At 38.0% G+C, this 72,089-nt stretch overlaps 1 protein-coding gene across 10 annotated transcripts; it reads left to right on the plus strand.

Annotated features, from left to right (window-relative positions):
* The first annotated feature begins 3,443 nt into the window (after positions 1–3,443).
* Positions 3,444–39,337, plus strand: LOC148030449 (uncharacterized). 10 transcript variants are annotated; one of them, XM_087686760.1, is made up of 5 exons: positions 3,444–3,824; positions 4,892–5,014; positions 5,116–5,169; positions 5,307–5,369; positions 11,092–11,301. In XM_087686760.1, exons 1-5 carry the CDS (start codon positions 3,528–3,530, stop codon positions 11,284–11,286), a joined length of 732 nt encoding a protein of 243 aa, XP_087542886.1. In that variant the 5' UTR covers positions 3,444–3,527; the 3' UTR covers positions 11,287–11,301. The 10 variants fall into 10 exon arrangements, with proteins under 10 accessions (XP_087542886.1, XP_087542885.1, XP_087542887.1 ...); XM_087686759.1 differs by lacking the exon at positions 11,092–11,301 and adding an exon at positions 6,865–7,294; XM_087686761.1 differs by lacking the exon at positions 11,092–11,301 and adding an exon at positions 38,755–38,950 and having other exon boundaries at positions 3,445–3,824.
* The last annotated feature ends 32,752 nt before the right edge of the window (positions 39,338–72,089 follow it).

Below are 72,089 nucleotides of genomic sequence, written 5' to 3' on the forward strand. Positions count from 1 at the left end.
TTCCTAAGTTTTGGTGATTTTCAGCATCACAATTATAATCATTAGCAAATTGCAGCTCAATGAAGTTGTGAAGTCCCTCACGAATCAAGCTATCATGATTTAGGGCCCCTCCTTGCAAAACGTTCCGGCACTCAACTATAGTAGAACACATCTCTTTATACCCCCTCCGGTCATGTCTTGCCATTTGAGCCCTAAGCCTTGCAATTTGTCATCGTCTATATCGTGTAGAGTTGAGTCTATGCCTATGAATACGCAACACATAATCCCTGCTGCTAGTTCTCTGATTATTTAATCCCATATTGTTTGGATTCTCACAAAGCCTGCACATCAAGAGAAAACATGCATTCTTGCAAGGAGAGACTTGATTGGGATTAGTATTCTCAAAAAGACTTAAAAGTAGAATCAATCTAGAATCACATAATCCAAATTACTACGACAATTTAAATCAACACAATCCTCCTATGTGCAAGGAACAATAGTAGTCAAAATTAGAATCATCATATATTTTTATATATTCTATACAATTAGATATATCTAACCCAAAGACAAAAAAAAAGCTATACCCAACCGGGGCGCGATCCCCCAACCTATAACTCAAACCCAAACATCACTCTTCAACATGAATGCGCAATAAACTATAAAACGTTAGGATTCTTAAATCAATGAACTATTCTCTATAGATTGCAAGACATAATAAGTATTTCTATAGATCAAACCTCAAGAAAGAGGCAATATACTTAAAAATAAAAATGTATTTAATATTTACAAACTCTTGAAAAGAGAAAGAATACACAAACTTATTCCAATCCATAGCAAGTTCCTAGACATTGAAACGTATTTTACAGAAAATATTATTCTTTGATACGTACTACATTGCAAAAATATTACTCTTTGATACGTACTACATTGCAAAAATCAATGAAGTTTTCTTTCTAGATTGCAAAACATAATAATTATATGTATAAATAAACTATAAATCAATGTTTACAAACTCTTTAAAAGAGAGAAGAATGCATCATCCCCAATAAATTGAACCAAACACTGAGAGAGAGAGAGAGAGAGAGAGAGAGAGAGAGAGAGAGAGAGAGAGAGAGAGAGAGAGAGAGAGAGAGAGAGAGAGAGAGAGAGAGAGAGAGAGAGAGAATATTACTCACATGCATTACACCATAAAAATGAATATCAAGCGTCAAGAAAGAGACATCACACCACACTGTAGATACCCAATACAGTTTACTCAATCCAGTCTCGTTACAAAAAAAGATAGCACACATTATCACAAAAAAAGTAGTGGCCCAAGCATTTCAATATCTTCATAAGTGAGACAACAATAGATCATAACCTTCATCCAAATGTTGAAGAGAGAGACAGAGAGAGAGAGTGAGTGAGTGAGAGAGAGAGAGAGAGGTGAATATTACAATTAGAGAATATTACTCTCGCGTGCGCTACACTACAAAAATAAAAAACGTTGTATCCACATTGCAAGACCTTTATGCAGATCAAACCTCAAGAAAGAGGTATCGCATCGTTACATTAAAACCAATATAAGCTTCACAAAAAGGAAGCATACATCATCACAAAAAAAACATTGGTCCAAGCACTTCCAAGTAAGATATAAGCGAGACGATAATAGATAACAATAAACTAATTAGTTAGTTAGATTAGATAACAATAAACAAACTAATTAGCTAGTTAGATAACAATAAACTAATTAGATAATAACAATAATAAAACAATTTTATCATTATCATTATCATTAACATTAACAATTAACAATTAACAAAAACAACAACAGTAAACTAAAATAATACCACGATAGACAATAGATAAACTATAAACTATAAACTAAAAATAAACTAATAAAACAATATCTAAATCTTATCTTAATCTAAACATCATCATCATTCATCATATAAACTAATTAGACATTATTATTATTATTATTATTTAGATTTAGATACATATAAACTAATAATATCTATCTAAACAATAATAAAGTAACTAATAATAATAAACTAATAAAACAATATCTAAATCTTATCTAAATCTAAACATCATCATCATCATTCATCATATAAACTAATTAGATGTTATTTTTACTATTTTATTATTTACATTATATATATATATATACATATACATATACATATACATATATATAAACTAATAATATCTAAATAAAAAACAACAATAATAACAATAAACAACAACAATAATAAAATAATCATAATCATAATTAGATAATTAGACAACAATAAACTAATAAAACTAATAAACTAATAAAACAATTTCATCATTATCATTAATCATTAATTATTAATTAACATTAACATTAACAATAAATTAGTAAACTAATAAACCAATAAAACAATTTCATAATTATCATTAATCATTAATTATTAATTAACATGATTATTAACAATAAACAAAAACAAAAACAACAATAATAAAATAGTCATGTTATCTAATCTAATAATCCAATCTAATATATAAAAAATAAGCTAATTAGATAAACTAATAATACTAATTAGTTAGTTAGATAACAATAAACATAATAAAATAGTCATAATCATAATCATCATATCATAATTATAATCATCATATCATATCATATCATAATCATAATTCATAATTATTAATTATTTAGATTAGATAAACTAATAAAACAATTTCATGTTATCTAATAAAATAGTCATGTTATCTAATCTAATAATCTAATCTAATAAATAAACTAATTAGATAGATAACAATAAACTAATTAGATAACAATAAAAAACTAATTAGATAGTTAGTAAACTAATAAACTAATTAGATAACAATATAAGCAAACTAATTAGATAGATAACAATAAACTAAAAACTAATAAAACTTATAAACTTAAACTTAATTAAATAACATTAACTATTAATATTAACATAACATAACATTAACAATAATAACATGACATTAACATCAACATAACATAATAATTAGATATAACAATAATAATCAACTAATAATAATGAGAGAGAGAGAGAGAGAGAGAGAGAGAGAGAGAGAGAGAGAGAGAGACTCTTGCACCTGAGCGAGCTGGCTCCCCTGCAGGCAATTCCAAGCGTGAAGCGTGCTCCTCTACTCCAGAGAATTCTGCAATTCCAAGCGTGAAGCGTGCTCTACTCCAGAGAATTCCACCTTGCAACCAAGCAATCGAAAAGAGAGATAAAAAATATGTGATATAGATGTCTCTCATTAATCATGAGAGAAAGAGATCGTGGGGTATTAAAGCCACGTTAACCTCCCACAACCTTGCATACATGCAATTCAAAATTCAAAAACAGACTTGGGATTCAAAAGTAAGCTCGGGAAAAGAAATGGAGGTTCGGAAGATACCGAATCTCCAGCCAAAGCCAAAATGATAAGTAGATGGAAATACCGAACCTCCACCCAAAATGATAAGTAGATACAGATTAGATGGATATTACATGAAATAAGATTTATCACTCAGAGAAAATATCCCAGAGAAGTGTCCTCGAGAGCCAAAAATCGCAGCCATGGCGACTGCTGCTGCTACTACCGTTGCGATCAGTGCGGCCGTAGCACTTCGCGTCTCCGAAGGTCAGCAGACATCCACATCCTCGTCTTCACCGCGGCTTGCTTCTCTCAAGGTGCCGAATAACAGCTGCAGATGCATTTCTAGAGTACAGGCTTCGCTGTCCTCGTCTTCTCCTGCTCCTTCTTCGTCTTCTTCATTGTCGTACTCACAGGAAGCAGCCTCCTCCTCTTCAGCTGCCATCCCGGTGCCGACGCCGCCTCGTCAGGCACCCCTTATCCATCTCGAGTTCATCGCTGTAAGCTTCATTTTTTTCAAATCCTAAGCATGTCTTATATCTTTTACTTGTAAATCGTTAGTCTGGACTCTGAGCCACCGCAGAGAAACTTTCATGGCATTGGGATTGCCTCTATACTAGGGCTGCTTCCATGGGTGTACGCATTTATTACCCTTCAACGGACTACACTAGGAACGTCACCGTATTGTGTCACTGTACTGGCAAAGATTCTCACATGAGACAGTGCAATATATAGTGCATGTTTCCGAGTGGTTGAGAATGTGCAATTTATAGTGCAATGGTGTGACTGTGTTTCTGAGTGGTTGAGGATGTGCAATTTATAGTGCAATGACATGACCGTGTTTCTGAGTGGTTGAGGATGTGCAACGTGTAATGCAATGACATGATTGTGTTTCTGAGTGCTTGTATTTGTCCTCTTACATGTAAATTATGCTCTGGGGATCAAACTAGTCAGGGGAATCTTAGTGTCACCAATGGGCCTAGTAGATCATCTGTCCACCAGTCTCTCATATGCATCTACACATGATATTGTGAATAGTTTGAGCAAGTGAATTGTGAATTGGCAGTCCAGAACAGGTAGCCAGTTGTAGATGTTTCTGAGTGTGCGTTCCTGACATGATGCTCACTAGATTTTAGAAAGGCTTTGCAGATGGGCATGGAGTCTGTGGTGGCTCCGAGTTTACATAGCATGATTGTCAGTCCCTCACAAGAATCCTAATAGTATCTTAACAATTTCACAGCATTGGATAAGCTCACTGTTTGGGAACTTGTGCTTGCCATGCTAGCACTGATTTTCAGTTGATCTGCTATATTCTGATCCAGGGCACTTTCAGCAGCTTTGTAATATGCCATGCATGCATACCCAGTGGTTCTTTTCTTTGGCTTGAAATTATGCGCTAGTCAACTACAACCTAATTGAAATTAGATTCAGTGGATCTGAAATGCTCACTGGGCCTTGTGCACTTTAGAGTACCAGTTTCTTCTTTGTAGACATTGTTTGAACTATTTTCTCCGTTTTTCATTTTCCCGACTTCCTTTCCCTTGCTCATGTCTGTTATTCTGAGCAGCCTGATAATCGCCCAGGAGAAAATGAACCGATTCCAGGACCACAATATTGCACTGCTGTAAGTGGGGAGAAACTGCTACGAGATGTTATGCTGGAGAATCAAATTGAGCTATATGGACCTTTTGTGAGACTTGAACTCTCTTTCCTTGATTATGTCCTAGTTATTATGAACATGATGTTGTAGTAAACTTTGTGACATGATTTGTGTGATGTTGATGATTGTAGGGCAAAATGATGAATTGTGAGGGACGTGGCATGTGTGGGACGTGCCTTGTTGATGTAAGCAACTTTGCTTTTCCCTCCCACCCTCATCTCCCCTTTCTTCTGCTTCCTTCCTATCTATATAAAATTTGTGGATGATTTTGTTAGGTTTGCTGAAAGTAAGGATCTCTAATGTCACTTAAAACAATTCCCAGATTCTGGAAGGTGCAGAATTGATGAACAAACGAACTTCAGCAGAGCCTTACTATTTGAAACTGGTAAGTCATCTTCGATTTGTTTTTATATACATAGAATTGCCTTTTCTGTATACCAAGCCACACTACATTTCATGCTTTGGCAGGAAAGAAGTCCATAAATTATTGTGAAAATATATCTTACCAAGTCTAACCAACAAAGAAAATACTGTAGGCTGACATACACTACAGTGTGCACTAAATTGCAAATGTGGATTCTGGTTTTGAAATCATCAACACTGCTATAAGTAGCATCATTTGATACTTGGCTGATGAGTGTATCTTGATCCAAGGCAAACCCTAGTAGTCAAGTTGGTTTATTACTGTTAGCAGTCATGTTTGTCATGCCTTGTCATCTCCTGCCTGTGAGCCTCAGTCTGAGTCAGACGAGGACATTAGGAGCTCTGACATGTCTGTCATGTGTTATGATGGGAGAGGCTAGTCACTCTCGAATGGCTGTCTTAGGATGTGCATTTCTTTTTAGCCTCTTTTAGTGGGCAGCCACTGGCTGCCCGGCCACTTTTTTGGTCACTGATGTGGGGCGCCCATTTTAGGGCATTTTTAGGGTTTGTGCCCATTTTAGGGCATTTTTAGGGTTTGTCCTTTTGCCTATTTATAGGCAGCCCCCCTCCCCACTTGATCACTTGTCTTCTTGCAGATTCCGACACTCCTTCTCCCCCGTGGTGGTGCTGCCATCATCATCAGCCTGATCTGGTGCCCTTACTGACATTGTGGGCTGTGTGCAGGGATTGATCAGTCTCCTTCCGCCTTCCCTTTTGTACTCAGCATTCATTTCAGTCAGTGCAGATTTCTCTTCCTTATTTTTTGCTTTCTCTCTCTCTCTCTCTCCCTCCGTGTTCGAATTTTCTCTTCTGCAGCGCACTCTCACATGGTATCAGAGCCGAAGGAGAGTACACGGAGCTGAGATTTACGCAGGAGATCACCCAAATCTTTGCGTTTGCTGTTGGTCTCTTCCCCAACAGCCAAGGCGGCCCTTCCAGGAGGTCACCATCCTTGTGTTTGCTGCAGGCGCCCCCTCCAGAGGCTGCCACGTCATCAACAACCTCTTTTTGGGATCGTTTTCATCAGGGCGGCCACTCCTATAGTTGGGCGACACTCCTCCAGGCTGCGCTTTGCTGATCTGGCTGTTGTTTTATCTCCAGGCGGCTCTTCCCCTGCTGGCGACCTACTCCCAGGCTGCGTTTTGGTGCTGACGGCTTCTGTCTTGGTGCTATGTTTATGATACTGAGGCCAAGATTTGCACAACTTTATGTTTATGATACTGAGTATGAGTTATCTAATTGGTTGGATGTTATGCCTAATTTATTGCCAAACTTGCTTGGGGAGCTTTAGTTTATGATGCATCAACACAATGCATATGTACAAGCTTTTAGATCAGTGGGTATGCAATTGCAAAACAATCCCTTGCATGATTTGAGAATGACTATTTTTGGGGTTTAACATGCTAATAGACAATACTCACCTCCAGTGGCAACTGAGGTTGCGGCTATCATGCCAGGACAAGGCGATGAGAATACTCTTGATCATCGAGACATACATGTTTATAGTCGGGATTGACGATGTATTGCTATTTCAAACTTGCATAGGGCATATATGCCAATGCTATACGTCCTTTTTCCTATGGGTGATGATGGTTGGCATGCAAAGGTACCTTATAGTGATGTTAATGTTCCAATTAATATACATGGATTCTCTAATAAGGACTGTGTTACTGAGATGCAATTTTATGCATTTCGACTACAAGTGCATTAGGACACTGAGGTGTGCATGTTGCGGGGTGGCCGATTGTTGCAACAATTTATTATTGATGCTTATTGTAGTATAGAGCAATGTAGGTTAGCTTGGTGTCATCAAAATCAATCAGTTTTACGCTTAGAAGTTTATAAGGGCTTAGCAGATATGGTGGGAGTGATAGATGATGGGCCGATAGGGATTATTGGTGCCTCTATTGGTAAAAGGGTGGTTTTGCCGTCTTCTTTTACTGGTGGGCCAAGATACATATATTAGTTGTATCAAGATGCCATGGCTATAGTGCGAAGTAAGGGAAAACCTGATCTGTTTATAATGATGACATGTAATCCAAAGTGGTTAGAGATAACTAATGCTTTGTTGCTTGGACAGACTGCTTATGATCGTCCGGATTTGATCGCTCGGGTATTCCATAAAAAACATGCTGATATGATGTATCTCTTGTTGAAAAGGAATCTGTTTGGAAATGTTGCAGGTTATGTTAGTGTGATTGAGTTTTAAAAGCGGGGGCTATCATATTCTCATACTTTGCTAATTTTGGAGCATCTTTTTAAACCCTCTGAAGCATGCCATTATGATACATTTGTTTGTGTTGAGTTTTCTGATAGAGAAAAGTTTTCAGCTTTGTTTGAAACTATCTCTAAATGCAATGTCCATGGTCCTTGCGGTGTAATAAATCCCAAGAACCCTTACATGCGCAATGGTCGATGCACTAAAAAATTCCCTCGAAGGTTTGTGAATGTAACAACTGTTGATAGCTCTGGCTATCCTATTTATAAAAGACGAGATGATGGAAAGACAGTCACAATAAAGGGTAATACTATTGATAATCGATGGATTTTTCCATACAATCCGTACTTGAGTAAAAAATACAATGCACATATAAATGTTGAGGTATGCTCAACGGTGGCAGCTGTTAAGTATTTGTATAAGTATATATACAAGGGACATGATCGTGCAACGATTAAATTTTTTGTTGGAAACTCAAGGTTAAATGGTACGACCTTTTGTGATGTAGATGAGATCGAGAGTTATTTAGATGCACGATATGTTTCTGCTTCGGAAGCGTGTTGGCGAATATATGACTATGCATTGCACAATGAGAAGCCTGATATACAGCGGTTGCAGGTGCACTTGCTTGGTGAGAATTATGTGGTATTTCAAGATACAGACAATATATCGGATGTTATGCAGAATGAAGGTATCAAGAAAACTACTCTTACGGAATGGTTTGTGTGCAATCGTATTCATCCAGAGGCTCCAGCTATTCGGTATCAAGACTTCTCGCTGTATTGGGTGTGGAATGCACAACGAAAGGTATGGACGAAGAGAAAGCGTGGAAATACGTGTGGTCGAATATACTTTGCGCCGCCCACATTTGGTGAGTGTTATTACTTGCGAATGCTCTTGATAGTGTCTCCAGGATGTATGTCTTTTGATGATTCGCGTACTGTTGGCAACGTGGTGTACAACACCTTTAAGGAAGTCTGCATTGCAAAGGGCATGTTAGAGGGTGATGATGAGTGTGTTGTGTGCTTGGAAGAGGTTGCATCTGTACAAATTGGTGCCCGGTTGCGTGCTTTGTTTGCTGCAATTTTGGTCTTCTGTGAGCCTGGTCAGCTCTGGGATAGGTTTATGTCACCGATGGTGGAGGATATTTTGTATAAGTTACAGTTAGAGCATGTGCATACATCTTCTGCAATTCTACAACAAGAGGCATCAAAGAGGGCTTTATTGCATCTTCAGGATCTTTTGCGACAACACGGGCGAAGATTACCTGACTTTGATGGATTGTCAGAACCTCATCGAACAGATTCTCAGTTGTGTGGTAACCCTCTTTTAGAAGATGAATATGCATATGATATACTGGAGCAACGTAGAGTTTGTGTTTGTATGGAGGTAATGTTGAATGATGGACAGAGGATTGCATATAATGCAGTTACAGGTACCATTGGTGGAAACTTTGGGGATGTTTTTTTTTTTGATGGTCCAGGTGGGTCTAGAAAGACATTTCTTTAGAAGTATTTGCTTGCTAGGTCGTGCAGTGATGGTCATATAGCATTGCCAATGGCATCATTTGGCATTGCTGCTTTGCTTCTGCAAGGCGGTTGTACTGCTCACTCGAGATTTAAAATTCCATTGGAACTATGTAATCGATCCACCTGTAATATTCTTGTCTAGAGCGATCTTGCTCAATTGTTCAGACAATCGAGCCTTGTTTTATGGGATGAGGCTCCCATGATGCACATGTTTGCATTTGAAGCTGTTGATAGAACTTTAAGAGATATTATGAGGTGTGATAAACCATTTGGTGGAAAGGTTACTTTGCTTGGGGGCGATTTTAGGCAAATCCTGCCCGTCGTGATGAAGGGCTCCCGTGAAGATATTGCTAATGCGGCACTATGTTGCTCTCATTTATGGTAGTATGTTAAGGTGCTAAGGTTGTCTGGGAATATGAGGATTTCAACCGCTGGTGGTGTAATGAATAATGGATTTGTTGGTTGGATTTAAGGGATAGGGGATGGAGTGGGTATTACGGAGAATTATGATAAGTTACATATTTTATCTAGCATGGTATTGAAAGGGTGCTGTATTGAAACCTTGGTTAATAGTGTGTACGGTGAAGTATCCGCGGTGAGAGACTTTGGGGCATATTTTAGTGAGCGTGCTATACTTGCAGCGCGGAATATAGAGGTGGCTTCTTTGAATAATTGTGCATTGCAATAGATGCTAGGAGAAGTTATACAGTACTATAGTGCCGATTAATTTGCAGAGACGAGTGAGAGCTCATTTTTATACTCTGTAGAGTATTTAAATACATTGGATCTTGGAGGTGGATTTCCTCCCCATCTATTGTTACTAAAGATGAATGCACGTATTATTCTGCTTAGGAACTTAAATCCAGCAAAAGGTTTGTGTAATGGTACATGGTTGATGTGTAAGGCATTCAATAAAAAGGTGATAGATGCTGAAATAATAACAGGGACAAATGTAGGGAAACGAGTTTTTATTCCTAGGATCACTTTTATTCCTAGCACCTTGCAATTTCCGTTTGCTATGAGGCGGAGGCAATTTCCTATTCGATTGGCCTTTGCTATGACGATCAATAAGTCGCAAGGCCAGACATTGTCTGTTGTTGGTCTTTACTTAAAGACACGAGTATTTACACATGGACAGTTGTATGTTGGATTTTCAAGGGTGAAATCCTCATGCGATGTGAGGGTGTTATTGGATGAGGATGGAAGCACTGTGAATGTCACGACGAACATTGTGTACAAGGAGGTACTTCAGAAGATGCAATGAGGTGCATTGCTTTTTTGCAAAGATGTATACGAAGATGAATTTTTTAGAGTGAAAGATATGCTTGCATTTTTTTAGAGATGTATCTATTGAATTTTGATGGCTTTGTAGTCCTTGCTTGGTATGTATGTGAGATAGCCTCGAAGTTGTATTCGGTTGGCATATACTCGATGGTAATTGAGTATATATTCCCTACACTGTACATAAGTGTTTGCTTGACTTTTGCAGATGCCTACTCTAAGCTGGGGTTATTATCCAGCTTTTGAGTATCAGAAGGAACTACAGTGTAACTTGCGCGTAGTGACAACACATGATATTATAAGAAGAACGCTTGCAAGGTTCATTGAGCGTTTGTATGATGATGTCAACATAGAGATTTTACTTCCAGTCTTTATTGAGGTGGTGCATTGTGGGTATACTCAGTGCTTTCGAGTGCATATGGATGAAGCTGAGCAGGATAAGAGGTTTCGACGATCTCACATTGATAGAATATCGAGGGGGTGGTCGGTGTATGAATTTAAGGACCTCAGTTGTTTTGTGACGCTACATCAAGCTGTGACAATGCATGCCAAGTGGTTTGCAAGTGTTAAGTCAAGTATTGTTATTCCAATGTTAAGTGATCTTTGTCAATTGTTGGATGTGTTCATATTTACGTTGTGAGCTTTTAAAATTTTAGGCGCAAGAAAGAGAGAAAAGACTATCATGTCCCCTGTACCATCACCGGGACGAAGAGTGGCAATGGGACTTGCTTCTCCTCAGCATGCTGTGTTGGAGAATGAAATTTTTTCCAGTGATTCCTCAAAGAAAAGAAAGCTTCATTTTGATTAGGCCCGATGGAAAGTTTCAACATCTTTGTAGTGCTTGGATGTAGATGTATCCATATCTATTTATCATAGGCGTAATCAAGAAGTGGTACTTCGTGGTTTGTTGATACTTGGATTTATGGTACAAAGTTTTCGGCTCTGGAGCAAGATTTGGTTTTGGGCTTTGCTTTACCTATCTGTATTTGATGCTTGGATATGCTTACACTTTGTGGTTCATTTCAGTGTAGCAATGTTATTTATGATTGTAACATGGAATGATCATGTAGAGCTACTTCTAGCTATTGCGCATACCAGGTATTGTTGTTTTAATGTTAAGTCCCCTGTACCATCAATAAGACGAAGAGTGGCGATCGGATTTGCTTTGCCTGGCTATGCTATATTGGAGAGTGGAAATACTATTATGTCCCGTGTACCATCAACAAGACGAAGAGTGGCGATCGGACTTGCTTCGCCTGGTCATGCTATATTGGAGAGTGGAAATTTTCCCAGTTATTTCTCAAAGAAAAGAAAGCTTCATTTTGGTTAGACCCTATGGGAACTGTAAATTTTTTTGTAACATTTGGATGTAGATGTATAGGCACAATCAAGGAGTGACACTTTGTGGTTTGTTGATACTTGAAATTGTGGTGCAAGGTTATTGGTGCAGTCTCTAGAAGAAACTTTGGTTTCGGGCTTTGCTTTACCTATGTGGGTTATTAATACTGAGAGCTTGCATGCAATGCTTGGACAAACTTAAATTTGTGGTGTGGCTCATATATCTTTTATTTGTGGTTCGTTTCACCGTAGGAATGTTATTTCTCATTGTAACATCCAAGGATACAAGTTGTTTCTAATTGTTGTGAAGAGCAAGTATAGATACAAGTTTATAAGTTTGGTGCATGGTCATTGCATGTATATATGAGTCTATGTACTCCTTGATGCAAATGCATATTTGGCCTTTTATACATGTAAGAGAGAGAGAGAGAGAGAGAGAGAGAGAGAGAGAGAGAGAGAGAGAGAGAGAGAGAGAGGTTGAGAGTGATTGAGTGAGTGAGTGTGGATATATAGGGGGGAGGTGTAAATGGAATGAGAGATAGAGGGGTTATGAGTAGAGGAGAGTAAAGCATGTGATGTTTTTGTGATAGAATTACCCACTGTGCGATAGGGAAGTGAAGTTGCTGTGCGATGCAGCTTCACTTCCCTCGCACACCGCTTCGCGGCAGCGAAGCTGCCGTGAAAGCGGGATAGCGTTTCTTGTGCGCGAAGCAAGTCCGATCGCTACTCTTCGTCTGTACCATCAACAAGGCGAAGCAAGTCCGATCGCCACTCTTTGTCTTATTGATGGTACAGGGGACTTAACATTAAAACAACAATACATGTCATACGCAATAGCTAGATGTAGCTCTACATGATCATTCGATGTTACAATCAGAAATAACATTGCTACACCGAAATGAACCACAAAGTGTAAGCATATCCAAGCATCAAATACAGATAGGTAAAGCAAAGCCCAAAACCAAATCTTGCTCCAGAGCCGAAAACTTTGTACCATAAATCCAAGTATCAACAAACTATGAAGTACCACTTCTTGATTACGCCTATGATAAATAGATATAGATACATCTACATCCAAACGCTACAAAGATATTGAAACTTTCCATCGGGCCTAACCAAAATGAAGCTTTCTTTTCTTTGAGGAATCACTGGGAAAAATTTCATTCTCCAACACAGCATGCTGAGGAGAAGCAAGTCCCATTGCCACTCTTCGTCCCGGTGATGGTACAGGGGACATGATAGTCTTTTCTCTCTTTCTTGCGCCTAAAATTTTAAAAGCTCACAATGTAAATATGAACACATCCAACAATTGACAAAGATCACTTAACATTGGAATAACAATACCTGGCTTAACACTTACAAATCACTTGGCAGGCATTGTCACAGCTTGATGTAGCGTCACAAAACAACTGAGGTGCTTAAATTCATACGCCGGCCACCCCCTCGGTATCCCATCAGTGTGAGATCGTCGAAATCTCTTATCCTGCTCAGCTTCATCCATATGCACTTGAAAGCATTGAGTATATCCACAATGCACCACCTTAATAAAGATTGAAAGTAAAATCTCTATGTTGACATCATCATACAAACACTCAATGACCCTTGCAAGCGTTCTTCTTATAATATCATGCGTTGTTACTGCGTGCAAGTTACACTGTAGTTCCTTCTGATACTCAAAAGCTGGATAATAACCCCAGCTTAGAGTAGGCATCTGCAAAAGTCAAGCAAACACTTATATACAGTGTAGGGAATATATACTCAATTACCATTGAGTATATGCCAACGGAATACAACTTCGAGGCTATTTCACATACACACCAAGCAAGGACTACAAAGCCATCAAAATTCAATAGATACATCTCTAAAAAAATGCAAGCATATCTTCCACTCTCCAAAAAATTCATCTCCGTATGCATCTTTGCAAAAAAGCAATGCACCTCATTGCATCTTCTGAAGTACCTCCTTGTATACAATGTTCGTCGTGACATTCACAGTGCTTCCATCCTCATCCAATAACACCCTCACACCGCATGAGGATTTCACCCTTGAAAATGCAACATACAACTGTCCATGTGTAAATACTGGTGTCTTTAAGTAAAGACCAACAACAGACAATGTCTGGCCTTGTGACTTATTGATCGTCATAGCAAAGGCCAATCGAATAGGAAATTGCCTCTGCCTCATAGCAAACGAAAATTGCAAGGTGCTAGGAATAAAAGTGATCCTAGGAATAAAAACTCGTTCCCCTACATTTGTCCCTGTTATTATTTCAGCATCTATCACCTTTTTATTGAATGCCTTACACATTAACCATGTACCATTACATAAACCTTTTGCTGGATTTAAGTTCCTAAGCAGAATAATAGGTGCATTCATCTTTAGCAACAATAGATGGGGAGGAAATTCATCTCCAAGATCCAGTGTATTTAAATACTCTACAGAGTATAAAAATGAGCTATCACTCGTCTCTGCAATTGAATCCGCACTATAGTACTGTATAACTTCTCGCATCGATTGCAATGCACAATGATTCAAAGAAGCCACCTCTGTATTCTGCGCTGCAAGTATAGCACGCTCACTAAAATATGCCCCAAAGTCTCTCACCGCAGATACTTCACCGTACACACTATTAACCAAGGTTTCAATACAACACCCTTTCAATACCATGCTAGATGGAATATGTAACTTATCACAATTCTCCGTAATATCCACTCCATCCCCTATCCCTTGAATCCAACCAATAAATCCATTATCCATTATATCACCAGTGGTTGAAATCCTCATATTCCCAGACAACCTTAGCACCTTAACATACTGCCATAAATGAGAGCAACATAGTGCCGCATTAGCAATATCTTCACGGGAGCCCTTCATCATGACGGGCAGGATTTGCCTAAAATCACCCCCAAGCAAAGTAACCTTTCCACCAAATGGTTTATCACAGCTCATAATATCTCTTAAAGTTCTATCAACAGCTTCAAATGCAAACCTGTGCATCATGGGAGCCTCATCCCATAAAACAAGGCTCGGTTGTCTGAACAGTTGAGCAAGATCGCTCTGAACAGGAATATTACAGGTGGATCGATTACATAGTTTCAATGGAATTTTAAATCTCGAGTGAGCAGTACGACCGCCCTGTAGAAGCAAAGCAGCAATGCCAGATGATGCCGTCGGCAATGCTATATGACCATCATTGCGCAACCTAGCAAGCAAATACTTGTAAAGAAATGTCTTTCCAGACCCACCGGGACCATCCAAAAAAAAAAATTCCCCAAAGTTTCCACCAATGGTACCTATAACTGCATTATATGCAACCCTCTGTCCATCATTTAACATTGCCTCCATACAAACACAAACTCTACGTTGCTCTAGTATATCATATGCATATTCATCTTCTAAAAGAGGATTACCATACAACTGAGAATCTGTTCGATGAGGTTCTGGCGATCCATCAAAGTCAGACAATCTTCTCCCATATTGTCGCAAAAGATCCTGAAGATGCAATAAAGCCCTCTTTGATGCCTCTTGTTATAGAACTGCAAAAGATATATGCACATGCTCTAGTTGTAACTTATACAAAATATCCTCCACCATCGGTGACATAAACCTAACCCAGAGCTGACCACGTTGCGCAGGCTCACAGAAGACCAAAATTGTAGCAAACAAAGCACGCAATTGGGCACCAATTTGTACAGATGCAGCCTCTTCCAAGCACACAACACACTCATCATCACCCTCTAACATGCCCTTTGCAATGTAGGCTTCCTTAAAGGTGTTGTACACCATGTTGCCAACAGTATGCAAATCTTCAAGACATACATCCTGGAGACACTATCAAGAGCATCCGCAAGTAATAACGCTCACCAGATGTGAGCGGCACAGTATATTCGACCACACGTATTTCCACGCTTTCTCTTTGTCCATACCTTTCGTTGTGCATTCCACACCCAATACAACGAGAAGTCTTGATACCGAATAGCTCAAGCCTCTGGATGAATACGATTGCACATAAACCATTTCGTAAGAGTAGTTTTCCTGATATCTTCATTCTGCATAACATTTGATATATTGTCTGAATCTTGAAACATCACATAATTCTCACCAGGCAAGTGCACCTGCAACCGTTGTATATCTGGCTTCTCATTGTGCAATGCATAGTCATATATTCATCAACACGCTTCCGAAGCAAAAACATACCGTGCATCTAAATAACTCTCGATCTCATCTACTTCATGAAAGGTCGTACCATTTAACCTTGAGTTTTCAACAAAAAATTTAATCGTTACACGATCATGTCCCTTGTATATATACTTATACAAGTACTTAACAGCTGCCACTGTTGAGCATACCTCAACATTTATATGTGCATTGTATTTTTTACTCAAGTACGGATTGTATGGAACAATCCATCGATTATCAATAGTATTATCATTTATTAGGATGGTCTTTCCATCATCTCGTCTTCTATAAACATGATAGCCAGAGCTATCAATAGTTGTTACATTCACAAACCTCCGAGGGAATTTTTTAGTGCATCGACCATTGCGTATGCAAGGGCTCTTGGGATTCATTACACTGCAAGGACCATGAACATTGCATTTTGAGATAGTTTCAAACAAAACTGAAAACTTTTCTCTATCAGAAAACTTAGCACAAACAAATCTATCATAATGGCATGCTTCAGAGGGTTTAAAAGGGTGCTCCAAAATTAGCAAAGTATGAGAATGTGGTAGCCCATGCTTTTGAAACTCAATCACACTAACATAGCCTGCAACATTTTCAAATAGATTCCTTTTCAACAATGTATGCATCATATCAGCATGTTTTTTATGGAATACCCGAGCAGTCAAATTCGGACGATCATAAACAGTCTGTCCAAGCAACAAAGCATTAGTTATCTCTAACCACTTTGGATTACATGTCATCGTTATAAATTGATCAGGTTTTCCCTTCGCACTATAGCCATGGCATCCTGATACAATTGATACATGTGTCTTGGCCCACCAGTAAACGAAGACGACAAAACCACCCTTTTACCAATAGAGGCACCAATAATCCCCATCGGCCCATCATCCATCACTCCCACCATATCTACTAAGCCCTTATAAACTTCCGAGCGTAAAACTGATTGATTTTGACGACACCAAGCTAACCTACATTGCTCTATACTACAATAAGCATCAACAATAAATTGTTGCAACAATCGGACACCCCGCAACATGCACACCTCAGTGTTCTCATGCACTTGTAGTTGAAATGCATAAAATTGCATCTGAGTAACACAGTCTTTATTAGACAATCCATGTATATTAATTGGGACATTGACACCACTATAAGGTACCTTTACATGCCAACCATCATCACCCATAGGAAAAAGGACGTATAGCATTGGCATATATGCCCTATGCAAGTTTGAAATAGCAATACATCGTCCATCCCGACTATAAACATGTATGTCTCGACGATCAAGAGTATTCTCATCGCCTTGTCCTGGCATGATAGCCGCAACCTCAGTTGCCACTGGAGCTGAGTATTGTCTATTAGCATGTTGAACCCCAAAAATAGTCATTCTCAAATCATGCAAGGGATTGTTTTGTAATTGCATACCCATGGATCTAAAAGCTTGTGCATATGCATTGTGTTGATGCATCATAGACTAAAGCTCCCCAAGCAAGTTTGGCAATAAATTAGGCATACCGTCCAACTGATTAGATAACTCATGCTCATTATCATAAACATAAAGTTGTGCAAATCTTGGTCTTTCCTGTCGTTGCACATTAGGAATCAAAGAGCTTATACGATGATAAATGGAGCCATGCACTCTAAAGGTATAAGAATTTCCCACAACAGACAAAAGCTCATCAACATTGGCACCAAGCGATACAAATGCAAGAGCACTATTATATGCTCGTATATTATTTTTAAATACTCTGCTTTGAGGATGTATAACTCATGCTCATTATCATAAACATAAAGTTGTGCAAATCTTGGCCTTTCCTGTCGTTGCACATTAGGAATCAAAGAGCTTATACGATGATAAATGGAGCCATGCACTCTAAAGGTATAAGAATTTCCCACAACAGACAAAAGCTCATCAACATTGGCACCAAGCGATACAAATGCAAGAGCACTATTATATGCTCGTATATTATTTTTAAATACTCTGCTTTGAGGATGTATACCATGCAACAAATCATGCAATAGTTGTGGTGGATATTGCAATTGTGGCAACATTACTTTTCCATTTCGACAACAATGTTTACCAAACAAAACTGACTCCTGCACTTGAGCCTCACATCTCCACAATTTAGCCGAACATCGCTTACACATCTCAGAAAGACTCCCCATGGAATGCACAATTGGGTCTTGAAATAGCAATATTATAGTTGCAGGAGGAATATCCATTGCAAGCAAAGCATGTAAAATGGGGCAAAAACCTCCATTTCAAGCACCAAAGGTTGGTGCATTATTGACACGTGACTCATTAATCACAGCATTTCCTAAGTTTTGGTGATTTTCAGTATCACAATTATAATCATTAGCAAATTGCTGCTCAATCAAGCTGTGAAGTCCCTCACGAATCAGGCTATCATGATTTAGAGCCCCTTCTTGCAAAACGTTTCGGCACTCAACTATAGTAGAACACATCTCTTTATACCCCCTCCGGTCATGTCTTGCCATTTGAGCCCTAAGCCTAGCAATCTGTCGTCCTCTATATCGTGTAGAGTTGAGTCTATGCCTATGAATACGCAACACATAATCCCTGCTAGTTCTCTGATTATTTAATCCCATATTGTTTGGATTCTCACAAAGCTTGCATATCAAGAGAAAACATGCATTCTTGCAAGGAGAGACTTGATTGGGATTAGTATTTTCAAAAAGACTTAAAAGTAGAATCAATCTAGAATCACATAATCCAAAATACTATGACAATTTAAATCAACACAATTCTCTTACGTGCAAGGAACAATAGTAGTCAAAATTAGAATCATCATATATTTTTATATATTCCATACAATTAGATATATCTAATCCAAAGACAAAAAAAAAAGCTATATCCAACCGGCACGCGATTCCCTAACCTATAACTCAAACCCAAACATCACTCTTTGACATGAATGCGCAATAAACTATAAAACGTTAGGATTCTTAAATCAATGAACTATTCTCTATAGATTGCAAGTCATAATAAGTATTTCTATAGATCAAACCTCACGAAAGAGGCAATATACTTAAAAATAAAAATGTATTTAATATTTACAAACTCTTGAAAAGAGAAAGAATACACAATCTTATTTCAATCTATAGCAAGTTCCTAGACATTGAAACGTATTTTACAGAAAATATTACTCTTTGATAGGTACTACATTGCAAAAATATTGCTCTTTGATACGTACTACATTGCAAAAATCAATGAAGTTTTCTCTCTAGATTGTAAAACATAATAATTATATCAATAAACTATAGATCAATGTTTACAAGCTCTTTAAAAGAGAGAAGAATGCATCACCCCCAATAAATTGAACCAAACACGAGAGAGAGAGAGAGAGAGAGAGAGAGAGAGAGAGAGAGAGAGAGAGAGAGAGAGAGAGAGAGAGAGAGGGAGGGAGGGAGGGAGGGAGGGAGGGAGGGAGAGAATATTACAATGAGACCATAGAATTAGAAAATATTACTCACATGCATCACACCATAAAAATGAATATCAAGCGTCAAGAAAGAGACATTACATCACACTGTAGATACCCAATACAATTTACTCAATCCAGTCTCGTTACAAAAAAAGATAGCACACATTATCACAAAAAAAGCAGTGGCCCAAGCATTTCAATATCTTCATCAGCGAGACAACAATAGATCATAACCTTCATCCAAATGTTGAAGAGCGAGACAGAGAGAGAGAGTGAGTGAGAGCGATGAATATTACAATTAGAGAATATTACTCTCGCGTGTGCTACACTACAAAAATAAAAAAAGTTGTATCCACATTGCAAGACATGATAATTCTTTATGCAGATCAAACCTCAAGAAAGAGGTATCACATCGTTACATTAAAACCAATATAAGCTTCACAAAAAGGAAGCACACATCATCACAAAAAAAACATTGGTCCAAGCACTTCCAAGTAAGATATAAGCGAGACGATAATAGATCATAAGCCTCAGCCAAGCAAATCCTCCTCAATTGGGACCGTTCATTTGACGACTCAATTGTTGTAGCAAGGCATTGAACCTATTAACATTCATTTGGAACTGCAAAAATGGTAGTCGACAACCCCTTTGGAAAATCATAGGTTCGCTGTCATCTCCAAGCCCCCAAAACGATGCCCACATATCATTCAACAACAAATTCATCAACCTACTTGTTTCAGAGACAACTTGCTGAAAGTTCCCTCACTTCACCACCCAAACCACTCGAGACTTGTTGTAGAATACTCTGGGTGTGCTTTATCTCGCACACAACACCATACAAACCCTTAGCTTGTTCATTCAACTCTGTAGAGTAAATAGCAAGTGCATGATCGACACATGTGGATAAACTCGTCTGCAATTCCATCAACTCATTCATCTTGGTCTCAAGGCGTTTAAACTCCAAAGAACTTGAAGCAGCCTTTGTGTTTCTTCGGATCGTTGATGTCCTTGTGGATTTACTAATATGCCCTCCTTGTTGCCTCGTCACTTCTTTCATCTTTCGCACATTAACTTTATTCACTCTATTAAACTCCACATTTTGGCTGCAACAAAATACACAAATGACTATCTTTCCAAAAAGAACAAAATACCTTGGTGAAAATACAATTATTAGAATAACTATCTCCCATACCCATGCGAACGGCTCCAAGCAGGCAAGCGTCGAAGAGATGATGTTGTCGCTGTTTTCTTTGATTCAACCAAATCAATTGCATTCAATGGAGTCGAATGCACTATATTTGGAACATCGTCCATAGCTTCGCTTTGTTCCATGATGACTACACTAAAATTTCTATAGAGTATAAGAGTCCCAATAGAGAAATCTCAAAGCTGTTGAAGACAAACACATTTCCAACTGAAAACCCTAAATCGAAAGTGTCTTGGACTCAAAAACAAAAGAACAGTCGTGCACGAACACGTGTAAATAATCATGCATGAGCACACACATACACAGTGCTCACCAAAATCCAATTAATGATTCCCCTCTTCAATGGATGTCCATTCATCCACATGTGCACATGACACTCACCAAATATATAGCCATGCCTTACCTCCTCTCCTTTGACCCTCTCTCTCTCTCTCTCTCTCTCTCTCTCTCTCTCTCTCTCTCTCTCTCTCTCTTTGTGTGCAAGCCCTACTAATGGATGTTCATTCGTCTAGATCCATACATAGGTCTTGGCAAAGGCTCGAATGTGTTAAAGATCCAAAGATGTTGGACGCTCAAAGATGAATGAATATCAAGGTGAAAATATGGAAATATAAACTATCAAAATGAGATCAAAAATAAAAAAATCTTAATAATTTGGAAGAGATAGACAATGTTTATCGAAATGGAGATTTTCTCCACCCCGGTCCCTCACCCTCACACACTCACTCCCTCACACTCTCACACTCCCTCTCTCAAACACAAGCACACACAAGCAAGAAGGAGAGAAGAAGAAGAAACCACTTTAGCCACACATCAAAGAATGAGCTTATATACAAGCCCTAAGTGCACCCATCCTCTTTTTACATGACCGGGCATCTTGCCAAGGTCCTCTTTTCCACTTCCCTTCTAGTTGCCTTATCCCTTCACCTACACCCGTTTAGATTTTACAATTTGCACATAAGGGAACCTAGCGTTCTTTTACAAAATTTTAGTGGGGCCTTTGCCTTTTAAGATGCGCATTTGCCTTCGACTTAACCTTTTGTGCTTTTGGCCTTTCCTCTCTTATTCGTTGTTGGGATGTCTTTTTTCGTATTATTCCATATTTTTGAAATTTTTTTTTCATCTCGCATCGGGGTTAACATTAACCCCCTCCTAGTCGAGTGCCAGTCCCATGGCACTTGCGGGTCTTTGTTGATGAGGGCTCGGTGATTTGAAGGGTGGTCATGAGGGCCTTGTGGGGATTGGTCATGGAAGAGAAGCTTATGAAATGATTGCGGTGGTGGAGGTTGAGGGTATGTTGAGTGGATGGCGGGGCTTCCGATGGCATTCGTAGTTACCTACAAAGAGAAGAAAAGTGCACTGCCTAGGGGGTGTATCTACCTTACCATGTGGTGCATTGTGCTCGTGCTAGTGGAACTATGAGCTGGGTTACATGGGTGTTGTCTCACACTTGAGAACCCAGTTCGTGTTGAAGGGAGTGCAATGGGTGTAGCTTAGGGAGATAGGTCTAGCCATAGGCGAGGGTGACCTCCCTAGGTATGTCTTGCCCTTGATGTGCTCTAAGCGTGAAGTGGGGAATCAAAACGGGTTAGGGGGCTAGGGATGAAGCCGTGATCGACTGAAGCCACCGGGCGCACCTAACTTGAGGACCCCTAGGTGGAGTGACTATGACACTCATGAGTTTCTTGCTTTTTCTTGTGATTTTCTTCTCTTTTCTCTTATTATTTTCTTTCATTTTTCTCTTTTCTCTTTCTTTTATTGTTCTTTTTTAAAATTATAATGAGAAATTAATCTTCACCATCATGGTCATGAGAGGGAGAAGTGGGGGGTTTAACGAACTTACTAAGGAAGGTTTTCCCCTGCATATATCGTTTTAGGCCCATTCGAATATTGAGAGGAGTTCTGGACAAAAATAGGTGATTGCAGCTAGTAAAGTGGCTATCGTTCATGTCCTCTAAGAGGGCCACACAAAAGATGGTAAGAGGACAGTGTGCATCATTAGCCTAGCCATTGCACAACTATCTATGCCGTCATTGAGATTAAAAAATAGTAGTGGGAGGCGGTATCCTTGCGGAGTAGGATCTTGTTTTAATAATACTCTATGGAGCCTAAGATAATTACAACTTGTGAGAAAAGCGAGGTATGGGCAAGAATTGAACTCATTAAGGAAATTATCAATTGAGGCACATAAGTCATGCTTGGAAAAGGTGAGCGCTTCCTTGGGTTTAGTGGCATTGACATTATAGATTTTTAGAAAGTCGTATTGGTTGTGGATGTCTGGATTGAAGTCCACTCCTACCCTTCTAGGATATGGCATGTAAGTGGGATTATTTTTCTCGAAGTGTAGGGTGTTGCAAAACAACATCTAGGTGTCCACGTTGCTGTCCCAGATTCTCCTTTTCCACCTTGGCTGGCACTCGTAGCCTTTTCCTATTTTGGGCACTTCCATGATCTTGTTCTTTGAGTAGTCGAAAGCCTTTGTTCCCCATAAAGTAGGACTCTTCTTTTTTTCAGCAACCCACTTGTCTCCCAATCTTCTTCCTACATTAATCACCTCTTCCACCACCTTGGTTGATAGCACTTTGCTCAATGTAGTAGGGAATTAGAAATTAAAGTCAAAGGGTTCACGGATGTTCTCTTTCTGCTCTCATACTATGAGCTCTGCATTCCAATCTACTAGGAAATAGTCTTCTCTTAGAGGGATGGGTGCTTCTAGGGCTACTACTGGTTGAGCTCTCAGCCTCCTCAGTGCTTGGTCTAGCATCTTCATTCTCTTCTTCTTGATTTGTGCATTTCTTTCAGCAGTGGTGTCTACCTCTTGTTGTACTTCTAGTTGTGGAGAGGGAGGCTATGGGACTAGCTCCTTGTCTTGCTACCCCATTTCAAAGCTTGGTCATGCTTCTTCGGTCGACATTTGCACCTCCTCTCCCATGTGTTCTTGTGGCTCTCCTTCCTTGAATCCTAGAGAGTCCATTTCTTGGACCATCAAGCCTACCCTTAGCAAGGAGCTTCTTTGATCCTGTAGGCTTAGGTTGGCTTCTACTGCTTGTGGTTAGATGTTTAGTCCATGTCTTGGAGCCATGCAGATGATCTCCAACTTTTTCTTTAGTGACTCAACGGCCTCCTCCTCTTCTGATTGCGTGACATCCAAGATAGTACTGAGGATGGCACGTTGTTGGGCTTCCAAGCTTGTTAGCGTGGCTTCTGCCTTGCTTTCTGCTAACACCTTGTCACCTTCTACAAGGGCTAGACGGCTCGCTAGGTCTTTCACCCTTCTTTCACTCCTACCCACCCATTCATCTACTCTCCTTTTCATCTCGTCCAAGCTTTTACTATGCCTTTGAGCTAAGGTCATCATTCTCTGCTCTTGCTCTCCTGGATTTCTCTTTCTAGTCTCTCCTACTTTTCTAGTTCTAAAACTACCCTCATCTATAATTTTTTTTACTTTTTCCTCATATCCTTGGGCCCTCTCTTCTTCTCCTGCTGTGAATTCCTCCATGCCACTTTGGATTCTTTTCATTTGTCCTTGCAATTCTTTGTGTTGCATGATCAAGAGGTATACTCCCTTTGAAATCCCACAAGCTCATGATATTTGTCTTCAAGCCTTTTTCTCCAACTTTCCACTCGCTCTTCCTTAGCCTTGAGCTCCGCCTTTAGCTCACTTGTTTCTCTTTAATAATCGGCCACTTGGTAGGTTTTCTCGAGCTAGAAGGCCGCTAGTATCTCTTTCTCAGCTTCTAACTCAGCAACAACCATCCTCTTTTCCTCCTTCGCCCTCTGTAGCTATGAAAGGAGTTCTTTGATATAATCATCATAATTAGTGGATGATGGTTGTGCTTAGGGATAGTCGTTGTGGATGCTTCTATCTTCTATCTCTTGGGATCTTGTCTTGACTCGGAATCTGCAGTTGCCAATCTCTTTGTTCCCGTCACTAAGGTTTCTCCACTTGCATCTTGAGCTATCTCTTATTGACCAAGAACTGCACCCAGGCCATAAGATTACTGGCATCTACTTTGGTTGAAGTGCCTTGGGTGGGTGTAGAGACTGGGGTGGTAGGCACTAGGATAGAGGAAATAGGATCAATCAAGTCCTTGCCCTTGCCTTCTGTTATTGAGGGTGGCGTGATTTTTGGCACTTCGGCACTTGTTCCCATGCCTTCTTCTCTGTGTGGGCTCATGGCAACTAGCTCCTCCTGCTTGAAGTGTTGCTCTATTGACATGCGTGTGGCTCGAGCTATGTCCTCTTCTTCCTTCCTCCTTAGCTCTTATGTTTCTTCTTCTACTCTCCTCTTCCTCTCCTCCTTAGCTTTGTTGGACTCCTCTTCTATCTTCTCCAACTCAGTTTTTTCTTTTCTTTTCCTTTCTTCCTCAACCTTCTTGGAATCTCTTTGTGCCTTCTACAAGTCGACTTTCTCTTTCTTCCTTCTCTTGGGGGGTTTTCTTCTTAGACTTTTTGGCCCCTCTATGGCTAGACTGTTCTCCTTATTCATCACTCATAGTTCTCACTGGATTGTTCATGCTCATGGTGGGGAAGTGACATCTCTCGTGTCCCGTCAACTTCTTCTTTGCCTTGTGTTTCCCCCAATGCCTCCCCCCTCATGATGGCAATCAAGACCCCACCAAATCCTATGGTCGAGGCCTTAGATAACGACTTCTTTCTTGCCTTGGAGGCTAGGGACTCCCCACTTGTGGGTCTTCCACTTGTAGCCAGTGCCTTTGTTGATGTCTCAATTGTCTTTCACACTAAGCCGTTCAAGTTCACCTCATCTAAAGATTTGGCTGCAATGCTTCCTAACATCGGCACATTGAACCTACTCATTAGTGCATTGTACCTTTGATTGGAAAACAAGGCATGCACCATCTTGGCTTGTATCTGGACTTTTGGGTCACGGATATCAGTTAAGCTGATGCCATCATTAGTATGGACTAGAACTTTGCCCATTCTCAACATGTTATACACATCCCTTTTCGGCCATCTTTCAACTTTGTTAGCCAGGCCCAATGCTCTCTCCACCATCTCTGGGGTCAGCTCAACTTCCACCTTTTGGCAGGTCGCCTCTCCTTGCCATACAGTCACGATGCCACAGTTCATGTTGAAGGTACGGAGGAACTTTGTGCACTTACTATAGTCCACAGCCTGGCCAACTTTCTCCACATACTTTTGCGAATTGCATTGATTCACAATCTGCTTTATGGCCTGCTCTTCCATGGCTACATCTTCCAAATTCAGGACGTGCTTGAACTTGAATTGGTTGAAGGCCCTCGTTTCCACTAAGAGGCCATACTTTGCTTGCTCTTCCTCTGAGAATGGCAACTTGTTGGTTTTCTCCTATCCTGCCATTGTAGGTGCATGTCATGAAGCCATAGCTCACCATTAGTGTTCTTTAGATAATTTATTGGGGAAATACACGTGGAAAATGGTTGTGCTTATGGAAAACTGAAATGCTTAAGCACAGAAAGAGATTTTTCCTTCAAACAATCCATGCATTCCTCAAAAAATTTATGACATTTTCCTCAATCATAAGTTAATTTTAATCCATTCTTTTCTGCTTTTGGACATTGGTTGAGGTTTAGGGTCTGTTTTTATGTTCCACACACCCCCTCCCCTCGAGAAATAAGAAGAATCCTTCCTATTATTAGAGGCTAAAGGGTTAAGGCCATTCAACACATACTCATGGTGTTTCACTTTCGCATGAGCCAAGCATAGAAGTTTGGGTTATACTCCATGGTAGAATAATGGTCCATGTCAACACGTCGGATGCCTACGCAGGTGATGTAAGTGAGGATATCCATTAGGAAGTCATCGGAGTCTATTCGGTTGGCAATGTGTAACTCCTCCTCAGTCAAAATGCGATCTAAATAGGGGTGGGTCATGATGTGCTCTTCTAGGGGTCAATTGCAAATGGTGGTCAATACCCTATAGGAGGTCAGAGCTACATAAGTTGGGTTGTACTTTGAGGTTTTGATTGCACGTCTCTACTCAGTGTTGGTTATGATTTGGCAGCCCTCTAGCTCCCATTAAAGTCGGAGAGCATACAATTTTTGCAAGAAAGAGGAGTTGTTGTCAGCAAGTTGTTTCAACTCTTCAATTTCCTTGTCTCTAGTGGCATGGATGGTGCTCTTGTGATATGATGTGATGAGTTGTCGTTTGTGCGCTTCTCATGGGAAATCTCGGTGGCAATCAGCTCTTCAACTGCCTAGGGGGCCTTAACAAACACAAATTTTGATTCTTCCCAAGAGCAAGGCAACATACATACCTCCATTGCTAAAGACTCTTTTAAAAGGCATAGGTCTAATCAGTTAGAGCTTTTAGCAAGTGTAATAAATATAGCGTCCAAACATCGTAGGCAAGTAACAAAGTCATCTCCCGTATTTTCAGCTAAGTCTGAGGCCAAGGTAAGAATTGATTGTTGCTCATAAGAGGACTTTAGGCCTATGGTAGGTTGAGGTTGACTGGGCTAGATGGGTTTATAGTTGAGGTTTGTGGTTTTGGCTACTCTTGAGGGAGTGGTTCAGTCACTTGCATACTAGGCGCGGCTTGTGATGTAGATGTTGTGCTGCTAGATGCTCATGAGACCTTATGGGCACTAGCATTGCTAGGTTGAGGCAGTTTGGAGACATCAAGATTTAGTTTTGATCGATGGACTTGTTGAAGCTCTGTAGGCTTAGTGGGTTTGGGCTCTATGGGCTCATAGCTTGAGTCGTTCAAGATTTCGGTTTCTAATCTCTCATGTAGGCTTGTGTGGACAAGCTTGAGGGTTATGCTTGAGTAGTGCACTTGGCAGTCTTGGCTTTGAGGACCCATATCCATGTATTGCCCTCATAATAGCCTTGCGCTTGCAATAAGGTCATCCTATTCTAAATATTTGAGATATTTACAATGAGGATCATTATGGGATCTTTTTGTCCACATGTTGCATATCCTTATATATTTACAACAAATATTTTATCCTACAATACTTTATGCTAACACCACACACACACACATGTACATATGCATGTGCACACAAATGCATATGCATGCACACACACATATATCTCAATGTGTGCACGTGTTTCATAATATGTGTTCAATGGAGTAGACAACAAGAGCTATGATGTTTGCACAAGGCAATGCGGGACCCATCACGGCCTGACAATTCGTCGATGCCTATAGTTTCTTCTCTGCCTCCTAGGTTTCGAGTATGAATTCCTAGCCTTGCGAGGTCGTGTTTGGTTGCTTCTTGGTGGCAGTCCTTGATGTTTAGGTACCCATTTGAACTTGGGTTCATGGGCTTTGGCTCTCGTCTTAGCGGTTTGCTGGTGGTGAGGCTTGGTGGATTGTGATAAGTCACGAACCCCCCTCCTTAGACTTGGTTTTGGATTTCTCTATCGGTGGCTTTGTGGGCTTTGATGGAGTGGCACTACCCTTGCGGAAAGCTGTCACTATGGAGACATTGCCGATGGTAAGGTGAATGCGTTGTGACACGTAGTTGACATTGCAATGGGCCTATTTTTTAAAGGTGCCTCCTAACAATGATTTCTTACACTGGATCTTTTGTATTCGACAACACATAAAAGATCATGGGTATGCTCTTAGACTCGATAGAGACCACAACTTTGCACTTTCCCAAAAGTGTGTGTGTATGATTGGCCCCCAAAAGGGCTGAGCTTAATACTCGTGGGCTGTAGTTGTGGTTGGCCAATTTGGGTCCAATGATCATGAGTTAAGATATTAAAATTAGTTTCCTCATTGATTAATGCATCAAAAGTATGTGTTCACTGGGTAGTGACTGTTATGCAGAGGTAAACAGGTTCCACTACTTTTTCATCCTTGTCTTCAATTTCTGTAATTATGGCAACTCAGTCTTTCACAGGGGACTCTAGTGTGGGAGGTTTGTATAGTGGATGTGTGGGAGGGTAGTACTTCTTTATGTAGCTACCATTGAAGAAGCATATGCCCTCTCCATCTAGGGTCTCGAGCTCCACACTGCCGGTTTGGCTGATGGTGCGAACTCGAAAAGGCCTTAATCCCCTGAACTTCATCTTATGCTTATGGCCTTTCACTGAGTATAACAACACAAGGTCATCTTGATCAAAGTCTTGCTGCTTAACATGCTTGTCAAACCAGCTCTTACATCATGCTTTTTCACAAATTAGTGCATGGGTAGCTAGAAGTCGAGTCTATAATAGGCGTTCTAGCTGAACTATATGTTCTATCCATGCCTCCTTCCCATCCCATCTCTCTTGAATGGCTACTCTCAGGCTAGGGACAAAGAATTCCACTAGTAAAATGACCTTAGTTTTGTAGATCAACCTAAAGGGAGTCTGTCCTACGGCCATTTTATAGGCTGTTCGATAGGCCCATAAGGCCGCCATCAGCTTGTCCCAGTTGTTGCGCAGAACAAAGACTATTTTAGTTAGGATGTTCGTTAAGATCTTATTTGTAGATTCTTCCTAGCCGTTGGCTTGAGGGTAGTAAGGCGATGATTTCCAATGGATGATCAGAAAGGTAGACATGAGGTGAGCAATCACTTCATTGATGAAATGTGTGCATTGGTCATTAACTAGTTCTATGGGGCAGCCGAATCATGAGGTCACCTCCTTTGAAAGGAACTTAGCTGTGGTTCTAGCATCGTTCTTTCCAGTGGCTCGTGCTTCTGTCCACTTTATGAGGTAGTTTGTGGCAATTGTGATGTACTTGGCTTGTGAGTATTGTGTTGTGAGACTAATGAGCCCGATGAAGTCAATTCTCCATTTTTTGAAAGGCTGTCTTGTAATGATTGGGGTTAGCTCCATCTCGTCCTTGCAAATAGGTATCTTGGTCCATTGGCACTCATCACAATGCTTTACAAATCGTATCGCGTCTCGAAAAAGTGTAGGCGACCATAGTTGAGACTGCAGCACCTTGCAGGCTGTCATGCCTCCACTGAAGCGTCCTCTAGCAATTCTATTGTGTCCTTTTGTAAGTATGTCATTCATTTCATGCTCGCACACACACCTACGTAGCAAGCTGTCCTGCCCTAGCCTATAGAGCTGACCTGCTATCCACTGATAGGGTTGTCTTTTTATGATAAGGCACCTAAGTCAGGCCTTTTTTATGGATCTTTTGGATAATCCATATTCAAGCACTTGGACTATGCCATCTGCCCAATATGGTGTCAAGTCGGCTCTAAACAAATTATTCTCGCTAGACAGGTTAAAGAGATGCGTGTCTAGCAAATTGTCGGTGATACCTTGTCCAACAGCTTCTTTTGTGGGTATGTGAGACATGTGGTCAGCCATGTAATAATGTTTTCCCTTGTGCACAACCACAGAAAAGTTGAATTCTAAAAGTAAAAGTAACCATCGAGCAATGTGTCATGTAGTGCAAGGTTTATCAACAAGATAGAGCAAGGCTTGGTGGTCAACAAAGAAAGTAAAAGGCATAGCCAAAAGATAATGCCGAAATTTCTTTACAACAAACACCATGGCTAAACCTTCTCTCTTAGTCATCGAATAGTTCATTTTGGTATCTGTGAGTTGTCTACTAGCAAAACTCACTGGATAGTCTAAATTGTATTCACCACGTTGGTTCAACACAACTCCCACAGTACATTTCGAGGCTGAACATTGAAGGTTATGGTCCAATCTTGGGCTCATAGTATTGGCACGGTTGTCAGAGCCTTTTTGACGGCCCCCTAGAAAGCCCCCAGATATGTAGGCAAAATGGCCATGTGTATTAAGGTTTAAGGTGGATATTTATATATTATTCATCTTTGAATTATCAGCATAAAAGTCATATTATTCTCTTTCTTAGTAGTCCAACTAATAACCTTCTTTGCATACTTACAATTCAATAAAACATCACTTTTTAACTTTCATTTTGAACTACAATCTATAATATATAAATTCCATTATCTTCAAGAATTCTATAGAGAAAGGACTTACTTAAAAACTCCTAATACATACTTAATTTCTACTAATACCTTAATATTGTCACTAATATTTACTAATTACTGTTTCAGCCTTAAACTATATTTAACAAAGAAAGTGCATACAAATGAAGTTCATTCTTAATAAAATTTTATGAGTTGATTTTAAAAATGAATAGACTATAGTCTGTTTTCAAGCTTTCTTTTAAATTGCTCATTATCAAAAGTTATTAATTTTTCATTACTGTTATTTAGAAAAATAATAAAAATAATAATAATTACACCTGATCATAATACCTCAAACCCTATTAACTAGAAATTTTTAGTACTTAATATAGTTTTAGTACTAGTTTTCATCCATATTTACTAATTACTATCCAAAACACTCCAAAACTATTATTTTTATCATTAAAACTCAATAAATTTAATTTCAAAAGTTTGTTTAAGTTAAGATTTAGTAGATAAATCCATTATTATCTAATTTAACTCTATTTTTAGTTGTCATCCTTAATAATTCACTAGTACTCTTAATTATCACTAATTATAATAAAAAACTATCATTTTTTATATGAAAATACATATATCTTTTAGTGGATTCATCTCCAGCATATGAAACTTTCTTTTTAGGTTCCTTTCAATACATTCTAACTCTTTTTTGATTTACTTCTTATCAAAATTATACAAAACTTTTAATGTTTCCTAATTATGGCCTAAAAATATAGTTTTTACCCTAATTTCAGTCATTTCTCTACCATTTCAATTATTCTAATGCAAGAATTTTAATTCTTCTCTTCCATTTTACCTTCAAAGATCATAAAATAAATGCATACAACTATAAATCATACATTCTGTCTATTTCTTATTCACTTTTCAATGAAAACGTTCATACCTAATTAAGAGGATAATTAATAATATTCCACGGTATTTGATAGTGCTAGTGCTTACTTCTCTTTTCCCTTCACTTTCAAAAATCTTTAGAATCCTTAATCTTTCACTTTTCCCTCTAATACATACTAATTTCTCATTAATCTTGTTGAAAACTTCTCTCTCTACACTCAAGAATCATGATCAAGAATGGTATGAGGCTGAAGGAGATGTAAGAGAGGATCAAATGCAGCCAATCCATGCTGGAAAATGAGGCAACACCTGCAGCAAATCAGCAAAAAACCCCCAAAATGATTGCACCTATTTTTTTGTATTTTTTCTCTCCCTACAACACCCCTCTCTTCACTTGATAGCCACCCCCTTAACTTCTTGATTAGCCTCTTTTCAAAATGATAGTTTTCCCACCTAAATCGATTTCTCATCTCTAGACCTAATTTGTCCCTACCCATAACTTATTGACCCAAAGTCTATGTATGCATTTTAAATTATACCTGTATTTCTACCCATCTCCAAAATATCTACGCTTTTCACTAAAATTTTTATGCATTCGCATTCTATCACATATTATTTTTTCGCTCCCTAAATTCTTTATCTAAAAATACCTCGACTCTCAACTTCTCATTCCACCTGAATACAACCCAAATACGACTTTACAATATTTTTTTTAAATTAAATGTTATGAAAAATAATGCATAATACAGAGCCAAAGCCCTTCAGTTTTGCCAAAAAATAGTGTAAAAATGGCACACAATAAGCAGTTATCACTTTTTCAACTCTTCATATGCACGTTGGCATTCCTCGTTCCATTCGAATATTATCAGCAATTTGTAGAGTGGTCTAGCGATTAACGCATAGTTCAACATAAATCGTCGATAGTATCTTGTATGCCCTAGGAAACATTGAACTCCCTTGTAATTCGTTGGTGGTGGAAGGTCAACAATAACCCTAACTTTCGAGAAGTTAGTGGTAATGCCATACTTAGATACCACATGCCCTAGGATGCATTCATGCTTCACGTAGAACACCTAGAACTGGCACTTAAGAGGGCTCAATGAAAGACAATACAATCTACATCATTTAAAGATTGTGCGGAGTTTGTCTAGGTGTTCTTTTCAGCTTGAGTGAACACATAGGCCATCAACAAACACTTCTAACTCCCACCGAAGCATATTCTTGAAGATGGCAGATCTGAGCCATTGAAACATGGCTGGTGCATTTGTCAATCGAAAGGGCATGACTATGTAGGCAAATACGTCCCACTCGGTAGCAAATGTGGTCTTATGCATGTCATCAGGATGCACTTGCACCTGATTGTAACTTGAGACGCCATCCAAGAAATTGTAGACTTCTTTGCCAAAGCTACTCTTTCGAGCACATGCTTTACCAATGAGTTCTCTTTTTATACTCCTTCACAAGTCTTCTTTGCGCCTTGTATTGTTTTGAGTCCTTGCGGCGTATGTCATTTTGAGATTGTGTCGTTTGGAGGGTTAATAAACTTGCAACCATGTACGTTACAATAAACAATGCAACATTTCTCTTAATCCCAAAATTTTGAGATTGGATTTTCAAGTTTCTTATTTGCCCTAAATCCTTCTTATGAATCCTCTCCTCATGGTCCTCAAAGATCTTAGCTCAAGTTTGTTTGGATGAGCTCACAAGGATCCCCACACCTTCTTCAATCCCCCAATTTAATTGAAGTTCCTAATGTTTGGGGGAATTCAAGAAGCTAAGTCCCAGGTTTTGTGAGCCATATAAGGTGCTAAAGTGTCTAGGACCAAATGTCTACAAGCTGTAACTCCCAACAACTTGAAAGTACCTAATGTATTTCATGTCAGTCTATTGAAAGCATATGCCCCTTACCCAGATTGTGTACTAAACGACCAACAAATTGTAATACCCAATCACAAGGAATCCTCAAACTTCAACTAAAAAAGATACTTGACATGCGGGAGAAGACTCTCAAAAGCAAAACCCTTAGAGAATATCTCATCTAGTGGAAAGACTACCTTAAAGAGGATGCGACTTGGATTGACCATGAGTCACTATGTAACCAATATCCCCAATTTCATTCAAGATGAGGACATCTTGATTCCTCTAAGGGGGAGAGGATGTGATATCCTGACTTTAATTTCAATTTTCTTGATTCTCACAAAATGGACTTAAAGAACTCTAAAATCATTAAATAGAGAAGATCTCGAGCAAAAAGACCCAAGGATCGTGACCTGATATTTTTTCGAATTGACAACAAGGAATGTAGCCACCTGTCATGGAAGTTTCCGCATGAACAAGAGTTATGAGCCATATTAGTCATTACTGTCAGTGTCTATAGTATGGATGGTCCAGAAATACTAAATTTTTGGACAAAACTAGCATATTTTTGATATATTGATATTATTTATTGTAAATATACTAAAAAGCTATAGAAACTTCTAGAATAGAGTGTCACGTTTTTTTTAAATAAAAAACAAGTGGCTTTTTCAACTAGTCTTGGAGATTTAATGCAAAAAGAAGGATTGGTGAAATCATGCACATCACAATCACAGTTTACAGGTAGCAAACAACACTCCGAATAACGGGGAGAAGAAGAAGGAGGGATCTGGAAGAATTATAAGCAGGTGTCTTGTAGTTTTATCCCCCTTTCGGAGCTAGCGAAACCATCAAATTTGTAGTCTGAGCATCAGATTGCATCTTGGAATCTTCACATTTGCTGATTTTGCTAAGATCCCCTCCATAAAGAACTCTTTTTCTTAGCCACAACCCTTCTTCTCTAATGTAGCTATAAATAAGAGGCATGGAGAGCCATTGAGAGCAATCACCGGAGCAAGAGGGGAGAGGCCGTTCTTAGGAGTATAGAGCAACAGGGAGTGGAGCAAGAGAAGCGCGAGCACATAAATTGCTCGTCAAGAAAACAAGGAGGATACTCCGCGAGCTCTCGAATTCAATTCCTCCAGTCCTTCTATCATATTTCCCCTTGTGGAATCAAAACTCTTCTCGGTTTCTCGAAATTCTTGGTGATTACTTCCCCCCTCACCCCCCCCCCTTCGCGGGTCAATCAAAATTCCATCAATCTAATTACCCCCAAGCTTCTTCACCAAATTTCATTTTTTGTGATCTTGCAATTAAAGACCATGGCCCCGAAGAAGAAAGCTACGATCGCAGAGGCAAGAGATACTAATAACACTACGGACATAATTACTACAAACAGAATGACGAGTGCGGGGATTACGAGCGAAGCCGCGAATACCATCAACCAAGCATCCATCATGGACTTCAAGTACTAATTTTCTTAAATAAAAACATCTAGCAGGCCTTTATACAGCCTTTATCCCCTAAATAGGCAATAAAAGCTGCATATGTAAAATGAGATTTTATTTGATTCTTGCATATAATTTCTTTGAGAAATTCTTAACTGTGAATTCCAAGGGGTAACTTGTGTCTATACAAGATGAACCTAAGTGAGTACAAGGAAGGTATTGTGTCCTTAGAAGATTTAATATTTTTTATTTTTGCGTTAACCAAACGAAATCTCTGAATCATGAATGTTAATCCTTGATATATAAGAGACCTTGAGATGCAATTGCTAAATGATAATGTTTGTAATTAAATTAATCAAGATTTTCTTTTATTGTGGGCAAAGACCCACTAAACTCCAAGGGAGTTATCGTCTAGTATGAAATTCTTACTTAATTTAATCCAAACTAATCCCCAAGGAAGAGGGAGTCCAGGAAGACTATTGAAAGGTATTGACCACTTATGCTAATTTGTCTCAAAGTTATTTTGCCACTTATGCTTAATTGTCTCGAAGTTATTTGGCCACTTATGCTAATTTGCATTGATGCTATTATTTTTGGAAAAAAAAGAATTGTCTTGGAAATAAACTTGTTAAAATTTTTTTTATAATGCATTCGAAATAAGATGTTTGTGATTGTAAGCTAGGTACTAATCTTTCCTAAAATCATCATGCTAAAAGATGGATGACTGAGTACAGATCACCGCGATTGAAGCAGTATTCTGGTGAACACAGAACGCCGACTAAGGCAGTGTTTTTGATAGCGCTAGACCTCCCCAAGGCTAGTGTGAATAAAACCTACTCCAAGGGGTTTTTCCTTTTTTGTTTCATATTAGTGAGTTTAGACCAATCATGACGTGAAAGGTCTTGTTGTAGGGAACTCTAGTCAGCAGGAGGAGGTGAGGATAGCAAGGGGCTCTAGTCATAAACTCCTTAGGCTCTTATGAACTGTCAACTGCCCTTCATTTTCTACACTGTGTCTAAAAGTTCCAATACTAGTTGGGGAACAGAACTTGGAGGGAATAATACTTTGAATAGAAAACATTGTAAATGTCATTTTTTCCTAAAATGAACTATTAAGAAGGAATTACTTTACTTTGTTTTTGTATCGTGAATAAAAGGCTTGTAGCAAATTTCTATTAGGAGATAATCCAAAGAAGCCGTTTTTATATGTCGAACCTAAAGTGGTAGGTAATTAGATAACTAAAACTACTCTTGAGGGAGAAGTGGGAGGATGGACCCTCGACAGTTTAGACCTATGGTTGTGTGGTCTCGGTAAGCCAAGAGATTTCCTAAGAAGGAATAAAAATCGCACTTGATGGACCATTAGAAATTAGAAAGATTGACTCATATCACTTTAGAATCTACTAATATTAATTATCTACTAGTCATAGATTTGACAAAAAAAACTCAAATCAATCCTCGTGGGAGTGGCTGGAACTTCCAGTGTGGGGTAGACTCGAGCGAGCCTAGTTAGCAAACTCCGAGGGTTTTATCAAAATCCCAGACAGTGCTTGCTAGGACATCTCTTGATAGGCTACTAAGAACGTACTGCCAAGGAATAGCTCGACCGGCACGCGACAGACCATGTTTTGGCTATTGCTACAGTTTCACATGTATCTCTTTGGCATCTCGCCTTGGACTATAAGTATTTTGAGTCTTGTGATCATTGTTTATATGGCATGAAGACCATAGTCTGCCTAAGAAGTCTAGCATGAAGCACATGGGTGAGCTGTCTCTTGTTCATTTGGATCCCCAGGTGGTGCGAAGTACTTTGTCACCTACATTGATGATTACTCACATAAGGTTTGGGGCTTACCCTATTAAGAAAAAATCGCATGTCTTATCTATATTTTAGTGTTGGCTTACTCTTCTTGAGAACAAGTCTGGGTATAGGCTGAAATGCCTAAGGTCAGATAATGGGGTGAGTATGTCTTAAAAGCTTTTGCGTAGTTTTACGATGAGCAAGATATTAAGTGTCAATGATCGCCTCCTACACCCCTCCCTAGAATAGTAGAGAGAGTCGGCAATATGCTTAGCAAGGTAAGCTTCCAACAACACTTTTGGGCTAAGGCAGTTATTAGCATGTCCCCTTGCACTACTATTGATTGCCACGTTGTAGAGGAGGTATGAACATCATATGCTCATTTGCCATCTTTGATTATGAGGCATTCTACCATGTTCCCAAGGACAATTGAAATAAGTTAGATCTTAAGTCCGTGAAATGCATCTTTCTTGGTTATAGGGATACATGTGAGATGGGCTATCACCTATGGGATCCATGAGCTCGCAAGGTTATTCACAGCCATGGTGTCGTTCTTCATGAGGAAAATATGCATAAGTAGCCTGAGCAGGTGGTTGAGTTACATAAGGTGAGGAGCCCTCCTCCTCATGTATAGTTAGCTAGATAGCATATAATAGCTAATGCTCCACTGGACTAGGCATCACATGTTGTGCATGATCAACTTGCTTTGAGACACTCTACTAGATATCAGCCTGAGTGCTTTATGCCCTCCATGGATTATGTTATGGTAACAGATGCAGGTGAGCCTCTCTCTTATGATGAGGGTGTGCATAGAGATGATAGTCACTCATGGGACATGGCTATGCAGTAAGAGTTTTTGACTCCTTACAAACAAGCCATACATGGGATTTAGCTCATTTGCCTAGTGGCAAGAAAGCATTGCCATCTAAATGGGTATATAAGTTAAAAAGTATCCATGGATACTCCAAGCCTGCTCATAAGGCCAGATTGGTAGCTAAGTATTTCAAGTAGGAATATGGTGTTGACTTTGATGAAGCCTTTTCTCATGTGGTCAAAATGATGACCCTACTCTTGATAATAGCATTGGTTGCTCAGCTAGATTTGGACATTTATTAGATGAATGTTAAGACAACTTTTCTATATTAGGACTCGGAGGTACCTGAAGGGCACAACAGTTATGTGTATATATTATGGTGGCCAGGATATAGGGATCATAGGATACACTAACTCTGATTATCCACCAGGACATGTATATAGTAGGAAATCCACCTCTAGCAATGTCTTCACTTTACTAGAGGTGCTATTTCTTGGATGTCCAAGGTGTAGAAATGCATGGTCCTCTCTACTACCAAGGCCGAGTATATTGCAACCACTGAGGCTTGCAAGGAGGCTCTTTGGTTAGGTAGAGACCTTGGTATGATTGATGTGGTCTCTACACTGCATTTGGATTCTATAAGTGCTATTCAGTTAGCCAAGAATCTATTCTTCCATGCAAAGATGAAACACATTGAGGTGTATTTCCACTTCATCAAAGAGGTCATTAGGAAGTTGATGGGCATTAGATGAGATTACGTTTTTCCTCATCTTATTGTACTTTAAGTATACTTATACTTTGTCACTTTTTTCTTGGTCTCTCCTCACTAGGGTCATATTCGCCTTTAAGTGGGAGGCTGTTGGGTGTAAAGGCATATTTTCCTAGCCACCCATGCATTAGTTACATTAACAATACCCACACACTTGTGCACTATAAGTGGCATGTGCCCATCAATGTCACTTCATTCTTTGTTCTTTTAGTGACATTTGAATACATTAGGACCAAAAACGCTTCAAAAAATACACTTTTGTTAATCACAGGATTAAGAAAAGGGCCAAAGAGAGTTTGCCACGTATGCAACAATATGATATTTTTGTCTCCTCTTTTTTGGAGATAGTAGAGTCCATTTCATGATTCTCTCTTTCTTTTTAGCCAAAATCTCCAAAGTTTGACATGTTTTAGTAGTCCTGAAGTCCTTATTTATAAAATTTGACAAAGGGCATAATAAAGATGATGTGAAGTTAATGATGACTTTTTTGAAAGTTGAGAACTTTCTAGCGCCCAATATATTTTCATTTGTCTTCTTAATATTCATTTTTAGTTCATTCACCTTTCTCCATGAGCTTCTTTCTCTGTGAATTTAATTTAAGTATGGTATCCAAAAGGCACCCTTCTCATTTAGTAAACCTCCTGTACTGTGTATAGCCAAGGAGATGTTGAAAATTGGGAGCCAAAAATCTTTAGCCTAAATGATTGGGTTACCATGTTGCCCTCTTACAAGGACTCTTACAAGGTGACAAGAAGAAAACGAGAGGATGTAAGGGACGTATCATTGCTTTCAAAATTATTCTTGAAGGGTGGTTTATCAAAGTACATGTTTACATGGCCAAGGATATGCACTTGCCTCCAAACGAGTGTTTCCCAGCAAACACATTGCAAGTCTTGAGTTAATAATGTATGTAATATTTTTTTCATTTAAGCAAGTACTAATAATGAATTTTTGATTGTAGACATATTTTTGTCAATAAGTACTGAATGGAAACCTATGGAAAGCTTAAGTGGAACCTTCCATGCGATTCATAAGGTGTTCGCAGACATTATCTATGTTGATCAGACTATGGAATCTTTTATTGAGGGAAGGGTTTTTATATATTATGCATGTTCTGTGGTTTTGTGGAGGGGAGTCGGAATCAACTAGTATGATTGCCCTATCCAAAATCAACTCAATACATCATTCTCTTATCCACCACATATATAAGTCAGGGTAATCTCAGCACTACGAGAAAAGATGTAACAAGTTGATAAACTAAAAAAGGGTTCCTAAAAACACAAACAATACGAAAGAGACTTACATTCACCCCATCTATCTTGAGTATCATTGAATCTATGTCCTGTAAATATTTGAAATTACTCTCCGACCACAAGTTTGTGTATAACTTTGCAATGGTACTTCTTATTAGAGAAAGTTATATGGTTTTTCAAGATCAGCAATATCCTCATATGTGGTGTCCAAGAAGGTAGTCATGAGAGTGCCAACACTGTAAATAAAAACATATAACTAAAATAGATAATCAAATAAAATAAACAATTAACCAAAAAGCAAGTAATATTCCATTCAATGCAAATTTTTGCTTGGCCATGGATACTACTTAGAGAGTTTATGAGGACAATTTTTTTGGTGAGTGTATTTGATGTAAGGGGAAAAAAAATGGTAGTTTGTGATGGAATCAAAAGCTTTGAAAAACATTGCTATGTTTGAACCAGATCTCGAAAACAATTCCATTGATAACAGTGGATCAACAATAAATATACTTTTAGAGATTTCTTGGCTAAGTGATGCAATCAATGCCCTAAAGCTAATATAAAACATAAAGGAGTGTTATTTGCAATTAATAGCACAATCATTCTATATACTAAAAATTTTGAGAGTCAAAATGCCTTATCTTATGCAATAATAAACTACAGAATCTGACAATTGAATATCCTTTTTAACAACTAGCATGGACTTGTCCTCAAGAGATATGCTAAGATAGTCCTCTTCCTCAAAAGTGCAAGAAACATTGATAACCATTTGTCCATACATCTCACCCATTCTCGTATAATTAATAGGACCAAGCACATCGATTTTTCTCTTGCAAACATTATACTTGGTTTCTATGACCTCTTTGATTTTCTTTTGCATGCCAATTTTAGTCAACACTCTTGACAATCTATCAAAAATATCCTTGACAATTTTGATAAAAGCTGTATTTGGAATAACATGCTGTAAAGCTCTCTGGGCCTTCCTTATCTCACTAAAACACTTTTGCATATAGTAAAACCTAGATCTTCTCTTTCTCCTTGGCTTGGAAGGCTCACTTCCTTAAGCAGAAGAGGGTCTAGATTGATTTGTTGGCTAATCAGACGCTCTAGGGGAGATTGGAACCTAGGCAGTTGTAGGAGAGGACTATCCAGCAAGATCATAGGATTGGTCATTAACCACATGGACCTTGCCTTGGGAAAGAGGAGAAGACGCAGTCTCTACACTTGATTTCTTCGATTGCATGGTAGGACTGGGGAAAACCAAGGGTAGGAGGGATCTCAGGAGAGACAACAACTTGTGGAATCCCTGATGGCCTTGTCTCTTGTTCACTATCCTTACTCTCTATATAAACTTTTCTTGCTATCTGCTTTGTCCTTGCTATCCACTACTGATAGAAAATGATAGGAAGAGTAATAAAAAACTATTCTCTGGAGGTATCATCGATACAATGCATAGAGGATAAGTTGATACAATGCGAGAGCAGCAAAACCAAATCTCTGCATGGTCCTATTTGAAGTGTATTGTGGAGCAGCTATTACAGTGTGAGTGTACGACAAAGCGTAATCTTAGCACGATCCTTTTTGCTTCGTATCATGGATGAGTTGATATGGCGCGAGAGTGGCAAAGCAAAATCTCTATAGGAGTCCTCCTCGCTCCGTATTGTGGAGGAGCAAACATGCACGTGTAAAGTACAACCCCTCTATTCGCGTATTTTGTAATGTCTTATTTTTTGTGAGACCTTATACCTATCTCTAAAAAAATTTAGAAATTTTCTATAAATATTTTAGGATTTGAAAAATTTTAAACTTTTTAACCTCATTTGCTATTTTAAAACTATTTTAAGAAAAAAATACAAAAAATGATTTTAAAAAGCTAAAAAAATCACCAAAAATAGGTTATCATGATATGACATCTATTTTTTGGTACATTTTGTCATTTTAAGCATTTTTTACTTAAAATAATTTTAAAATAGCAAGTGAGTTTTAGTTTTAATAATAATATTTTTAAAAAAATTAGAGTCTAATACTTTTATGAAAAAAAAGTAGAATTTTTTATAGGTATAAGGTCTTACTAAAAATAAAGATAATAATATTATCACAGAGTCACATGTGACCATTATCCTAAATCTTAACATTTTTAAGGCTATTTCTTTGCTCTTTTTTCTACCTATCATTACATAATTTGGATCCAAAAGAGACTATCTTTTTAAGAAGATATTGCATCTTATTGTAGCTTGATTTATAAAGACATCTTATTGTGGATTAAGGGGGGCATCCTGTCATAATTTGTAATCCAATGACACTTGGCATTAAGAGGGGGTGTTGAGAGTGTAAGCATGTGAATCCTCCTTATGTTGGAGGGGATAAGGGGAGTTGAGTGTGAATAGTCTTAAGGGAGAGAGGAAACCCTAATTCCAAAAAAGCGCAAAAAAACACTAAAAAATAGGCCATCATGATATGGCGTGAATAGAGGGGTTGGACCCGTCCCCCCTATTTGCACCATATCATGATGGTCTATTGGCATTTTTTTGGTGATTTTTTTGTGCTTTCTTAGTCATTAGGCCATCATCATATAATGGGAATAGGGGAGTTAGGTCATGATGATATATTTTTTTGGTGATTTTGTTGTGATTTCTTAGTCATTTTTAGGTATTTTTTCGCTTAAAATCATTTTATGGAAAATTTTAGGATTTTTTTAATAGTTGTAAGATCTTACTAAAAATAACGATCATAACATTATCACAAAGTAAGATGAGACCATTATCCTAAAACTTAAAAAAAGTTAGGTTATTCCTTTGTTTTTTCTTTAAATTTATTATTACATAATTTGGATCCAAAAGAGACTATTTTTTTGAATAGATATTTCATTAGTATATATTTGCTATAGAAATTCTATCTTCTTTAGGAGCTTTAAAAATATATAAGATATATTAAATAGTTATATATATTTCAGATAATATATATTTTAATAATTTATTTACTAATAATTCTATCAATTTACTAAAATCTTTTTTTTTAAGAGAGAGTATCTTTTTGATGAGTTATGGAATATAGTTTATCTTTACTAAATAATATATTCTAGTCTTTTGAGTTATAGAAAAAGATTGAAGAGATATTGAATAATTATATCTATTATCATGGGTTTCATATAAGAATTTGACTACTAATGACTTATTTATTCAACTCCATTAATTTATCAAAAGTTTATATTGTTATATAAATGGCTCCACTAGTAATTTATTTATTTAACTCCATTGACTTGTGAAAAGCTCATGTTATTTCATGTAGAGGACTTTGAAAAATATTATATAATACTCTTTAAAATATTTTTAAAAATAAATAAGATCATGAATGCTATAGAGTAAAGGAGATCTATAATCACAAGGATTTTTTTTATGGTGATTTTTTGGGTGAAATGTGAGATATATTACATTTGAAGAAAGATATATAAGGATAAGGCATCAATAATGTAGTGATGCTTTTAATCATAAAACCAGTCTGCATTAGAATTAGAGTTTTGAGAAAAAAAAATAGAGTTAAGTCCCTTCTATTTCTTCCTACAAATCAAGGAAATAGATCTTAAGAGATTTGCAAGGATATGATAGCATGAGGAGTATCATCCCATGACATCAAGCCACCATTTAGGTATTGAAATTCGATAATGCTATTAAGAATCGCAATCGAGGATATTGAAACCCGATAGTGCTATTAAGAATCATAGTTGAGGATATGATAAGAAAACGACTCCCAAGAGCTAGTATCAAGTAAAATGTTGTATCCTTCATATTCTTCGAAGCATCCTACACACATGAAATCCTCTTAGCCCTAAAGTTAATATGATACACAACATCACTGGTACTTTTATATATTACTAGGTTAATATTTTTTATATTTTAATAGACTAAAAATTGAATAATAATTTTTTAAATCTATTACTATACAAATGTTTTTGTCTCCTAAAAATCAAAGTACTTTATTTCTTCTAATTATAATATATTCTCCTTGTCTTATTCATTAGTGCTTGCTAAAAAGTTGATATTACAACATTGTATAATAAAGATCTATTTTCAAGTGCCAAGATCAAGGTGAAAATTTTCAATTTCTATTCTATTAGCTTGAGGTTCATCCTTAGTATATCTATCCCTACCAATTTGTATTAACACCATGAGACTCTTTTAACCATTTTCTTATGAATCAAATTGAAGAGATGGAAGAAAAAGCTTGGATTTGGTTGAAACAAAATCTTACAGAATAGATGTCTTAGGGTTTAAAGTAAAGATACAGCTTGGATGTCGCAACCTAGTTGGGTCTATTGAAAACTAACAAGCTGATCTCGTTTTAGGTCCATGGAGGACCACATCTCTATAGTTCAATCGGCAAGTAAGTGGTGTTGGTCCTCTATGTAGAGACTCTTTTGATTGTTAATCACCTTCTCAAGATTTTGTGAAAGGAGACGAAGGGAGACCAATGCAGATTGCTAGTAAAAATTGATCATGATTTTGGTGAGAAATTTTACGTCAGAGTAAAATCTACTTTAAGAACTAAGAAATAAAGAGAAGAGAGAATGATTATTCAAATGAATGTAGACGAAAAAAGAAGTGTAATTTTGATGGAAAACATAATAGTAGAATATTTAACCATTCAAAAAGAAAGAATAATGACCAAAAAGTGACCCCTAACATGAGTTAACGTCATTAGACATTTAATGATCGACCTTTTAAATGAATAATATATTGTCTCATTAATCACGTTTGAATGGCCAAATTTGGAGGATTCATTCTTTTAAAATCTCAACTAATTAGCAACTTAATCATTTTCTTACAAGTGCCGTTCTTGAAACGTTTTTGGCCTTAATGAGAGAAGACCGGTCACACATTGTGACTACTAGAGCTTCCACATCTTGTATCTCTCTCTCTTGCTCTTGCTCCTTTTTACCCTAGCTCTTGCTTTCACTCACATGCTTCCACTCTAAGCTCACTCCCTTCTCATGTGCTTCCACTCCGAGCTCACTCCCTTCTCATGTGCATCCACTCCAGGCTCACTTCCTTCTCATATGCATTCGCTTTGAGCTCACTCCCTTCATAAGTTTCCTAAGGCCAAGTTGGTTGAGGTTAGAAGCAAATGTCATGCCCCTAGGTGTATGTGCTTGCTAGCCTTAGAGCATGAACCTAAGGGAGTATGTGCTAGTATTCTAGGCAAGAGGGGATTTGTTCACTAGCCTACTCGATGCCCTCAATTGCCTATGCAGCCTTTCCATTTGTCTTATGAAATAAAACTTGACTATATACACCATTGGTCATTACTATGCCAAAAACGTCTATATGTGTGCATCTTCTAAAAGTGGGCTCTAGTATTCTTGGGACAAGTGGTATGTATGTTAAAGACTAAGTGCATGCAGTATTCCCCACTAGATGCACACAAGTGAGATGTTTGGCATGTAGCATTTTATTTGGTGGTATTCTACTTGTTTCCCTAACGGGTCCCAATAACTACCTCTTCCAATAAGTGAGCTCATGTCCAAGAGCTCAAAATGTTTCACATCGGGAAAATAAACTTCCAAGGTAGAAAAGTGTTCCTAGGTGGTGCTCTATAGAATGGTTTAGCTATGACTCAAGAACTGAGGATGGATTTGACCTCATTTTGGAAATGGGGACTCAGTGTGTTCTTGACTGAATTATTGGATCGTTAAAGCAAATCACTTAGTGAGGGGAATTTAGAAGAAGTGAGCAAGGTATTGGTATTGTTGGTATTTTGGATTGAATTAATGGAGCATTAAAGCAAATCACTTTAGTGAGGTGTAGTTAAAAGAGGTGAGCAAGGTCTCTTGAGCACAATGCAAAAATGTGATTGGGTCTTGTCAAGACTTCTTTTGTTAGCTTCCAATTGTTCTAATCCACAATTATATGCTCTTGCAATAGTTGGCACAAGTGCTGATTTTAAATTCTACCCCTCAATCTTGATGACCCCTTGGTTGTTGCCTCAACAATGATATAGGAGTATAGCACCACACTTTTTAACTAACTTGGCACTCTTGATGGTCAAGCTAGTCTTGCAGTTCCAACCATTATGGTTATGGCCCATCAAGGTCGAGTGCACAAGAGGTTGCCTCCATGAGTGTATGAGAAGTTCATGTATCGATTCAAAGTGGATGTCCAACCTAGGCATAAAGTGGTGCCACATCCTAAGAGATTAGCCAAGTTGGAAATGTAGAGGTACGAGGCCTATATGGCCACTCCCAAGTGTGGGGAAAGGTGTCTAAGGAGGAGGTGCATGGAGGCTACATTCAAGTTTGAGTGGTGTAGGCTCTTTGGTTTTAATTATGAGACTTTATTGCTTGATTTAGCCAAGGGCCGAGAGGGTTATGGTGTGGCTGAGGTAGTAGTGGGTATCCAAGTTGTGGATGTATGAGGGATGAGGTTGATGGTGGATAGGGCTAAAGTCAAGGTAATGCTGGCTAGGGATGATGTAATGTGCCTATCAAACCGCTCCCTTGGCAACAAGATTTTGGTAGCCCATCAAGACCTAGATAATGCCATCTAGAACTCCCTTAGAATATTGTGGACTTTACTACCTAAGATTACTTGAGTCTACCTCGCAAGGAAAACTCTACCCCATTCCCATGAAGACTATCATGAACATAAGGTTCCATAAATGATAATAGGATCACCTAATAGCTTATCTAGCATTGGTCACCAGTATGTGCTTGTGCAAATTAACCCAAACTAAAGCGGACCTATGTTGCACTTGGTTCAAAGAGAGCGAGAAACAAGAGGGAGCTAACATGTTGATCCCTCTGCCCATGACACAAAGTCACACCCTATCCCCCCTAAAACAACACACAGTTAGATCGTAAGATAATTTCCTATGATAGGCAACATTTGGCTCTTGCTACTTACTCTTAGTCTATCATTTTTAGGGGAAATAACTTGGTCCACCAAGACCACCCTACCATAGGACAGATCCATCTAGATCCACCCTTGTGCTTCCCTTTTATGATGGAGTTTTAATAACCTAGCACATTTAAATTGGAATATAAAAATAGATTCCTTAATTATCCCTTACATCGAGAGATGTATCCAAAGCAATTAGATACTTATGTCCAACTTCCATGGACACAATCCATATAATATACCCTTTATCTAGGATAGGGTCTTCTAATGTCCAAATCCATTACGCCACAGAGGTTTTTTTATCTCCATCCTTGCCCAACATGGAGTGTCCACACGCCACCTGACCCGCATGATACCACAGGAGCAAATGAATGTTTCATTGTGGCCTTCACACCACTAGACCTTTGGCTAATGTATCGAGAAGTTCCCTTCCAGGTCTCTTGCCTTTATCGACATCTCCTTTTGTGGTGCGATCATGGAGGTGATGCATCCATACATCAAACTCTCATCCACACTGATAACCTTAGAAGAAGTACATCTCTCCCCCTTAGGGTATTCTCAAGATTTTTAAAAAAAGCAAGGAAAACAATCTATCTTTAAACTAAGAAAAGTAACCTTTTCCCATGACAAATATAATATCTCAAGACAAAATAGAATTTAAACAACCCCTTTGAGTTTCCCATAAGGGTTAATAAATTTGTCAACATAGTCCTCTAAAGAGTACGACTACTTAAAAAGTGTATGTATAAAAATCCATTTTTACACCTTGTTTGCAAGTTAAGTTAGCACATCTGGTATCTATCTCCATTTATAATCTCAACGTAGTGGGCCACTAAGTCTCTTATAGACTAATCCCGTGCTTCAAATTCTACCTTGATGACATATGACTCTATTTTTGTTTCTAATCCTCCCAAGGGAATCTAGGATTGCTTTACTTCTCATGTTAAGGTCTTGACTTGAATAAACATGTCTCTCTCTTAGAGACATTGTTAGGATCCCCTTTTTTTAGAGACTAACAAGAAGCTTCTTTCTCAAACAGACAATAATTAGCAACATGGTCATAAAAGGCTTTTACTTTCTCTTTCCTAACAAATTTTCCTACACGGTCATTAAAGGCTTTTACTTTTTCTTTCGTAACAAATTTTCCTAGTAAGTACATGCTTAGCTTCTCTAGGGTAGGATTCAAATCAAGTGTCTTATTTAGAGTTTTTTCCTAACTCAATGATGGTGCTTTATTAGGACAATACTTTACCTTTCTTCTAGATTCATATGAATAAGAACCTAGATTGATATAATTGAAAGTGTTAATGGAATCGAGAAGGACAATACCTTTCTTCTTAGTGACTCACACTTGGGGTCAAGAAGGTCAAGAATAGAAGTAGAAGTGTACAAAGGACTTAGGGTCCTTTGTGAGTCACTAACCGGATGCTTCTATTTGATGCAAAAGGCAAATTGAGGTATTGTCATAACGCAATTGTTGAGCTTTATCTCTATAGAGCTTTAGTGTGGCACTTCCTCTTGCTAAAGCTTTAGTACTTGGACAAGCTAGACTCCAAAATTTGCTTCTATGGCTTAGCATTACAATCTTCCTTTGTAGATGATGGGAGTCAAAGGAAGAATTCATCGAAGCATTGAAGTTGGTGATGGTTATGGAGGCAATCAATTTTGAGACCTCCTTATTCCTTAACTTCCATCGCCATATTTTGTGTGTGTATGTGTGTGTGTGTGTTTCATGTGATTTTACAAAAATGATCAACCTTAATGCCTTTTGGAGCCCCATGAGGAACACCAAGAAAAGGGGGAATCTACTACAATAAAATCTATCTTATATTATCAACAATTTTTTTTTTCATATGTGGTATGACCTCAACAAGGAAAAGAACACCAAGAACAAGAAATCTTCATGCAACCTCATAGAAATAATTCTCCCACGGCTTTAATTTGAACAAAATTGATTATGCTCTTCATATTCTTCATAGAATTCATCAAGACACCACAAAGATATAAGAGAATATGTCGCTTTGAATGGAAATCATCACATAGTATTCTTCTTCAATAGTTCCATAGCTTTCTCTCACAATCTCTCACTCAGATACATTATTTTGCATAGAATTGGCTATCTTTCTCACACACACACACACACACACACACACACACACACACTCTCTCTCTCTCTCTCTCTCTCTCTCTCTCAATTGTACAATGAGATAATCAAGAATAATCATTCATAACCCCTCTTTGGTCGTGGATACCCCTCCCAAGAGGTATGTTTGATATGAAATGTCACCAGGGCCACTACAGTGTCTTTTGTAGGTCCATAGTGTCACTATCACTTTAGTCTTTTCTTGAAGTCTTCAATAGCTACTTCTTCGAGCTAATTTGAACTTATATTGATCTCTTCCCAAGATTGGAAAACTTTTCCAAGCTACACATTCATCCATTATCACACTTACAGAGGCATACAGAACATAACATAACAGAGACATAGGCTTTACAGAAGCTCAACAGAGGGTTTATAGAACTATACAGAAGGCCATCATAAAGCCTTGAGCTCAACTTAAATCATTCAAAACCGTCAAGAATCAATCAACAAGCTTCCAAACACTCTCAAACTTCATCAATCATTACTCCTACCCCTCATAGAGAAGGAAACAGAGCAAAACAAAAGCTCAACAGACTCAAACAGAACCAATCATACACTAACAGGACATCAACAGAACATATCAGAACATCATATATCCATTATAAAATACCATGAACTTCTCAAACCTAATCCACCTTATTCAAAACACTCCCAAACACTTCCAAAACAACTAAAGATAATACAAAATCCACAAAAAATCAACTATTCAGTCCACAAAAACAACAAAAATCAAGTCATTTCAACCCTCAACATATCCCCACACTCAATGAAGGAGCGTCCTTGCGACCTAGAAAAAAGAGAATATAAGTTGAAAGTATAGCTCATCTCGATGTTCTATAACATCTTCAAGAAACACCATCTAAACACGACCCCTACTCATAACATGTGAGTAACATGTATCTAATAAAGAATTGCAATGAAAAGAAAACACCTTTATCTATTATCTCAACTTTGAAAGATAAAAGCATGACAAACTATTAAAGGATATAAGAGGTTATGCATCTTTGCATCTTGAGCTATCCATTCAGCATCATCATCACCACGAATCTTCAAAAAGATTTCTTCTTGAACATTGTTGAATCTCCAATCACCATGACTCCATCATACAATAAAACAACCATTACACACACACACTAACGCAAAAACAACCATTTGAATGGCACCTCCAAAAGAGAGAGATCATTATGAATCATCAAAAAAATTGCATTCATGGGTATTAATGAAGATGATCCCTTTTGAAGTCTTGGTGATTACGAAAGTTATCCATAGAGAAACATTCGTCTACAAAAGTTTTGGGAGGATTTTGGAAAATTTGCAAGCAACACATCCTCTCCACCAAGACAAGGTATCTGAATATTTATAGATGGAAAAGGACAAGACGAAGGAGGGAAAAATACTTGATCCTTAATAAAACAACACGGAGTGAAAATAGGAATTTGAGGAGCACCCTGAGGTTGAAAAAGAAGAGGCAAAATAACTGGTGAGTTAGATTTATAAAGGGAAAGATAAGCATTATATCTATGGACCGTCTGCTGATAATAAGATAAGCTAGGAACTAATGGATCGTTGATGGTGTGCATCAAAGAAAGATAAATCTAAAGGAGGTTGTTTTGAAAGGTGGGCTAAGAGGTCCAACCTCAATTGGTTAATGTTCTACATATGAATAGAGACTTTGTTTTGTCGTTGATTCGGGATCACAAAGTCAATCAGTGTATGCCAAGAGGTTTCAGGGCAATCAACTACTTTAGAAGAATAGACCCGGAACATTTGATCAATCTGCAACTCCAAATATTTGACATATAATATAGCTTGTAGTACCACATCCCCTACATACCAAGCTAAATCTTCATTATCTTTAATTATTAAATCACCTCTCAAATACATATAAGATATGAGTATAGTGTCTATAGTCATAGAGTCTTCAAAAACCATTCTAGCCACTTCAGTCAATAAATCAGCAGACCAAGCTCCACTCCAACCATTCTTTGGAAGAGGCAAATCCATCATTGAAAGCTTGATATAGAAGGCCAACTTATGTTGTTGATAATGAACAAATAAAGAGTGGTATGGAGGAACAAACTCTTGAAATTGCTCAAATGAAGACCACAATAAATCCATTCTAGAGTGAAGTCTTTTCACCTTAGCTTGGAATAAGGGGCATAAGGCAGCATTCCTTTGAAGGATCGCAAAATCCATAGGGGATAAAAGGAAGGAACTGTTGATACAGTAGGACTCTACAAAGTAGAACGGGATTGAAGTAACTGTTCCTTGAGTTGTTAAATTTGAGTGTTGCTCTGTTCTAAGGTCGTATTAGTTGATTTAAGCTCTTCTGTTTGGGCAACTATCAAAGCTTTAAGCTCTTGAGACTCCTACGACAATCTATCCCTCTCCTCAATCACAATAACCGCTTGGGTTTTAGTGTTACCCAATGAGTTTGCAAACCAAAAGTCTCCAATTTCGAAGCATCAATAATCTTAGTCTGTTGCTCCATTTGGGTACAAAGATCATATAATCTTTCTTCTTTGGTTTGTTGAACTTCTTCATAACCAAGAAGAATAGAGTTGTTGGATACATGCAGTCATCAAGAGTTCAATAGAACTTTGAATATCTTGCATAAGAAAGGAATTGTGTCTCCTGCCACCAAGCGTTGTATAAAGGGAATGGAAATCTCCAGAGCACCAACTCGATGTGCTCTGAAAAGATTCGGTATTGTAAGGAAAGCTGGCAGTTGACTCCTAGATTGAATAAGAATGGAGACTGGAGGAGTTAGGGTTAATTGTCCTTGTCAATCCGAGAAAAATATCGGATTTATGACTCTCAATTTTTTAAAATATATTTTTAATTAAATAAAAATTATTAACTATTAACATTAGTTAGTCTTTAGTTAGTAATCTTACTAACTTATTAACTGACTAACTAACTTTTGAACTAGCCAACTAACTTTTATTGCGTGAAAATATTACATTCTCCTCCCCTTAGAGAAATTGAGATGTCCTCATCTTGAGAGAAACTGGGGAAGACAAGCATTAATGGGGCTTAGGGCCTGTGGGTTAAGTCCCACCATGCATCCGCTGTGCTACTCTTAATGTTTCAAGTAGTCCACTCATATTATTTCAATTAACCATAGGTACAAGAGTAGGATTTATTCTCAATTGTGTTACATGTCAACTAAGCTTCTAGGACTTTTAGTTATCCTAAAGAGGCCACTCGTTTAAGGTGCTTCCTCTGAATTACCATAGGCGGGAGTGGACAATGACAACATCGGTGCTGTCAATAAGATGAGGAACCTCCAAATGATCAACTGGTAAGGTAAGAACTTCCTTTGGAGGTCACATTACCCCTTGTGGCTCTAACAAAATGTTGATCCATCTTTGACAAGAGATAGGAACTCCAATCAACAGTAATTACTTTCAACACCATTCGGGAAGATGTGAATAACTCCTTTGAAAGGTAGTTAGAAGGTGTTTTGGTAGGCATAAACCTGTCTTCTGAAGGATTTGGCATAACTGCTTCCAAAAAAGATAAGAGATCATGGAGAAACTAATGCATGAAGTAGTAATAATCCTCTTAAGGTTCAACGCATCTTAGATCTGCTTCTGCAATAACTTGAGGATATCCTTGTTAGAGAACAATTATCGAGCAATAGGAAAAGAGTCTTTGCGATAGATTAAAGGTAGAGCTTTGCCCAAGCTTTTAGGCATCGGATGGATAATTGTTCCTCTAACAGGACTAGACCTCTTAATATAAGAGGCTAAAAACTGATCACAAATATCAGCATGCTCCAGGATAAGCGGCAAGGAAAGTGTCACAAACTTGGCTCAACCCGCCTTATTGAGAATATCTGAATCCAGTAATAAGGAGTAGTCATGACACACCAAAGGAACGTACTGGATTGGGGGAGGAGTACAAGGTGCCATTCTGATGGTTTACACACCATACTGACTCACAAACAATCACAAAGAATGCCTGCAAAACAATCAAAATAACAGAAAATAAGATATCGACCACAAAAAAAACTCACATGGATGAGACCAAAGTGACATCAATAAGCACCCTTAACTTAATAAAATTTTAGTGGATAAAATAAATCATCATTTTCTTATTAAGATTCATCACCTAAATTTTAAAAAACACCCTTTGATAATTAAATTATAAAATGAACCTACAATTAAATTCCCCCTTTTCTCACATTGCACATTCTCCCTTTTAATAAACGCTTTATGTAGGGTGGATGATGTTGTAGTCAATTGAAGTCCTTATTGGTAGTCTTGGTCAGTTGAGTATTGGTCCTTGATGGATTTGGATTTTGGTTTGGTATTTTCATCGATTATTTGATTAGAGTTGAGGATACGATCTCTAAATGCAAGTTTGTTTTAATCAATTAATGTGTATATAGCACGTGTTGTTTAGTGCATTTTACTTGTGACAGCAGGTTGATTTTATTATAGATTCATAAGTATGTTTGGCGCACGAAGCGCGTGCCTTGTGAATGGCCGATTCTTTTTAATTAAGTAATTGGTGTGTTCAGCGCGAATGTGCATGGGAAAATGTGCCAAAAAGAAAAATAAAGAAAATAACGGACTACTTGGAGGAGAGTGTGTATGCAAGTATAGTTTGAATGCACTTTCAGTAACACAAATGATGTGACCACAATAGAATCCAACAAGAAAAGTCCACCAGTTGAAAAAGTTTCCCAATATAAGAGAATTAAACCAAACACAATGGCAAATAATTTTCAATAAAATGTGATGTTTTTTTATTATATTTTCATACATTTAAATTTTTAATTATATTCATGAAATGTTTTTAATTTGTTTGTACTGTGTTTCGATTGGTTTGTCAATTTGGGATTTTTCTATGAGTTTGTATTTTTTCTTAATCAAATTTGATATGTATGTGTGATTAATTTTTTTTTCTCTTTTGTTCATTCAACTAAGCACAAGAGTTCAATAGACTTTTAAAGAAATTTCCAATACTTTTTTTAAGCCATTTTTCGGGATTAAAAAAGAAAATTTTAAGAAATTTTTACGTTTAATAAGGGTTTATTATTCAATTAATTGATTCCCAATTAATTTTAATAATTTCAACGTTTAATAAGGGTTTATATGAATGATCCAAAAATATAAAGAAAAGTTTGTATGATTTTTTAAAATTTTGGAAATTTTTTTAATTTTAAAGTAACTTTTAAATTATTTTTGGATAAATTTTCATGAAATTAAAGGTTTTTAGTTATTTTATACTTTTTTATTAGCATTTTAAAATTTTATACTTTTTTGTTAAAATTTTTAAAAAATGTAAAATTATATTAGTAAAAATTTTAGATTTTTTCATATTTATTTGGTATTTTATGGATTTTAATAGATTTTTATACTTTTTAATGTGGCTTTTTAGTATTTTTCACTCTTTGAAAGATTAAAAATTTTAAAAAAATGTACCAGAGAATGGGTTGTATCAACAACGTGTGAAGTTTAGCAAGCGCACCACCCCATGGAAAAAACCTACACACGCATCATCACATGTGAACGATCGCAATTATGAACACAAGCAATGAGGTCCAAAACCTTGCGCACAAATAATACCTTAAAAAAGGGACACAAGCAAATGACACATTGGAATAATGGGTGATCCTGCACAAAGCAACAAGTGGAAGGGGGGTTTTAAAAATAAAGGGAAGGTGAAATTTGTGCGTGTGTTTGGGTATTGTTTATTTGTTTCTTCATTTTCGTCTTGTTTCTTGTTTTAAAGAAAAAAAAAGGTGTGGAAAGGGGGGGAGTGTTCTTGTTTGTTGTTTAAAAGAAAAAAAAAGGTGTGGAATGGGGTATAGTGTGTTGTGTGGGTTGTTCCCAAGTGTTTGGTTTGTTTTATTGATATTATATTTTAAGGTTTGCTATATTGATATTGCGAGTATTTAGGGAAGGGGGACCATTGGAATGGGCAAGATAAGGAGTGGACAAGTAGGGAGATGTGGGCGAGCAAGTAGGGTGATTGGAAAAGAAGGAATATATGGAGTAGGGTGACTGATAACACAAGGGGAGAAGGGTGGGTGTTTAAGGAGAGGAGGCAATGACCAATTGCGAGAAAAGAAGGGACGCATACCAACCAAGAGGATGAAAAGCAAGGGCACAAACAAACAACATCCTACACAATCGATGGGTAGCTTCAAAGCCCAAGCTAGGCAATGATGGAGAGGCAAGGATGTATCCAAGCAACAAGCATTACCTCAAGTGACATGGACGATTGATGCACAACAACACTATCGAGTTGTAAGTTTTACCATAGGCAATGACAATGGCAGATTCACAAGTGACGAGGACAAGAAAGAGAAGAGAAGGGAGGAAAAGAAGAAAAGTGGAGGGAAGGAAAGATTGAAAAAAGATGAAAAGAGTCACAAGGAGAAGGAATTAGGAAAGGGAGGATATTAATAGAAGAGGGGGGAGAGGAAAAAAGGACACATGGCGGTAGGTCTTTGTAGCTATACCATGGCATTATCACCGATAACACCTATATAGAAAGTAGTAGAGTGACTCTAAGCCTTACTTGGTTTCTACTCTACGTGTGATTCCCTATACCCAATGGTGAATCCTCTTATGTGCAACGTAACAAGGGTATGGTCCTAGGATATGGCTATGTTATACCACCGTTTCTTTGATTAAATAATACAAGAGTACATCTTGCTCTCACATATATTGTTACCTTTTTGTGCCATGTTGAGTGAGTAATGGATGCAAATGTCTCACACTTTGTATCAAAGAAACTCTTGCTCAAAATGAAAAAGTCAAAACAAAAGCAAGAGAGAAGATTTATCTCATCCACGCTTTACCACCACCCAAAGAGAAATGAGCCAAAACGATCCACACTGTATCACCATCCATCACATCGACCTTCAAGTGATATCCCAATATAATGACTACAACATCATCCACCTTCTAAAGACCTGGCGCAGCTTTCTCACGGCACAACCACCATCCAAAGGCAAAATGCAACTTCCCCACATCGACAATTTCCACTAACCACATGAAAGACGATAGAGAGAATGCACCCATCCCAACAATGCAAGAAAAGAAAAAGAGTAGAGAGCAAGAATGAAAAGTAATCCAAGAGGAGAAGATAGCAAGATTAAAGAGACAATTGGAAAGCATGTCAAGTATACTAAAGTTAATTTGGAGACATGCAAATGAAGAGAAATGAGAAAGGAAAAGAATGTTAGAAGTAGAGCATGGCTATAGAGAATGGATGTTACACAATATAAGAAAATAGAAAAAAATACAAGAGGACATGGATAGATTAGGAAAAGGGGAGACTTCTAGGACACAAGTTACAAGAAAAGACAAGGATAAGGTAATGGACACACAATCATAAAGAAAAGATAGTAACAACTTAAAGGACGACTACAACAAATTCAAAAATGTCCCAATCCACCAAGTATAAGGAAGAGAGATAGGTTGGTTATGAGGGACGACTACAACAAATTTAAAAATGTCCCAATCCACCAAGTATAAGGAAGAGAGATAGGTTGGTTATGAAGAAGTGGATTGCAAAAGTGAATTAATACTTTAAATATGCCAAAATCACCAAAGATAAGAAGATAGAATTGACAACCATCTACTTGGAGGAGAACACTACTAATGTTACCTGCTTGAACAAGGGTAAGGTTACACAATCTTTTCATGGAAAAAACTCCAAGAGAAACTTAAATATAATTTCATTCCAAAGATAAAAAATTCAAAGTCAAAGTTGAATGGAAAAACCTCAAAGAAAGATAAGGAATGCATCAACAAATATAGACATCGTATGCTACAATTACCCAACATGGACATTTGACATCAAGTTGTATGACATCTTATTTGGGATACAAAAATGCATCAAAAAAACATAAACACAAGAGTCAACTAGGTTAGTTGAGGCCATGAGAATGACTAAAAGACTAATGAACTTGGATGACAAGAGAACAACCTAAGAGAATACAAATAAATTTAATAGCAACCTCAAAAACAACTCATGAATTGAATCTCAAGACACAATGCTCCTAGAGACCCGTTTATGAAGATACAAAGCAAGACCTCTAACATAACACTAACCTCATCACAATCCACACTAGTACCAAGAGAAGCAATCGACAAATGAAAAAACCAATGCAAGCCGACTCCAAGTGCATCATATAGTCCCACAAGATAAGGCACATCATGGCAAAACCCCCAAGATAACCACGAGAAGTAAATGTTTCAAATGCGAGAAACTATTATCAAAACAAATGCCCCATGGAAAACAACCTGATGGGGCATGTCAAGGCTAACGCAACTAGTGTACATAAAGGAGAAATCGCAATCCCCACACATCCAAGAAATCCCAAGCATAAGTAATGAAAGCATGGACCAACCCAAGAGTGAGAGTAATCAATACACAACCCCAATGCATGGCAACTTGATAGCAACAATAACCACCTATTCAACAAAGATAATAAGAGTGAAGAAAATGAGGCTTTTATGGTGGACACAAAGGCAACTCACAACTTTATCACACCATAGTGAACCACCAAAAATGGATGAAATTGTTTAAAGCCCTAGAAAGATTAATAGTAACATTTGCACAAGGGAGACCAAAGAAGTGAAACTTATCTTTACAATACAAGTAGAAGCAAAGAAATGAAAAGGAAAGGTTACCTTCTTAGTAAAACCTATGGATGATTTTAAAGTTATCCTAAGCTTTAAAATTCTATGCTAAAAATGTCATAGTTATATTTGAAAAGAAAGTTAATTGATGTTAGATATATGCAAGGAGATGGTATCAAAGTACTTTGTGAAAGTTTGCAATTACCAAGCAAGATATTAAACGAAGTGCAAATGAAAAAAGCAAGACACTAGTTAAAGTTAAAAAAAAATTCTTACCAAACAATGACATCAAGCCCAAACCAACCAAAAGTGCAATCCAAGCAACGCTGCATCAAGTGGGATTCAACCCATTGAGAAAGAAATCACTAAGAAGCCCAAACCCCAAACCTCCAATACAAAAGTGGCAAAACTACACAAGGAGTTCAAAGATCCAATGTCAACAAAGCTACCCAAGGGTCTATCCCCCAAAAGGAATGTGAATCATTTTAAGATCCACTCCACCAATCACTCATGAAATTAAAGGAGCAATTGCAAGTTTCATTTGCCCCAACAAATTTCCCTTTGGTGTCCCAATGTTATTCATTACAAGTAAATCAAAAGCTATAACTCTATGTAAATTAAAAGGTCCTTAATAAAACAACCATTTTTAAAAAAAATATCCCATGCACCTATAAAGGTGCTACTTAGATAGATTACACTGCCAAAAGTACTTTAGCTCTATATACCCTAGGTCAAGCTAGCACCAACTCGCATATCAAAAGAAAATATCCCCAAAAAACCTTCCACACCTTACACAATAGTTTGGAATAGCTAGTCTTAGGATTCAAACTAAGCAATGGGCCAAGCATATTTTGTGACCTCATGGATGGGGTCTTTAAACCCAAGATAGATATGCTATTAATATCTACATTGATGATCATCAAAGGTCTATAACAAAACCCTAAAAAACACAAGCAATACTTACATCTAGTTTTTGAGAAGCTGCAGCAATATAAGCTATATGCCAAACAAGATGTTAGTTTGCAATAAAAAAGTTAAGATTCCTAAGCTTTATTGCAGGAACAACTCGCATCAAGGTGGACCCCCAAGAAAGGGATAACTCTCCGAAAACAGCGTGTTCAAAAGATTGCAAGATATGTGCAGGAGTTGCTCGGCGTCCTGTCATGCTTGTTTTTAACTTTTAACAACCTCTTTCAGATTAGATACTAAGGCTCCTAATACTACACTCCCAACTGATATCATGAATGCAAAGCCCCAAGTCCAAGTATGTGCAGCAACCAAAGATGGTTGAATGCGAGCTGAGTTGGAGAAGGTCAATGGGAGTGAGACGACATTGGAGAGAGGAGGTCGGATGTTAGGAGTGGTTGAACCAGATCAAACCTAAAGTTAATTAGGTCAACCACCCTGTGCAGCACAATCTCTTATCTTTTTGAACTAATTGAAAGGGTTCTGCAGCAGGAGGAGAGATCAAAGCTAACGGCTTAACTGTAATACTCAGTATGCACGCAAGGAGAATGAGGAACTGTGGCTTCAGAAGAATGATCCAAATGGCTAAGGTCAATAACTACCAGACCTTCCATAGCCTCCAATACTGGACAGAACTAAGAACAGCCATGGTCTCATCGATGTGGAGAAGCGGTGAAAAATCCCTCGACCCTCATGTAAAGTACGCAGGATAGATGGTGGACACTTAACTTGCAGCACTGGTTACGCGCTAGCTCTCCCTCCTAAGGCTCAACTCATCCTGATAACTGATGATCGTCACCATTCCGTGTCTCGGAATATACACCACCCCATGCCTTTCATTTAAAGATTATCTTTCTCTACCATGGCATGGACTATAGGCATGGTGTGCGTCAACGAATGCAAGAGACCAATAACATAAACTAGGTCAAGGAAGAATGTCATTGCCGGATAATCAACATGGAGGGGATTAACAAGTTTGCGACAGGCTCTTCAGGTAAAAGAATAATGTGTGTTACCCAAAACAATTCTGAGCATTCATTACACCTCAACCCCTACAGGCATTCATATTTGCTAGCTTTCAGACACAAGCCGCAGGGCTGCCACCGTGTGGCCTAGTTCGTTGAACTGCAACCATTCGTTCACAGAGACGTTGCATCATGCTTTAAAACAAACTCGATTATTTCGAAGGTTGGATACATTATTTGCGTTGCTACGAGAACTAACCGAGATGCATGTTGTGCCAGGTTGGATCGTTATTGCATAGCACCATAACCAGTGCAATGGTGTTGTGCCACTCTACACAAAGCTTAAAAACCCTGCCGATCACAACACAAACCTGATCCGGATCACCCATCCCTCTAATCCTACGAGTAAATCTCCACAAGCATGTAGAGCAGGCATGTTCCGAAGAAAAGGCTAACGTACAATGGTGCACCGTCGAAGCTTGCCCAACGCATGCATGGTTGCCTGTGACTCGACAGCAAGAGTGCATCGAGAAGCCGAGACTATGGAAGATCAGCCTGACCAGAAGCACGTAGTTGCATCCTTACGTGACGGTGCAAGCAGACGGCATTACCGATAGAGAGCGGCGATTCGAACACCAGAGAGCAAGTAAAAGCAGATGGAGCCTCAGATATCCAAGGAAGGGGATTGAGCAGCATCAGCTCTCAAGCCTTCTCTCTGTGTCTCTCTCGGAGAGAGAGAGGCAGGGAGAAGGCGAAAGCTCTTAGGCGGCCACTGCGAATGTTTTGAGAAACAAGCCTTTCCAAGCTTCATCACGGGCTCCCTCTCTCGGCCATCGCTCTCGCGCTTGCAAAGCCGTGAGTAGAGACCTATGCATAAATAGTTCGATACCGTAACCCTAATCCTAACTCACCCTAAGACGTTGTTTCCTTGATCTCATTTGCCTCTTGGGTAAGGGGGCCTGTTTAGTGGCATCAACCTAATCCCAAGGTAGAAACATTTGTAGAAACATCTATATCTATCTATACTATCTCTTCTTTTGAAATCTTCCAAACCACTCACAAAATCTGACACAATACTATGTAGATGATTCTTGTGTATTTGGAATGAAAAGGGATCATTTAAAGCATCTTGTTTTGAAAGGGGTAGAAAATTTGGCATGTCTTTGAATCCCTTCAAATATGTTTTTGCTGCAAAAAAGTGGGGTGTCCTTTTGGGGCATACTCTTTTTGAGGAAGGGATGGCTATAGACCCAAGGAAAATAGATGTGATTCGGAAGGCAAAAGCTCCAACCAATGTGTGGGAGGTCATGAGATTTGTGGGCCAAGTGAAATGGCATAACAGGTATTTGAGATATTTGTCTCATATTTGTTTTCTTCTTATTGCATTGACTAAGAAAGATATGCAATTTGTATGGAGGGCAAATCAAGACAAGGCTTTCAATGTTCTTAAGAAGATGCTTATGTTGGCTCCAATATTGCAACCTCCTGTATGAGATTTACCTTTTCATGTATTTGTTGATGCTTCCGATCTTGCAATGGGAGCTTATGTAGGATAAGGTACATGGATGGTTTAGATCGATTTATTATGCTAGCAAAAGATTGAGTGTTACTGAAAGGAATTATTCAGTTACAGAAAGAGAAGCACTTGGGATGGTTTTTTCGATCTAGAAATTTAGACATTACTTATTAGGAAATCAAGTAATCTTTCATGTGGATCATCAAGAACTTTTTTTTAAATCAACAAACCTCAGTTAATAGGTAGGCTAGCTCAATGGATGCTGTTGCTGCAAGAGTTTGATTTCAAAGTTATTTATACTTCTAGTAAAGAGATGATTATTGAAGTAGATTGGAGAATGATAACCCTGAAGTTGGAGTTTTTGATCAACTTCCAGATGCTAAACTTTTTGAAGTTTAGGTTCTTGATCCTGACTCAAATTATGATCAGCTGTTGCATTTCTTGAAGGAAGGGGTTATGCTACCTGCACACCTTATAGTTGATCAAAGATGAAGGTTGGCAATAAAGAGTAGATCATTTTAGGTCATTATGAATACTTTGTACAAAAGGGGAGTAGATAATGTCTTGAGAAGATGTGTTCTTGAATACGAGTAGCAAGTAGTCATCCTTCATGAAGCTCACTCCAAATTGTGAGGTGGTCATTTTTCTAGTGAGATTATAGGCAGAAAAATCTTGCAAGCATGTTTGTGGTGCCCTACTGTCTTGGATGCTTATCAGTATGCTAAAGAATGTTTGCAATGTTTGAAGGAGGGTCAGCCTCTTGACAGGGATAAGATGGAAGATCATCATGTATTGCCACTTGAGCCTTTTCAAAAGTGGGGAATTGATTTGCTGGTCCAATTAAGCCAGCAACAAAAAGGACCGGTAACATATATATTTTGGTTTGTATGGACTATTGTACTAGATGGGTTCAAGCTCAAGTGTTGAAGGATAATAAAGTAGCTAGTGTGGCTAAATTTCTATATTCTAACATTATGACCAAGTTTGGCTATCTTGTAGAGTTAATTAGTGATCAGGGAAAGCACTTCTTAAATTAGGTTATCCAAGAATTGACTATCAGGCATATGGTTTTACATAATAAATCTACCCCATATCATCCTCGTGCTAATGGGCAAGTAGAAAGTTCTAATAAGATTTTACTTTAGATTTTGAAGAAGGTTGTTGAGGATAATAGGAAGATTGAGATGCAATGCTTGATTCAACATGGTGGACTTTTAGAACTGCATATAAGGTGACAACAGAACTCACACCCTTTAGACTAGTGTATGGATTAGAGGCTACGGTGCCTATGGAATTTGTGGTACCAAGTTTGAGAATTGCAGCTGCACATAAGTTGGATCCTGAGGAGTTAGTGCAATATAGATTGGAACAACTCCTAAAGTTAGAGGAGGACAAGGTATTAGCTGCCTACATTTCAAGAGTTACCCAGAAACGGAGGCAGGCTTGGGTAAATAGACATATTAAAAATAAAAAATTTCAGGAAGGTGATTGGGTTGTTGTTTATAATTCCCGACTTAGTAAATTCCCTGGCAAATTAAGGCTTTATTATGCATGTCCATTTGTAATTTTCAAAGATCTTTGTTAGGGGTACATTTTTATTAAAATATTTGCAAGGCAATGGGTTGAAGCCTGCAGTTAATGGGTTTAGGTTGAAATGATTGGTCCAACCTTATCATTCAAAGATCAATTAAATTTTACCTTGGTGTACAAATTCAATAGTGACATGTAGTGATGATAAAGAGTGGTCTTCTATTTGTCATGATGATGGGACAAATGGCACAAAAAGTTCTCAACACTTAGAAGACTTGAACGTGTGGGTTCAAATGGAGAAGGCGACTCTTTCAGTTGTGTCTTCCTCTTCACCATCGTCTTCGATGAACATGCCTACAATCCACACCATGACTCATGCTCAATGCAACTTAACCAGATGGTTGTCTATGCAGAAGCGTGTTCACAAGATGATGATGATGATGTAGATTTCGATCGAGCAGAGGAGGAACAGTGTGAGTAGTTGCATGATGTCGAGACAGCATTGAAAGCTTCACCTCAGGTAGCCAACCTTAGTGTTGCACAAACATCATTTGTAGATTCTACATTAGTCTTGGATGTTGATCATGCTCCCACCAAAGCGTGTTTGGAGAAGATTTGGCTTTATGATTTTGCATGCTTGCCTTAGGCAATTGGGCAGCAAATGCACATGCTTTGGTTCATCTCAACATTTTGAGGCAATCTTAGGGCAAGATTGCTAGTCACATTGATCTTACTATGGTAGTGGTGAGCCGTGTTTTTGCATTACCCATGAATGTCAATGCCACATTGTGGCGGTGTTTAGATGAGCAAATGTTTCAAGCATTTGGGGATGCTACATGTCCATGTAATGTCTATGTCTTGAAGCTGATTGATGCAACTCAGATGGTTTATGAAAAGATTTATTGTGTTCATTAAAACTTCCATTGGTAAGTCAATGTTCATCACTGTACTAACATAAGCTCCCCATATTCTGTAATAAAAGCAGTTTTATCCATATCATCTGGATGCATCCTGATCTGATTATAACCTGAAAACCCATCCAAAAAATTGTACATTTCATGTCTTGTACATCATTAAGTAAGGAATCAGTAAAAGGAATTGGAAAAGGGTCAATAGTTGTAGCTACATTCAACTTTCTATAATCCACACAAACTCTGATCTTCCCATTCTTCTTAGACACTACAACAATGGGAGACAACCAAGTCACCTCATTGATTGGCTTTATAAATCCAACCCTCAATAACTTGTCAAATTCCTCCTTAACTTGCTCAACATAATTGGGGTTCATTCTATACCACTTTTGAATAATAGGCTTAGCATCCTTATTCAAGTTTATCATGTGTTGAGATCAAACCCTTTCATGTCTATATAGTCCCAAGCAAAAACATCTTGAAACTCCTGACATAATTTGATAAGTTCCCGTTTAAATGATTCCTCTACATAAGTACTCATTTTGATGGGTTTTCCTTTCCCTTGCTCATTTAGGTTAAACTCTTAAACCTCATCTTCAACTACTCGTGCAGATCTTCTCATAGTATGCTCATACCTCTACTCAACTTGAAGAATAGCCTTTTGTCCCTTCCTCTTCCTACATATTAGGGTCATCCTTCTCCTTAACATCTTTAGATTGTTGATTTTCAAGTTCTTTTCCCAACTTATTTTCAAGAAGACCAATTCATGAGTCGTGAATTAATTTATTCTCCTTATTCCCTAACCTCTCCTAAAATTTAGGTTGCTCCTGAGCTTCAGGAAAACTGAACAAATGTTGTTCATATAGATTTCAGATTGTAGATTGACCAATTTGTTCGTCTAGAACTGCATTTCCCATAGTTATAGGAGACTCTTGATATTCTTGAATGATGCCATCGACATCAATCTCAAATACACGAATTATAGAGGGATATGCTTGCAAAAATAATTCCTCTTCATCATCTTCCACATCATCAACCAGATTAATAGTATGAGCCACCATAGGTCTAGCAGAACTTTTCAGCATGACCTTATTAATTGTGTATAATCGAATCTCCTTAAATCCCCGAGGAGTACATACATAATCATATTCCTAGTCCTATTTCAACTTGGCCAACTTGAACCAAGGTCTGCCCAAAAGCATCTTATAAGAATATCCAACTTTTGACATCCTTAAAATCACTTTAATCAATTGGTTTCGTAGAATACCCAAAGGCTGTAATCTTCTCTGATCTGCCATCCTAACCTGAAATGGAGCTAGTAACAATTCCTCTTTCTTTGTTGCCAAATTCCACTTGAATCATAGGGACTTGAATCCAACAATACATCATCATGATTCCTTCCAGCATATTCCACTTGAATCATAGGGACTTGATAATCCACCATCTCTTGCTAAATTGGGATAACTACCTGATAGTTAAAAACTACTTCACCTTGAACTGCTTTATTATTAAACACTTCATGTTGTTTTTGCTTGATCTTTAAGAATAGCTTTTCCTTAAAACTTATAATTAAAACCAAAATTTGTTATAAAGTTAAGTCCAAAGAACACTTTACTATAGCTTGAAATAGCTCTTCTAAACCTCCTTATTGTAACTTTCCAAAAACTATACTTCTAGAAAACTATTATTGGGTTGCTGATCAAGAAATTGATATTCTTGTTCAAGAGAATGGTCTTGTTGTTCATGAAAATGTTCCTGCTATTCAGGAATTATTATCAAATTGCTCAAATTCTCATTTGTCAGCAAGTTTTTACAACTTCTTTACTTGCCTTCTGGCCTTTTTCCTTGTCCTCTCCTGTTCTTGCCAATCAAGCTTTGGGCCTACTTGACTCCGAGTAATAGCTAATACCAAAGTCTCATCAGGACAGTCTTCAACCTTAATACAATTAGAACAATCACATTCAACATGCAAACTTAAAGCACTTAATTTTGTTGACACATCCTCTGCCCCTTTGGAAACTGTTTCGAGATATGTTTTCCCATAACCAACAATGTCTAAACCTTTCGGAGACTACCTTTGCTCATTTTGGTCAGGTAGCTCTATGAGGACCGCTACAACAGGGGTAGGTGGATGTTGTGGATGAGATGCTCCTACAAGTCTTCCGTCATTGTGAGACCTTGATATTGGCATTCCTCTCTCCATCCTATGCCTTGCCCAAAGCTCACAGTTAGGTCCAACAAAATGCCCTTGCCTCCACAATCATGGCATGCTCCCGTTTGAGTGGTTTGTTGTTGTGCTTGAAAATTTCCCCAAAGCTATCTTGTGTGCATTCTTCTTAGTCCCCCTAAAGGGCCTCCGAGGTACTATGTCAGACATAACCTGATTATCTGTAGCTAGCTGCATAGGTCTAGGCCTAAGCTATATCATTGGCATTTGCTGTGCCATCCTGACAATAGGATTGTACCAACAATTTCGAGTCTCATGGCCATTCATTTCACAAATTTCATAATATTTTTATGTCTTCTTAGTGTTAGAAAGACCTAAATCTTTCAACTTTTGCTTAATCTTCTTATCCAGTTTACTTTCCACTGTCTTTTCCTTAGTTTTATCTTTTGCCTTCTTACCTTCGCTCTTGGCTGAAAGTGGTTTCTTTTTCTTCTTCATGTGCTTCTTCTTCCAAGACTCATCATCATCAGAGTCACTGAAATCATCCTTTGACTCTAAACTATAGTCACTCTCCTCCTCTTCAGTATCACTTTCTGATCCTGAATCAGAATCAGAATCAGAATCTAAAGAGTCATCATCCTTCCAGGTCTTTGACCTAGAAGTATCTAATCTCTTTTCAACCCTCATAGCAACTCTTATCATGGTATCTAAGGTGTCATTCTAACCAAGCTCTACATTAGCAATAGGATTCCTGACCCACCTTCAAAGGCCCTTAATAAAATAAGTAATCCGCATTTCTATTGATGGTGCATCTGCAGCATCCAACCTATTAAGTAGGTTCTTAAACTTCTGAGCATGATTTTCAACCAACATATTCTTCTGTTTGATTTTTCTTGATCTTCGTCAAAATATTTCTAGGAGTTTTATCCTTTTTAAACCTGCTAAAAAATGTAGATTTCAATGCATCATATATGTTAGATGCTCCCATACCATAACTACTAAACCAATCCATGGATTTTCCCTGCAGTGTGGCTGCAAACTGTTGCTTCATGACTTGATCACCATACATTTGGTTGAATCCACTGGCTATCCACCTTGTCTCAAACTAACCACATGACAATTAGGTTCTTCTTTCCATAAAACTTAGAAGCTCTCACTTTTGGGTTAACAAGCTGATTTGTTGGATTCGTTATATGCTAATTTTGAGACCTTTGCAATGGTGGTAAAGGATTGAATTTCAAAGACTTCTTTGATTGAAGTGTCATACTTCTCAACAAAAATGTTTTCCCAAGCACTATATGTTGCAATCTCTCAAATGCCTACTTAGGAGGAGTATCCTGATCCTTAAGTGGTAATAATGGTTCTTCATCCTTTGAAACATTTGGTGAACTTGTAGGAGTTGGAGATTATTCAGAACCAACATGCGAATTATACATTGTTGCAGTACCCCTAGAGGGACCGACATCTTGATAACCCTATCTATCAATTGCAATTTTTTCTTCATCCAGCAGCCTGCCTAGTCCTCCTACTACTCCTGCATCATTCAATAAAACTTCCTACTATTGTTGCCTTACTAATGCCTCCCTTATTTCACGAGATCTACTTCTTGTCAAAATTGGGTTTAACATGTATGGATAATTGTCAGACATATATGCTACCCATAAAAGGCACATTGTAAACCTTCAATGCCATTAGCATTCTAGAAACCCACAACCTGATCTTTTAGAAAGTTCGTTCTAGACGGCCTGATGCCTAAATCATAAGGAGACTTCCCATGAAACTAGCAAGATCGCCAAAGTGTTCTAGTTATTCAAAACCATAACAGAAAATACAAGAAGACATGAATATGCTAAAATGCTAGATTTCATCATCGACATAATTCTTGCGCAAATTCCAACAGCCATACCCGAGAATATTTATGAACCAATAACTCATAAACAATGACTTTGGTAATCGGAAAACACGACATAGAAATAAAGATAAACCAGCAGTGACCAACACAACATGGCGTTGTCATTCTTTGCCTTCGATTTAATTCATTTGATCTCAAGATATACAACTACCCGAATATCAAGACAAGCACCTATAATATAGGTAACATACTACATGACATTTATGGTCACTTTTACATAGGTTGGTCTCAAGTAGCTATATGCATATATGAAAGCAAAAAGACTAAGAAACTATTGGAATTTGGCCTAACAAAAAGTCGATAGAAACAACAAAGCAACTGCTCCTATTCTCCTTACGAAGATGGTTGGACCTACTTGAGCAAGGTGGATCACAAGCTATTTTGCACCAAAATCAAGGTCACTATTCGATATGAATAGAGTTTGAGCCACGGTACCATGCCTGAAGGAATATTGGGGAGGGTGGAGTGGTGTGGAGATAGTCAAGGTGGTGTGTCTCTTCTCTAGTCACTATGGGCCCAATACACAATGTGTAGTGACAAATTCCTATTGCTAAGACAAAGTGCTTAGCCTCCATTGCAATTGAGGGTGCTAAGCAATGGATTGATCTCTACAACATGGGTGGAATGGATTGGAAGCCCTAGGATGATTTCTAAAGGGACTTTTCCCTCACTATGAGAGAGATAGGGAGGCATTTCAAGTTAGACGTGTGTTTAAACTTACTTTGCACCTTGTTGCATTTTCTATCTCTCTCCCCCCTCATGCAAGGGGTCTCAAGAGATGATCCTACCATTCTAAAAACACTTATTATTGTTGGTGAAAAATCCAAATGAACAACCCCTATATTGCTATTATAAAACACCTAAGCATTAGATGAAAAGGTGCCTTTGACTTATGGGTGTAGTAGTTACTAAATAGCTATCTTGTGAAAGGGGTTCCTATACACTTATAGATACACATAATAAGGTAACAAGTGGTCCATCTTGGGGTTAATATTCATAGAAGAACTATACAAGCTAAGGTCACTGATAGAGATATTCTTAATTTGTGACAATCTTGCACTATATAATGTCGTAGCACTTAGAAGACCCACCTTCATCTTTCACAATTTACACATTGTTGTCATATAACTACTAAAAATACACTTTCTAGAATTAGTTATGGTAGAAAGCTGATTATAGCTACATGTAAATTGTTAGACAATGTTTATAATAGATGATATAGTTAAGCATCATCAATTTATTTTTAGTAAGTAAAGAGATGATCATACATTGACAAGCTAACAAGAATCATAAAGCTATTGATTTTCAAGAAGATGACTTTGTATTGCTTTTTCCAAAATGATACTATGTTCTTGGAGGTAATGATTGTTAAGATCATGATGGCATTAAATAGTGCTCTCCCATGCCACCAAGACGATGATGGCCTTTGATGGTTCTCACTTGATGCCAAGGTGCGTTCTTAAGAATATGAAAATCTTAAATGGTTCTCACTTCAACAAGATGTTGAGGGGAATGCTTGTCCTTTCTAGATGGTGACACTTGTTAGTGTAATGATGTCTTATGCATGTTTAAACATTTTAGCTTCTATGTGCATTTAGGAGTTCATACATGTACTTTTATAGTCAACATACTCGCAGAGTTTCTTGCCGCTTTATGGCTCCCAAAAGGTATTGATGTCATCATATGTTTATATTCAATTCATTTGTGGAGTTTCTAGCAACTTTTATGGCTCTCAAAAGGTATTGATCATATGATATGCTTTTAAAATGCTTAATGACTAAAGGAAAGTTGCAATTTGTTAGGTGCTTCAATTTCCCCTTTGTTGTCATTGAACTTGCATGGTAAAATGCAATATATTTTGCAATCACCTAATGACTACATATGTTGATGTTGCCCAAGTGATTGCTCCTATTCACTATCAGATTCACTATAGATATCGTTGCTATGAGACATGTGAATATAACATTTCTAGTCACTTAGGCAATTACCTAGAAGTGGAAATTTCTTCCACTTTTGGTTTTCCCACCATTAGTTTGACAGTGTAGGCTCTTTTAGAAGTCATTTTAATGCCTATAAAAGTAAATAATCTATTTTGAAAGAAACTCATCAGCTACGAATCCTCTAGGAATTTCCATTTGAGATATTCTCCAAAGAAAGATAATGTAACTTAAGCACTCCTTGCATGAAATATTTAGCACTTTCTTCAATTATGAATATTGTCAAAGGTCTTAAAAAGATCAAACTATTTAGCCAAAGAAAAGGGATGCATTTTTTGAAGAAAGTTTTTTTAGATCATTAGCATATTTTTATGTAAGAGGAGGTTGGTCATACAAAGCATGAATTGGTAAATACTCTAGCTACTTGCATAAAATCGAAATATAAAAACATGAATCAAATTACTGTTATTTAACATGAATACGTAAGTTCATATTCAAAAGTGTTGATTATCTTTGATATTCCATGTATCAAGCTAGCATACTTGTCTTTATGAGTTTTTAATGCTTCCATGTTAGTTTTTACTGCATCGAAGCATTGGCAAATTGTGTTGAGCTTTGCAAGAGCTATAGCTCTCAGCTCCCACATCTCATAGGAATGCCTTTCTGATAGCGATCATCCCCTCAAGCTTTGCGATTTCGAACTCATTTGGCACTAGCCTAGTTTTGTGCATTTGTAGGGCTTACATATCTTTTTCTAGTTTTCAAATTAACTTCGCTCACTGCTCCAGTTCCTCTTCAATGTACATGCCTTTTTGTCCCCTAGTCTCCATTCCTAGGTTCCACCCTTTTTTTTTGTGGTGGACCCTACTTAGAAAGGAGGGGAGTCTCCCTTTCTTTTTACCTTAGTAACTAGCATTTTTCATCCTCCATGAAGGGACCATCACTCTTCCAAAAGTGCCACATTAGCGACTTAGACTTATTTTTGCCCCAAAAAATGAATTCTTAAAAATTTTCACAAAAATTGGTTTCTTTTTCTCAAAAGGTACCCAATTCAAATACTCATTTTGCACACACTTTTTTTTGCATTAAATGCACTCCAAATCAGTTTATACTTTTAAATACCCACACAAGTGGTACCTAAGACCTTGAAGAGGTAGTTACATATCCACTTTATGCTCCACTACTCCTCCTAAGTGCCACATTAGTAGGGTGGACTAATTATGACCCTAAAAAGTAACTTTTTCCCTCCCCTCTTAAAACATAGTATTTTCCATATCTAATTGTGCTTAGCCATATTATATATGCATCTAAGCATTTTTCATGCTCTCTTTTGACCTCTAACCCTTCTAAATCAATATTATATTGAAAACTTAATCTACTTTATTTTCTCTCCAGCCTTACATTTCCAAATAGAACCACTTATAAACATAAGCAATCATAAGAGGAAGGTGGATTTGCATGTTTATGGAGATGAAGAGTTTTTTATTACAAAGTCTGCTTATAGCAAGTGTGGCCTAGATGCAAAAACTACTTCCCAATATTATTTATAAGGAAATAAAAATATTGATATTTTGGTAGATGGTTCCTTGTACTATAATGAGCCTAGCACTAAGCTTAATCCACCTTTCAATTCCACTACGTTGCTCACTCTGGTTGGGAATGGTGAAAAAGGTCTACTAGGTTGCTATTGCAAACACTTAAGTGGGAATATTCACATGCATCAATATTATCAACCAATGTTATACAATACTCGTCAAACTTTGTTATACAATAGGGTTATTTAAATGTGTTGCAAAAAACCTTACAAGATCAAGAAATCAAATTGTAGAAGCTTGAAGAAGAATCGAAGCAATTCAAAGACAAGGAACAAGAAGTAATAGAGGACATGCAAAGAAATTCAACCTTGGAGGAGAAGAATGCTTTACTAAAATGTGGGAGCTTTTGCTGAACCGCCAAGACCCATGGACCACTTATTCTTTCAAGCGTTCCAAGCGAGCTCTAATGGCTATCTCTCACCTAGCCAACGCGTTGTCGATCCTACGAGTGTAGTGAGCTTACCTTGATGCTCGATCGAGTACCCTCCTCTCTCTTACACTCCGGTAGCTCCACGATTCTTGATGCTAGCTCAAGCATCCTTAAGCCTCCTCCATCTCCAAGCTCCATCCTCCATAGCTGTGCGCGCAAGAGAAGAGAAGAAGAGGAGAGGAGATGGTGAAGAGCTTCACCCTCTTGATCCCTCACTCTCACACACACTCACTCCCTCACACTCTCACACTTCCTCTCTCAAGAGCACACACAAGCAAGAAGGAGAGAAGAAGAGAGGAAGATGAAGACTCTTTTTGCCACACACCAAAGAATGAGCTTCTCATTCACTTTTCAACTTATATACAAAGTCCTAAATCCTTTTTGGGCGGTCATCCCCTTTTCCCTCCTTTACATGGCCGGCCGTAGCCTAGGCCCTTTTTCCCATTTCCCACCATTCTAATTTATCCTATTCCCAACTAATGCGTACACTTTGCACAGGAGCGAGCCTGGCACTCATTTACAACGATTCGGGGGCGCTCCCACATTTTAATGGTGCACCCTTTTTCTCTTTTGTTGTCTCGGGCCAACACTGCGACTTTTTGAGGGTCGTGCCCGAACATTTAAATTTTTCAGGGACTGGTTACCGGTCAAGGCGCCTTTTTCTGCTTTTATCCTGCGCCTTCTTTGCTATTTCCATTTTTTCCATTTTCCGCTCCTTTGTGCTGCGGGAAATACGGTAACATTACCCCCCTCCTAGCCAAGTGCCAGTCCCATGGCACTACGGTGGGACGTAGTGGCTAGTTAGGTCAACTGCTAGGTGGAACAGGTAGGTGGCTAACATTGCTTCCAATGTGGTTGGGTGAATGATAAGTGATGGGGTTTAAGGACGATGACCAGGAAAGATTCCGGTGTGCTTTAGGCTCCATGAAGATACTCGGCATCTTTCACACTATTGTGGCACCTCTTATGTAGCCGGTCGTCTTTTGAGTATTCGAAACGCTTGAAGCAATAAGCAATCCATTAGGAGGATGGTATTGGAGGGATTTATTTTGGAGAAACCCCCCGAACGCTGTTTGCCTTGAAAATCCGTAGCCTTGATTGAAGATTCTTGTCTTTGAGTAGAAGGTCTTCAGTGTTGAGTTGAGGGTCTTCAGGCTTGTGGAATCAATAAGCGATCTGTAGATCTTGAGGTGTTGGGCATGGATCATTGGACGATGAGGTTCCAAGATCTATGCCAATGGCA

Source organism: Lygodium microphyllum, chromosome 10 (assembly GCF_053477565.2).
Source record: "Lygodium microphyllum isolate KBCC chromosome 10, Lygodium_microphyllum_v1.1.10, whole genome shotgun sequence".
Taxonomy (NCBI): Eukaryota; Viridiplantae; Streptophyta; class Polypodiopsida; order Schizaeales; family Lygodiaceae; genus Lygodium; species Lygodium microphyllum.

Coding starts and splice junctions, on each gene's coding strand:
- LOC148030449 (XM_087686759.1), top strand. CDS start 3,528: ATGGCGACTGCTGCTGCTACTACCGTTGCGATCAGTGCGGCCGTAGCA. Junction 3,825..4,891: donor TCCATCTCGAGTTCATCGCT/GTAAGCTTCATT, acceptor TATTCTGAGCAG/CCTGATAATCGCCCAGGAGA. Junction 5,370..6,864: donor AGCCTTACTATTTGAAACTG/GTAAGTCATCTT, acceptor CTATCATGCCAG/GACAAGGCGATGAGAATACT.